The sequence below is a fragment of the Callionymus lyra genome, chromosome 3, assembly GCF_982586985.1.
Source record: "Callionymus lyra chromosome 3, fCalLyr1.hap1.1, whole genome shotgun sequence".
NCBI lineage: Eukaryota > Metazoa > Chordata > Actinopteri > Syngnathiformes > Callionymidae > Callionymus > Callionymus lyra.
This window is the reverse complement of record NC_141820.1, coordinates 33,046,550-33,118,638: the sequence shown is the minus strand read 5'-3', so window position 1 is coordinate 33,118,638 and position 72,089 is coordinate 33,046,550. Positions and strand designations below refer to the sequence as shown.

General features: G+C 37.6%; 5 protein-coding genes across 7 annotated transcripts in view; 4 read left to right on the top strand and 1 right to left on the bottom strand.

Annotated features, from left to right (window-relative positions):
• The window catches only part of LOC148084502 (gasdermin-E-like), a 6,644-nt gene extending 6,158 nt beyond the window's left edge, over positions 1 to 486 (top strand). For all 3 annotated transcript variants that reach the window (XM_087787579.1, XM_087787577.1, XM_087787578.1), the window contains exon 10: positions 1 to 486. This exon is cut by the window's left edge and continues 479 nt beyond it. The gene's annotated coding sequence lies outside the window, so the exon portion shown is untranslated.
• A 446-nt stretch (positions 487 to 932) lies between these two features.
• Positions 933 to 3,874, top strand: nup42 (nucleoporin 42). The gene is made up of 7 exons (XM_087785946.1): positions 933 to 1,095; positions 1,339 to 1,567; positions 2,467 to 2,555; positions 2,623 to 2,699; positions 2,808 to 2,894; positions 2,954 to 3,041; positions 3,210 to 3,874. The coding sequence occupies exons 1-7, from the start codon at positions 933 to 935 to the stop codon at positions 3,776 to 3,778; spliced, it is 1,302 nt and encodes a 433-aa protein (XP_087642072.1). The 3' UTR covers positions 3,779 to 3,874.
• Positions 3,875 to 7,261: 3,387 nt separating this feature from the next.
• rims3 (regulating synaptic membrane exocytosis 3) lies at positions 7,262 to 38,180 on the top strand. The gene is made up of 7 exons (XM_087787594.1): positions 7,262 to 7,421; positions 15,789 to 16,113; positions 34,909 to 35,050; positions 35,131 to 35,243; positions 35,598 to 35,699; positions 35,788 to 35,927; positions 37,596 to 38,180. Exons 2-7 carry the CDS (start codon positions 15,849 to 15,851, stop codon positions 37,809 to 37,811), a joined length of 978 nt encoding a protein of 325 aa, XP_087643720.1. The 5' UTR covers positions 7,262 to 7,421; positions 15,789 to 15,848; the 3' UTR covers positions 37,812 to 38,180.
• Positions 38,181 to 43,765: 5,585 nt separating this feature from the next.
• Positions 43,766 to 61,684, bottom strand: smap2 (small ArfGAP2). The gene is made up of 9 exons (XM_087787576.1): positions 61,335 to 61,684; positions 50,702 to 50,835; positions 49,696 to 49,860; positions 49,552 to 49,611; positions 48,193 to 48,250; positions 47,849 to 47,991; positions 47,599 to 47,776; positions 46,272 to 46,666; positions 43,766 to 45,713 (listed from the first exon to the last, which is right to left on the bottom strand). The coding sequence occupies exons 1-9, from the start codon at positions 61,438 to 61,440 to the stop codon at positions 45,597 to 45,599; spliced, it is 1,356 nt and encodes a 451-aa protein (XP_087643702.1). The 5' UTR covers positions 61,441 to 61,684; the 3' UTR covers positions 43,766 to 45,596.
• Positions 61,685 to 62,161: 477 nt separating this feature from the next.
• trappc3 (trafficking protein particle complex subunit 3) lies at positions 62,162 to 66,859 on the top strand. Its single transcript, XM_087787575.1, has 5 exons — positions 62,162 to 62,346; positions 63,319 to 63,416; positions 63,871 to 63,970; positions 64,811 to 64,993; positions 66,115 to 66,859. The coding sequence occupies exons 1-5, from the start codon at positions 62,305 to 62,307 to the stop codon at positions 66,232 to 66,234; spliced, it is 543 nt and encodes a 180-aa protein (XP_087643701.1). The 5' UTR covers positions 62,162 to 62,304; the 3' UTR covers positions 66,235 to 66,859.
• The last annotated feature ends 5,230 nt before the right edge of the window (positions 66,860 to 72,089 follow it).

Here is a 72,089-nt window from a genome sequence, read left to right as displayed (position 1 = left end):
CCACAGAAGCAGTAACCTATTAGTTCATCTTAAAGTTCTGTTCAATTAATTTAAAAACATATTCTTTATCTATTTATCAACTTTTTATTTGTCGTGTCATCATCACCATCTTTTTTAACAAACACGTGTGTATAAAATTATAATAAAATTATAATAATAAAAAATCGGTTGTTATTAAGACTCTGATTCCTATAAAAATAGATGCAGACACATTATACCAAACCACTGTACACTTATTTGTAGTAATCTTATATAAGGTGCACCTGTAGTTTGTCTATTTAATGTATAAAACGTGGATCTAAATAAGCTGCTATTGAATATAAAAATGCATATTTATATGCATTAAATGCATTTTTATATTGAATATATATATATAAATGTATATGTTGTGTACCTGTGCTTTGTGCGTTCTACAAATGGCATGTCTAACATACACTTTTGCACATGACTTATTTTCCCTTTTTTAAATAAAAACTTCTTATATTATCATTTGGTTGGTCAATATATATTTTTGCTATGAATGAAAACAGTTAACATTGAATTGTTTCTTAAATATAAGATCACGTTAAACCCGAAGTTGTTGAGGTAATAGTCGGAACACAATTCAAGGATTCCTGAATCGTTAATTGACCAGTTCACCTCCGGAACTCTTGGGGCAGCATTGTGTCATGTTGTTCGAAAGATTCGAAATACGTCAAGCAAAGAAGACAACTTAACATTTGAAATATTATTTAAACAGCTTGGTTTAAAAAAAAAAAACGGTTTTGTTTTTTACCTTTATGGGGAAACAACTAATTAAACGTTTATGTAGCCGTTTTGCTTTTTTTTTCTGAGATTATGATGTCATCTTGTTCTTCCGTTGTGACGTAGATTACCCGCGACACATAGCAGGCGGGATACATCGCTGGTCGCATAAACACATTGGTAAGAAAATGCCGGTCTGCAACTTTTTTATTCAAGGCCGGTGTCGTTACGGGGATAAATGTTGGAATGAACATCCGAGGGATGGTCATGAAAGAGGAGGAGGAGGAGGAGGAGGAGGTGGAGGAGGAAATCGCTCCTATGCTCCGCAGCAGTCCAGAGGAGGAGGCGGAGGTGCGTCAACTTTACAATAAGTTTTCAATACAGTTGATTTATGTTTGCTACTTTTAAGGTTGCCCTTAAACCGTTTATGTGGCTGCTTAGTGTCATTTCAAATATTTGCGGGTTGTTTCTTACTTTTTATACAGAAACAAATCACTATATCACAACATTAACAACATAGAAAATGCATATATGTATACTGTATATAATTTCGAGTTGGATATATCAAATATTCTGACTTCATGTTTCTTTCAGGGTTCGGTAATAGAGTCTGGACAAATCCAAATCAACAAAAACAAGCATATATCCAGCCGTCTTTATTCTCCTCTCAAAATGACTGGAGTGGAGGAGGAGGAGGAGGAGGGCGACGAGATGATGTCAACAATTTTAGCTTCTCTGGACAGAACAGGTTTTCAGCACTTTCAAACCAAAGTGGCAACAACAGAGGAGGAAGAGGTGGAGACGAAGAAGAAAAAAAGGACCTGTAAGTGTTAAAGGATGTTAAATGGATGTAGTCATGTCAATAGGTTTATTGAGCAAATGGTAAAACGCAGCTGCAAAAAAGACAATTTTATCTTTAGATATAATAACATGGAAAATGTTAAAAAAAACCTTTGTATTATTTCTTCAACTCAACTATGGCCATCCAGTTCTTGCCTGTTTACAACATTTTATTGGCACTCTGATCATATATGTTTTTTAATATTGACTTTGATTTGAAAATTTGAGATGGATTGTAATGTTAGTTGTTTTAAACTTTTCCCTCAGTAATATCAAGTCTGTATTCTTTGATATTTTTTAGGCTGGAAAAAATACAATATTTGTAGTAACATTTCTAAACTCCCCACCACAGAAGCAGTAACCTATTAGTTCATCTTACATTTTTCAGCTAAAAAGCACATTGTTTTTATTACTATTATTATTCTTTATTTTAAAGTTCTGTTCAATTAATTAAAAAAAAAAACTTTATTTATTTATCAACTTTTTATTTGTCGTGTCATCATCACCATCTTTTTTACAAACACGTGTGTATAAAATTATAATAATAAAAATCTGTTGTTATTAAGACTCTGATTCCTATAAAAATAGACGCAGACGCATTATACCAAACCACTGTACCTTAATAACGGCTAAAACGAAGGATTTAAAAAAGAGACCCCACTTACTTCGATGTCTCAGTCACCCTCATTTGAAGTTAAATAAACAAAAAAGATACCTTTTTTGGTTACTTTTTACAACCATAGTGATCTCCTATTCCAAATGTAATTAAAAAATATATATATATATAAAATATTTTCAACTATTTTAAGCTATCAAATGCAACTTTTGTCTCAGTGTGTTAAAATAAATGTCATTCATTGTGTTGAGCATCTGTTGATGTAGAGAGGTGATACAGAGTGACATGGACATCTGGATGAGTTCCGGCCAGTGGGTATTTTCCTGCTACTCCAACCTAAAGGTTTCCATTTCAGGTTTGTATCCACCATCATTGCAGTGAAACACGAATTGAGAGAAAACGGTGACCTTTTGTTTCTGCAGGATTCAGCGACTTGTCCCCAGAGGAGCTTCGTCTGGAGTATTACTCCAACAGAGCATCAGGAGATCTACAGGGCTACGTACGCCTCATCTCTTCTTCCTCTGTTACAGCAGATTGATCAGCGATTCTAAAATTTTTAGTTAACAAAAGAAATCACATTTTAAACCATCTGTTGGTGTCATTTCAGATCAATGGGATCAATCAGCTGGTCAATCAATGGAGAATCAGAGTGGAAGAACTGAAACGAATGAGTTCATCTACACGTACATCATTGGTGAGTCTGTCTGAAAAGTACTTCGAATTATTTAGCGACTGACTTGTTTGTATTTTAAGGTTGAAGAGTTGAACAAGCCAGTTCCAGCAGTATCTTCCACTGGCTTTGGCTCAACAACTGGATTTACATCTGGTTTTGGAAACAAAGGTTTGTTCGTTTCTAGTTTGAGTCTCGATGGTTGTGAAGATTTCCTTCCATTTGTTCTTATTGTGATGTTATTTACTGTAATAACGTTGATTTGTTGTAGATTTGAGTTGCTTTTTATTTATGGGAAAATGTACATTTTTATTTACTCCACATGTAACCTCTTTCTAGATATTCCTGCTCCAACTGGATTTGGAGGTTCCAGTAGCTTCAGCTTTGCACCTACGTCAGCTGGATTTGGGTCTTCAGCACCAGGGTCGTCTTCTGGGTTCGGCAGCACAGTTCCGAATTCATCACAGCTGAGCACCACTGGTTTTGGTCAGCCGTCGGCCGGAGCTCCTTCGGCCTCTAGCTTCTCTTTTGCCAACAGCAATCCAGCAGTGCCACCATCAGCAGCAGTGCCACCATCAGCAGCAGTGCCACCGTCAGGTTTTGGATCTGCCGCTGGTTTTAGTTTCTCCTCCACGGCTGCCACGACTGGAGGATTCGGGAGCGGGTTTGAGTCCAAAGCTCCAGCAGCAGGCGGTAGTTTATTTGGACAGCCAGCCTCCGGGTTTGGGGCAGCTACGGCACCTGCGGTATCAGGGTCGGGGTCGGGGTCGGGGACGGGGTCCGAAGGGAGCTTGTTTACCCCCGGGAGTGAACTAACTGATGATGAACTAAGTCAATTTAAAGGTCCTCGGTTCACTTTGGGCCAAATTCCCCTGAAGCCTCCACCTGCAGACATGTTGGTTTTGTGATTATGAGTCTATGGTGATAAACTGAGGAACATCTATTGAGCTGCTTAATCATGATCTTCATATTTTTGTGAATAAAATGTTGTGTTTTTAAAGATATTTAGGCAGTCTTGCTTCTATTTGCAATGATTATAAGCAGAGACAACGGCCGTACAAATAGGATTCAATGCTGTTGTTAAAACAGTTCATGAGCAGAAGGATGTTTAAATAAATATATTTGGTAGAAAATGATTGCATTACTGCAATAATATACAATATGTTGACTTTGAAAAAATATTGGATGTAATTGTTGGTTTAATCATGAACAATTCGTGTAGTAGGACTATTTTACTATAATTACATTGTAGTTTAACTAAATATTTTAAAAGCTTTTTAACGCAATATATGTCTTCAATTAGCACGTTTTAATTTGATTATTTTAATAATCAGGTTTTTTTTTTCTTTAAGTTGTAATCTGTATCCTCAACAGATTCTTCTCATATTGATGGATGCTTCACATTTACACCTATTCATGAGCTGCTGCACAAATATAACCAGGGAAGTGTGACTTTATTTATTTATTTGCTGCTATGCGGGGCTGCAGATACTGCTGACTACTGAATATTTTTAGCCGACACAGAGTTTTGACAGCAGCCACCAGTGAACGTGAGCCATAGTTGCTTCTATTGCTGTGGGTGTTTAAATTATACAGTATGTGTGTATGTGTATATATATGTATAGAGTATGTAATAGTAAATACCCTTAAGATATAGTAATCATCATGATACAAGGGTAACTATACAATGTCATTGAATATTCCAATATTCCTCAAAGTTAACAAAAATTAATAATCTACTTAAAACGAAACAACAAATAAGACTAAACTATTTGATTGAAATAAACATATCCTTTGTATTTCACAAAAAAAACAAAATAAAACAACATGATATTAAACAAATAAATATTGATATTATATTGGATTTATTTGGATTGTTTGGATTCCTTTAGCTTTTGGTTTGTAATTATAATACTAATCATTATAAACCAAATGATTGTGAGTATAAATAAACATGAGAATTCCACATGCTGCCGCCTCTTGAAGAATCCGGCTCGATCACATGACCAGCCTGTGTGAATCTGTAATTAAATTGAAACCCAACTCCGGCTTCATGGAACCGGACATTAGCTCCGCATGTGGCTCTAATAGGTTTAACACTTCCGTCAGTGCAGAGCTTCCATCTGCTTAATTCCAGTGTCCATACTGTGTAGCCGGACACTCGTGGACGCATGTTTCCAGCTCAATGAATCAATCCATTTAACCATGATTTGTCGCCCGCGGCTATTAAAAGTCCTGGTTCCTCTCCGGGTCGTCGTTCCTGAGGCCTAGAGTAACTAACTACATGTTAAATTCATGGCAGGTTATGTGGTCAGCTGATGACAAGAGCCCTTCCTTGGATCCGCCACCCTCCTGCTTAACGTGCTGGTTTAAATTCAGTGGCGGTAGACCAGGGTTTATTCTTTCAGCTCCAGCAGAACAAGGCTTGGTAATTGGAAGAATGAATCCCTTGGGTTGAATTGATCGTGTTGTGCCATAGCGCTTTGGCCGATGGGAAATTGAACATTGATTCAAGTCTTGTTGATTTATGTCCGTACGAGCAGTGGGTCGCATGGGTCAGTGAGTGGCATATATTTCACCTGCATAGGTCTGGAGGCACGTGAGGGTTATTTTATACAGTCATCATAGCAGAAGGAGGAGAATTCAACTTGGTCTCCTACTCTTAGGAAGGAAGGTTTTCTTAACCATTGTTGGAGGTCTAGAAAGTAAAACCATTCTACACTTGAGAAAAAATGTTTTTCTTCAGTCCAAAGTTAAATTTGTAGACAATTGAATTTCCATGAGGCAGAAATGTTCAAAGATTTATTTTGAGTGTTCAGTAAAGTAAAGTAGCAACCAACCCATTGTTCATGATAGTCTAGAGTTGTTCAAACATGCATTTGTTTTTGAAGAATCAGCTTCAGAAAGCGGGAAGGGTCAATACAATATTCTCTACAAGTAAATATAAATACTTTTACAAGCTATGTTGTCGTGATCTTAAATAATTTACATTCAATTGCATTATTGAATAACTCCTAGAATCCCATTTTCTCTACAAATTATGTATCAGGTCACAAAAGCGCTCATATATGGACATTTAAGTAAAAAGGAGTTTTGCATTTTACACCAAAATTAAGATGTGTGTGTGTGTGTGTGTGTGTGTGTGTGTGCTATTTTCTTTTTCTGTTTTTACAAAATAAGCATTATAATATATTTGATTAAGAAAAAACTTTTTTATTTTATTTAGTGGAGGATCAGAACGTGTTCTTCCCGTCAAAGTACAGTTGTCCAAAATCATTTTTATGTATTCATTTTTGAATCTGCTTCTGAAAAGGTCATTTTGAAAAAAACTATAAGGTCAGATACAATACAACAAGCACGCTATGCAGTTCTTGATTCTGATTCTGAAATGATTTACAGGACATTGAAATAAATTGTTGAAAAAACCTTTATGAATGCGATATTTACAACAAAGGATGTGTGATTTTATCACAATCACTGTAATGTTTGGACATTTAAGTAACAAGAAGTAAGTAATTAGTATTTATAGAGCACTTTTCCAGACCAAGGTCACAAAGCGCTTAAACAATCTAAACAATACTCAATAAAATAAAATAAAATAAAATATGTGAATATTTTTGAGCAAATGTACACCAGGATTTCAGAGGAAATCCACACAATTCTTAGTACATGAGCCCACAGCATTTTGCAATTCAAACCAAAATTCAATTCAATTTTATGTAACGTGTCATATCATAACTAAGTTATCTCAAGACACCTTACACGGATAAAAGATGCCAGCAATGAGTAAATAACAGTGTGACGGTGGCGAAGAAAAACTTCCATGTAGAAGGAAGAAACCTCGAGCAGAACTAAACGGAGGAATGGAGCGAAGTGAGGGGTGATAGAAGAAGGGAAAATATGAGAGTATAGAGTAGGACAGAAGTGTCAAGGGACCCTTCCTGGTTCCGTTGACATTCCTGGGGAGGAGATCCTGGATCCAACAGCAGCTCTGGAGGTGGAGCCTTGGAGCTCAGGGAGAGAAACTGCATACATAGAGATACAAACAGAGAAATCTCAGTTTCTACAACTCCTCCTCCATCAATCTAATCTTATAGCAGCATAAAAAGGCCTGTTCATGCAATGTCTTAACATTTCTCTAAACACAGTAATTTAATCGATGTATTTATGTACGTTAAAAACCTTAAACAGACCATAAAAATGAAATAGACGGTGATATAGAATCACAATTTTTCCGAGGATACGTCGACATCTGTAATTTCAGTACACAGCCACTGGAGGCCGCTGTTTCACCAGACACCTGCAATTCTTGCGGTAATCTCACCTCGCTCTCCTCCTCCTCCTCCCTCGCCTCCCTCGCCTCCCTCCTTCTTCCCTCACCTCGCCTCGGATGCAGCAGACAGACCGGAGCTCAGCCTCACGCGTGAAGAACCTCCAGCTCACCGGGCGCAGCAAACATTAGACCCAAACGATGACATTACGGCAGAGGGCGCAGAAACAAGCCGCCATTTGACAAACTTCCAATTCGACTCACCTTCGCCGCTCCTCGTCGTAAGTGTTCTCTCTATTCTTCTTCTTCTTCCTCTCAACACTCGCTTCTCTCTATGAATTTTACTCAATACATCCTTTAGAAATATTCCATAGCTACTGTCACTAGGGGATGTTGACGTTTGTCACTGACCTGGGACTCTATCCCTCCATCTTTCCCTTCGATATGATCAAGAGTCTGTGAGTTGTTGTTTTGTTGTTTCTACACGTGATGTTGGGAGACAGAAGGTACGCGACGGAGTCCAAACACGAGGAGGAAGAAAAACATATTTCCATGAGTTGTCACCTGCCAGGTCGGGCCGAGCCCACGCTGAGGTGTGAGATGACATCAGATGGCACTACATGTGTTGGTTCTCAGTCTCCTCCTGGGCTCAGACCAGAGTTCTTCATCCCTCCCAGTCTTCAGGCTTAAGGTCAAGTCCAAGCCACTTACTGTGAGGCTGTTGGATTCTTTGGCCAGCTTTGAGGAAAAATTACAATAATTATTCTTACGCTGAAGTCCGGGAAAGTGAACACGTTTCCTCGGAATAATCCCACGAGACGGAGATCTGGGGAAATACTTGGTGGTCATAATGTTGGATGGCTTTAGCATTAATTCCTGCAGTGGTCAGTAGCCATAATCACAAAACAAGACACGGTTAAAAATAACTTGTAAGGGTCACCTGTCACTTTTAGCTGGAGGAGTATTCATGTATTTCTCCTCCATTTGTGTAGTGAGCCTGGAGTTAACAAGTATTTTCTATAGGTTGATATTCTGGTCACAATAAGATAACCTGTATTGAGTCAAGGCATCAAGAGATAAAGAAGACATTGATCCACACTAAAATATTGAAAACTGCATTTTATCAGTTTTTTGTGTGGTGCTTTTTTATTATCATTATTATTATACACCCATGCTATCTGGAATAAGAAAAACCTACCAGATAGATCATCACTTAGAAACCTGTTTATTCTTGTTACTGCTTTAAAATAACAATTTGATTATACGAGATTCTCTTTGAATGTTTCAACTTTTCATTTGGTAGATCTTTTACAAGTGTTTTGCTTACTTTCCTGCCATCTTGCTTTCATTAATATCGGCTGTTATGTAGTGATGTTGCAGCAAGTGCAACTGTCCCCAAATGTGGCTGATATGATCTTGTTTTAACCTTAAGTGTATTTTGTGTCAAATGTATTTTGCCACAGATATCCAACCTTGCCACTTAAAACATTCTCCACACCTGATTTAACTTATTTTTATGTTTGCAGATGCATTGTGGGTACAGTATTGACGTACTGTTGGTATTTGAAAGGCTCTTTTCATACCTTAACTGTGAGCAGAAAAACAAAGTGAATATTCAGTTGTGATCATTTGTAAACTATAATTTCAGCCTCTATCCTGTTGGAGAGAGAAAATGATCTGTTTAATATATATTTTTTTATTTATATTGAGCTTTCTTACTGCCAGGGAGACAAAAGAGCAAGCTGAGTTTTTTTTTTCTTGTTGCTTACAAACATTTTTTAATATATAAAGGTTTTCTAGAAAGCACAGTTTAAAAATTAAAAAAGGACGAAAATACTATATAAAAAACACTATAAACTATTCATGTGTTCGGTCACAGTTCGACCCCACATTCAGATGATAAAAGAAATGTGTCACAAGAAATTCACAGGGCAGGCAGATCCTTGCACCGATGAAATATTTACCAGCGTGGAATTCATGTGAGTGTCCCTGCGCAGGCCGGCGACCGAGCGCTCGGTCGATGCGTCAGATAGGATCAGACAAGCTCGCCAGTGGAAAAGGCCAGCATCTCCGTGGTACGCCACATCACCTTCCATCAAAGACCCTCTCTCATGCAAACACACGAGCAAAAGAAAAGGTCAAAGTCCAGAGCAGACACTTACATCTGAGCACACCTCAGTTCTGACGATAAAAACAAAGGGCAGGGTTTTCAGTTGAAGAAATAATGAGGGTTACAACTGCATCAATTATGTGGCCTCGGTGTTGGAAACATGAAATTGAAGATAAAATAATCATTAATAAATATTTAAACAAAAAAGGTGGATCACAAATCTCCATTATTTTTAGATTTTTTTTGAATCCGAAAGTTGAAAATAATATCTTGGAAGTTTGGCCAAGGTGGGAGCAGTGTGGTCCGTGGGCCAAATGTAGTCTTTTGACTGTATTTATGAGGCCAGAGTATTTATTTTTTCATTTCAATCTCATTTGTCCTTTACATCGGTTTACTGTTTATTTTTAGGTTTCATACAATTGCACACTTGTAATAATATCCTTTTTTATTTTGTATACATATCATTCACATCCAATCCTGGATTATTGTTTTTTTTCAATTATAGATTTTGATGGGAAAGTACGAGACGGATGTGGGGAAAAAACATTTTAAAATAATAATTTAAAAGTATATATCTTCATGCTTTGATCTCGTTTTTTTTTTACATAAAGTTCCGTCCCTTCTTTTTATTGGCTTAACCCCTCACAGCACTCATAGTTTAATAAGTATATTTTAATTGTTTACTCCTGGTGAACCTCATAAAAAGTGTAAATAACCTTTTGTTAGTAACACATTTGTTTGACCTTCAGTCTTCAATTTATTCCATCATCAATATTCCATCATCCAGGTGTTTGCACATTCACCTGAAGGTTTCAGGAGGCAGATTAAATGCGGTCCTTGCTTCAACTGAAGTGCAACGATCCTGGTGGGAAGGAAGGTGAGAGTTTCCAGTAAAGACGAGTCTTTGCAAGTCATGTAAAATAAACATTAACAGTTAGCGGGCTGTCCCCCTGGGAAGGCAACCAAGAGTCAGGATAGAATCCATCATCTCATCCATCACGACCCTCCTAACCCACTTTACTTCAGCCTCATGATTTTAATTTCTATTTTCCTGCATCACTCCTCCTGTCTGTTTGCTGACAGTCTAGCTGTTCCGTAATTGATTTATTGAAAGAATGAACGGATTTCAGAGAGAGAGATGAATTTAGAGTGGTTGAAAATAAATATGATGGTTTGTATTCAGGAGACATTGTAGGTTTTATGCCACAATTTATGTTGAAGGAACTCTTGTAAAAGGTCAAATTCTTTGACGAATCATGGATTCAAAATCCGTATGTGCATAATAAAGATGAATAAAAAATGGCAGCGAAAAGACCAAACATTTTAAAGATCATATTTTTAAATAATTCTATATATATATATATTAATTCTCAAATATAATACAATTTTTCGAGTCATTCTCAAGGTTTGACCATGTTTGAGTCTGGAGTAGAACGTTAAATAGAGATCAGCTGAGGACCTCTTATTTAGAACCGTTAGTTATGACTCAATAACCTCCTGTAATAAAACCACCTGGTGCTGTCCTTGGTCCTGACTGTTTTGCTGAGTAAACTGGGTCAAACATCATTTCCTCAGCTGCTTTCAAAGCTTTATACTATGTATTATATTTCATATACACAAATAGGTGTGATACCTTGGAGAAATGGACAAAATCCTTATTAAACAACTCTTATAATCTCCAAGTTTTAAATATGTTTTTTATTTTGTGCATATCTAAGCGTTAGAATACATTTATTTGTATGTATCCTTTGATCAACACAAATAAATTATAATATAGTATATTTTCGTAGATCTTTTTTAATCCAAATTTAAATATCAAAAATATACAGCCACCCCACAAAACATATACACTTGTCTTTTTGAGGTATTGTGCTAAAGATCTATTTTTACCAGACAAAAGGTTAGTTATGCATAAAAAATATAATGCAGTCTGGTGTGTTTTCATGCAGGAAAAACAAAATCATATAAGTCAGTTCACTCGTATGTCATTTCTGTGACGGAACTCCCTGACCAAACCACTTTAACCACTTGCCTTTCGGGTTTTATCTAGGGCGCCACCTACTGAGCTCTTAAAATGACACACTGCCTAATGAGGCATCATGAGCCCGTCACACACTACAAGCTATGATTATAGTTCAGTTAAAAAACTGATCCTAAGATGGTCTTGATTGTTATTGTTTATCAGAAATATGAAATGACTTTGAGACGAAAAATACCTTGCTGTTATACACAGATTGAAGTCGTCAGTTTTTAAACTGCATTGAGCACACGCTGAAAGTGGCTGCTTAGAAACAACAGGATCCTCTCAAGGTCAGCAGGCAGTAAATTAAGTTAATTTTTGTTCCTAAAAAAAGGATTTTAATGAGCAACAAAAGCTTTTGTTTGTTAACCAATGCAACCGTGGACACGTGTGTGTCTCTGCGTATTTTAGTTGTGAATTGAAGGTGAATGTAAGAGCAGCGAACGAGAGCCTGTGGCGGCGGCTCTAAGGAGGCGATGCCTTGCTGTGACGGATTAAATTTATGTCGGCTGTCACAAAATGATGTAAAGGGAGCGACTCAATGACTCACCTTATTAAAGACTTTATTGGGGGAAATGTGTTTGATAGAGCTTGTGGGAAAGACACGGCCGGGTCCTTCTGCTCATTTCACGCCTCTTAGTGTTTGATTTAGATTTACAAGTCAGGCCACTGCTTTCACAACATTGCTGTGTAAAGTGGTGAATGACCACTTACTAGGCGTTTAATGGTGCAGTGACTGTACAGTTTGCCCTTATATATATTTATTATATATAAAAGATCAGTAGGTTTTCTCAACAACCAGATACTAAGGGGGAAACTGCTGTGTATTTGCATTTTCTGTGTGAGGAAGTTTGTTTGATGCAGAAGGAATAGTAATATCCTGTCTGCTCTCCTGCACTTCCTTTGTGAATTAAAATGACACAGAATGTCAAGTTATTCCCTTTTCATGCTCTTCCATCTTTCTTGGAAACAACACAACGTCTAAAAGACGATCGGTTTTATATTCACGACAAACCAACTGATCACATTATAATGTTGCAATTGTGATTACGCTGCAGTTTTGTGAAGGTCCTTAACTGGTGGGTTTAGACAGAGGTTTTATTTATTACACTCGTCCACTCATGGTCTGGCATGGGCGGCAACGGCAGGTATTTGTAAAAAAAAAGTTTTAAAAAAGCATCACAATTGATCCTGCTGCTGGCATATGGTAGTATTAAGGATGACCTGCGATATCTAAGCAAGTGTTATATTTAAAGTATACATTTTAGAGGACAGATGAATGTGACTGAATTATTCAGTCGACTCCAGAAGCTTTTAAAGGTAATGTTTGGACACATTTGTTTTCCAAACCAAATGAAAGCAGTTACGACTTTGTCAAGATTCATGTGGTCTGTAAATTCTGCAACACCAGAGTCGAGTACCCGGACAGTACCACACATGTCCTTGTTCCTACAGTATCAAAATATATCGCAATATATCCTATCGTTTCCCTGTATTGGAATACGTATCTTGTCGCAAGATTCTTTCCATTACACATCCCTTGTGTGCCGTTGGGTTTCCTCTTCAGCCAAGTTTTATTTTCATGTATATTTTAATGATTCAGAGTGAATAATAACACGTCTGTGGATGTAACAAACATATTTTTAATTTTATTTTTGCACCTCATAGCTCTGACTTACTACCAGTATTCTATCTGCGTCGAGTATGTTTATTTTTATCGCTTGTGAATTCAAGTATTGATTATAAAGGGTGTCGGTAAGATAACACAATCATAGGTTTCATTTCAAATGCAGCTGCCTTCAGGCCTTCATCTCTTGGTTCGCTTTAGGGGCTTTGGTATTAAAGAACGTTTTGGTCAATGTCCAATTAAAGAGAGGTGTGGGCCGCAGGGGCGGGACAAGGGAGCCGTTTTGCTGACAAGTCTTGTAATAAATGGTCTTAGAGAAGAGAAGCCGGAGAACACAGCGATGAAGATCAGTGCGGATGTCTTCAGTGTGATGAAGATGAATGAAACGGCACCTAAACGTCTGACTAAAAACAGCGTGGGGAAGAAGGGAAGATTCCATTAGTGAGTGGAAGTCAAATTGAGTGCATCGCTTGATTTGTGTCTGCTTATGACACTGAGATCCACGTGTCCCATTTACTTGCAACTTTTCAATATTATTTTCTAAGTCTGTTGCAGCAGTTGCTGAATTACAGACAGAATTAGTTCACTCAATCACATTATGTAAAATCATGTTTTCTCCGTTTCACTTTGTCTTTTGCATTTAATATAAGTACATTTACAAATTAATTGACACTGGAAGCCTTGATCAGACCTTTACTAGTTAGAATTGAACCAATGACCTGCTTCCTTTTTTCTTTGTTCCACCTATTGAGTCTGTAAAAGTGTCTGTAAAATAAATTGGATCAGTCAACTGTCAACTAAAATAACCTACTTGGTGTTTCCAAGACTGGATTAAATGAAGGATTGTTAGTGATGGGCTTATTGTGCTTCATAAATAACTATATGATTTTTCAGAGCATATTTTCAAAATGATGTGAGGTCTCAATAAAATCGCTATTCGAAGCAGTAAGAACAGAGTAAGAACGTATAGTGCAATCTATTGGGCTCTGAAAATAAGCAAACTGCTTCATGAAGGCAGCTGGAGCCAGCTTTATAGTATCCTCTAGTTCTCAGTCATTGCCAGAATTTGTTCCTTTAGCTGAGTAGGACGTAATGAATGCTACCATCGTGCTGCTGGGATTTAAATTGCAACACCAAATTTATGAATATTTGCATGTTAAGGGTTAATAAATAGGATGGAATTATAGGATTTTACACACATTACAATGAAAATAAATAAAACAAAAACGATCAATGATAAAAATGAAATATAACGGAAAAAAAAAGTTTTTTAAAAACATTTAAATATCCGTGGTGAAAAAAAAAAACTCTATATATATCGACTTCATGAAGGTTGTAAACTTAAACGTTGAAGACATTTTCCTCTTCTATTCTGCAGCTTTGATTTGATCAATCAGACGTGATGTTGTTTAACAAGAAGAGAGATGTTGTAACTCCCGTAGAAAGACTTGAAGCGATCAGACGCTGAGAATTTTGTTCGTTATATTTTTAAGTATTTTTCCAGGTACGACCTCTTAGTTTCAGGAGTGCTGACCTTAAAAATCTAATATAGGTAACTTTCTCCATGTACCTTAATCTCAGTATCGATCTTTCATCTGTAACTCTGGGTAACATCTTTCTTTTCCAAGCACTCTTAATTAAAACGCTGTGGGGAATAACAGACTGACTCATGTGTTGCCTCTGTCTCCGTTAGGTTTCTAATCCAGCCATGAATCTCTCTGCTGTCTGTTCGTTACAATGCCTCCTCACTCAGACGCTTGTTACTCTTTTCGCCACTCTTAAAATAGATGTAGTGTTCGTCTATTTTCTCCTCCAGCCTCCTTCATATCCTGCGTATTTTTCTCTTTCTCTGCTCACCGTGTTCACTCGTCAGATCCCCCAGAGAGATGTTGGAAGTCGGGGCTGGTTTGAGAGTAACAGCAGAAAATAGACCCAAAAGGGGTGAGGAAGTGAAAATCGCCTGTGTTTACCTAAATAACAGGTTCAATTTTGCTTTAGCCCTTTTCACTTTGGACCTTTTTGTCAGAAAAACAAATGTCACTGGAGTTGCTTTCTATACAGCGCGCCTCTGCACCCCGCTCCCCATCCTATTCAGCTATTCAGTTTCATCACAAAATGCCAAAATGTGCCCTTTGCTACCGTGGCTGGCTCTTTATTTATACCTGCGATTAGTTTTATTGCTTCTTTTCGAAATGTGAACCTTTAGAACTTGCCTTACAGCAGAATTTATAGAGTTGTCGTTCTAAAATCCATTAATAGCTAAAAACTAAGCTTTTGTCCGTCCTCATGTATTTCTTTTCAAGCCTTCATCTATTTGACTTTTGTTAAGTCCAAGTAGCAAAGTAAACCTTAATGGATGTGAACCGGACCGCCACCTTTGAATCGAGGAACTTAGACCACCTCCTGTCCTGAACAGGGTGTACTCCCACTAGGCCAAACATGCCGTGCTAAACTCAGGATTTTATACAGTCAACAGGTTGAAAGCATTAGCATCGACACATGGATAGCTTTAACAAGCAAAGTGAGTGAAAACCAGGGCCAGACAAATAGTGGTTTACAGTAGGGGGAACCTGGGGGAAAGCAATCAGAGAGTAAGAGTATTTAAGCTACAGGCAGGACTTATAGAACACAGACTGCTAATCCTTTGTATGCCATAACCACTGATGAAACACTATGGACACAAGTATTGATAGGATGATACCCAATTCATTGCATGGTTTATACTGGAGGTACATACTTTATTTCGCCCAGACAAAGTGGTTTTATGTGTCACAACACAAAAAGCATGTCCAGGACTTTGTTCCGATTTGAATGCCAATGCAAGAACTCTTTCAGAATCTTTCTGTTCTAAATATCTCGGGTTTTTGATGTTGTACTTTGTGTTTTCACAGCCCTGCTTCAACTACTGCCCTCCCCCGCCAGCTGACCGGCCCCTCCAGCCCAGCAGGACCATGATGCTCAGCAGCTCAGTGGAGGTGCCCAGCCCCGGTGGGCTCAGTGGCCTTAGTGGACTGAGCGCGGCTGCTCGGAACGTGGTGCGCTCTTCCAGCATTTCCGGGACCATGTACAACCTGGAGAAGAGTCCTAGTAACAGCGGGCCTGACACCGGTTCCCTGGCTGGCAACAAGAAGCGGCGCTCCAGCCTGGGTGCAAAAATGGTGGCCATTGTCGGGTTGTCACAGTGGAGCAAGAGCACACAGCAGCTCAACCAACAAGGTTAGTCTCAAGGTGTATTGAGTCCTGATCAATGTCTGCACTACGTGCCTAATGTTGAAGTCTTCCTCTCCAAGATGCACTAAGTCCCTCATCCTGATGATGAAGTTATTACTTTATAAAGTTCTCAACGTCTAAAATCTTGGTGAACAAGAGGTTACGAGAACTGAGTCCATTATGATGTAATAATGGCTTCACTTCTCCTCCAGTCAGCTGTAATCACGCCCTGCTTTTTTTATACAACAAGTCCCTTGGAGTTGGAGACTTCTGGGATTGATGAAAAGCAATGACAAACCCCAATGTTTGACCAATCACAGCAGAGTAGACGTGGTTATGGAGAACAAGATTTCATATCCAGAAAAACAAAGTGTTTCAGTGGGCGGGGCTTAAGCATTTTCTAATGTAAATATTTCCATGAAAATAGAGTTTTGCAAAAAAAGAAACATACTGATGAGTACAATAGAGGTCCAAGATCTATTAAGAGACATTTAAATCAACACATTAGTTGCGCTTTAATCACCAAAATAAGTGGAATTAGTCATGTTAGTCATACCATCCATTACTACCCATTTGCTGCCAAACCAGCTATTATTTTTACAGTATTTAATTGCACCACTATTTTGTTTCATTTGCCTCGACATCAAAGAACCTCATCATTAACAAAATTAATATATGTTTGTCTTAGCACCGAAATGCCTACAGGGACAAAAACATAGTGATGTTCTCTTGAACTACATTTTCTTTGCTAATATTTAATGGTATTTCTTTCTCCCCCACTCTTTTATTTACCTAATTTGGACACATTATATTCTTAATGTTTATTATAAAACATCAACACACTATGTTAAATGCTCTTTGTGTTTATCTTCTGTGCATTGAATTGTGACATTGGTTGCGAGGAAACAGTATGGAGTGAATCCCACTTATCTCCCAAAGGTAGTATCAGTGAAATGGGTCTTGGAGAAGACAGGGGTGTCATCGAGGCCAGCGCTGCATTGGAAGGCTCAGACCGCGGTCTATAATTACAGCTATCATGTAGTGTTGTGGCACAGGAGCCGCACAAACCCACTCACTCTGTGTGAGGCGAGGGAAACCGAGCGGCCAGGAGAAGCAGGGTGGGCATTACATCGCAGCTGAGTCCTCTGATAACAAACAAGTTGTTCTTCTCCTCTCTGAACCCCTCAGACATATTGGCTCCCTCTTGCAGTACACTGGACCATAACACATTTTCTGCTCATCTCCTGGCTTGAGGAGTGTCTAATTGCAAAACATGTTTCTTGAAGAGGTCTCTTGTTCTGCTTCACCTTAGCAAATGGGAACATCATCTTAAGAGTAGCTTATGAGTTCCTTCCTCATCTCATGCTACAAACTAATTAGAAGTATTTGTTTTTCAGATGCAATTGAAGCAGTCTGATAGTTTTCGAAAAACATTTGATGAAGTAAAAATGAGAAGGTGCTAAAAATATGAATAATACCAAGAGTTCTCATTCAGAACTTCAAAATCAAAGCTTTAGTTCAACACAAGATTGAGGAATTATTTAGACAGACAGTACCTGCTTTTTCAGTATTTAGCAGCTTTACTTCGACTCATGGGTACTTTTTAAAAGACTCATTTTTTTTTCAATTTTAAAAATGTTTTTCTTCACATGAATTGTCAGACTTTGGAAGGAACAGCTGCCCTAGAGGATGAAGTAATCTCAACACTTACGTAAGATTTTATTGTGAAAGCATTTTATGGTGCCAGCTCTGACATACTCACCGTATGTCTCACCGATGTTCACACCGGCATTCGTTTCACCTAAATACTGTGTTAGTTACCCAAGACTTCAACTTCACTCTTTTTCTACTCACCCTGAATAATAATACATACGTTTACTATAGCACTTTTCAAGGTGCACAAGGACGCTTTAAATAAACCGAACAAATGAAGGTAACGTACGTTCAGAACGAGATACTAAGAAACTCAAGGAAACAACATCCAAAGAGAAAAAATGAAATAGGAATTTTGGTTGAACCATCACTTTAACATTGTGTCAGTTTGTGTATTCAACATGTTTCATCTGCTCTTCAAGCACACAGCTGACACTCATCCCACGTTGAAAGACTCGTCGATATTAACACCACCGGGACGTTCTGTCTGTTTGCAGCGATGAGAAAACCATTGATGAGGAAAAGTGTGGCTTGGGAGAAAAAAGAGAATGTGAAGAATAGAGAAGGATATTGTGAAAAGTGTCTAAATTTAGATGTTCTGCCATTGGAACACACAGTGCCTATTACAATTTATATCTGTAGCCTCCACCTCCACCATCCATTCAGACGCCTCTTTTATATCTTAGGAACTTCATTGTCTTCGCTGTGGAAGATCAAGTATCTCTAAAAGAGCACTATACATGTGCAAGAACAATGTAAGTCATGATACTGATAGATTCCTCAGCAACAAAAGACAACATTCCCGCCTGTTTTGTCGATCTTATATGTATCTAATGACTATTTCCGTATGTACTTAAACTGGTTAGTGTACTTAAATACAAACAAACAACCCCAGTTTCATAGTGGCTAAAGGAAAATTTACTTTTCAGCAGAAAAATGTTGTGAAACACAATTCAACGCTAGATATCCAGGAGACAAATAGCATTCAGAATATCTGGTGTCAAGAAAGGGTGACTGTTCTACAGGATTTATTAAGTCGATTATTTATCAAGTAATCTTTTCCCTTTTCTTCTGTTCATCACCTTTTGGTTTTTAGTCAATGTTTGTTGTTGTTTTTTTACATCTTCATGCTGTCTCTGTGCAATTCTTAATGTCCTCTTTTTGGTGGTAGTAATGATGTTTTAGGCCCTCGTAGCTTTTATTTTGCAATGTTTTTGCTCCAAATCTGAACAATTTTGCGAAAAACAAACATTAAATTGTCATACTTTACAATGACATGTACAGTCACAACATGTTATAGAATCTATATACCTGTAAACATTCCTTCCCTGCATGTTATGATAAAAGTAAAGTAGATGAATTGATTGATACATGAATTTAATTACTGAATACAATATCTTTATTTATATATAATAAGTATAACAAACGTGAGAGTGCATACGTCTAAAAAAAACTTGGTTTCACCAATTGAATATGAAAATACTTTTTATTAATATAAAAAAAGTACAATATGTTGCATGGAAGCCATCCTTCTATCGTGCAACACTAAGGTGAGCCGAACATAATACCTGCTTCATTTATTGGAGTTAACTAGAGTTATTACAAATAATCCAGACAAAATGTATTCATTGCTGAGGTTGGTGAGTTCACTGGTATTGTGTGAGCAGTCACTTTCCATCATCATAAGATAAGAGTGCATAACAATGTACATGCATTTGCCTTGCAGTAATGCATGAGAGCATATATGTAAAGTATATATAGAGTACCTGACATCCATATTTTATAAAAGGAAAACATGGTGTTTGATGCTACTGTGTTGTTGACCTTCAGTGTCTTTGGTTTCTTCTCTCGACAATACGTCACAATGACAATAATGAATTCACAAAATTGAGCTTGGAAACTGGAGACAAACAAGGCTGTTTACCGAGTGACCCAGTGAGGGGCCGCCCTAATCGGTCGTGTTCCCGACCATCTAACTCGCATCAGCCAGAGGCTTCAAAACAAGTGCGAGAACATATAATCAAATGTGCAGTCGGTTCTTATCACTTTGGCTGAACAGTCGCTCATTTGCTCAAACAAGAGCAACATGCAGGTCCCAGTCAATCTCAATCACGGGCTCCATCTTGTTGGAAACAAGTGTCCGCGCCCCATGTTCGCTGACATATGCATTGATTATTTGACGGGCCGGGTCAGGAAAGGCAACACTGCCCTCTTCGGAATAGTGAAGGAGGGATTATTACAGACAGGCAAGACGTCTGCAACCACTTCATCCTTACACTATTCATCTAGCATTATTTGTAAGTTTGTTTATCATTTTAAAAATACATTTTTGAAAAACAATTCTAAAAATGTTTTATTTAAAAAATAATAATGCATTTATTTCTATACAAAATGCATCCCATCCTATAATGTTTGTAGTTTTATTTCCGTAGAAGGCTCCTTAAAGGCTAACTGATCGCTCTCCACTACACTGTTCTTCCTTCAGCTTTAACTAAAGCCTCAATTGTTGGAACAAATGTGGTTGTGAACGTAAAGTGTGGCGGCCGTTTCTGGCAATTTCTTTTATGTCTCCTCTTTATAGTGCAGCGAGGAGGAGATTTCATTAAAGAGCCGTTGAAGTGTCAGACCTCTGTGCTCGGGGTTGGAGCTCAGCTCACATATTTTATCAGGGATCAGTGAAGTAAAATGTTGTTTATTCTCTTCAATTCTCTGTTAATTACAACAGTCTTTGCGTTTGATTTGATTTGGATTTATTAAAAGAACAATTACCCTGATTTTACGACCACAGAGCGCCCCTGAATACAACCATTCCCACTTAGTAGGAAAAATTATATATTAGCATCTATAAGCTAGAGGTGTCAAGTTTGTGACAATTAATTAATAATTTATAAATAAATGTTTTTCTTGTAATGCTGAAGTAAAAATACTACATACAATAACAACAAGCCTAGCAGAACTGTCTGGGCCATCTGCTTGTTTTGCTGTCGTTTGAAACTGCTTTACACTTCCGTCTCCATTGTCTTACCACAGATTGGTTCATGCCAATCTTAGCGTTTCTTTTTTCTACCTCCACAGAGAGATTTGCACATTGACTGATCAAAGCAAAATGAAACTTTTGCTTATTTATTTTTGTTTAATGGTGGTTGGCATCCATCTTTTTTTCTTTGTTATGGACACTATTGTCTACCTCAACACATTTTTCTCTTCCACTATGTCTATCTCAAGCTTGTGCTGTTAGAGCGCCTCCTTGAGGCCGTAGGGTCCCGAGCGTAGGGAAAAAAGGTGTTTAATAAAGATTATTTAATGAAATTCACTTTGTAATAAGGAGCAAATGTGGTTTAGAAAGCAACTAACTGACTATTGTGTCTCATATTCATCACTGTTCTTCTTGTTTAGCACTGAGCAGTAAGATGTGCCTCAAGGTGTCAGGGAGACTTTAAACAGGTTGTTTTTCGAGTGCATTACTATTTCATAACACCTTTTTTTTGCATTTATTGCCTCATTATTCTTGGTTGTGTAACAGGCGTATGCTGGGGGATATGGCATTTTGCTTCTGTCAGTGTTCTATTTATTACCAGCTATTAATAGTATCAGTGAGGAGAAAATGCAAACACAAAGATTCTCCTCAGGTTTTAATGGGTGACTCACTCCTCCGCTGAGCGTTGGATTATCTCCTGAGCAGGTTTATCCATGGGTGTGAAAGCGCGGCCAGTCGAGCGTCTCCTGTGAGACTGAACCACTGAGCAGAGTCACTAACATCAGAATAGCGGCATTAGAAGAAACCAGGCGTGGTCTGACGCACAATGATGTTTTTTTTTTAAAGAGACCAATGTTTGAACCCGCATATGGGATTGTGTTTTTGTGAGCTCAGTTCTGGCTTCTCTAGCTCAGAAACTATTTTCAATTCTGCCTTAACATCCCCCCTGAATATACACAGAACTTCCCTCAACATTGTTGTGGGGCTTTAGATAAAGCAGGACCAGAGAAAAAACAGACGCAGATAAAAAGTGAGCAAGAGTTTTCCATTTGTTTATTTTAAGGCTAAATATCAGTTTGTGACTTCAGCCTTCAATTCTAATCCATCTTTAACTTTAACAAAAGTAGCATTTATTTTTAAATGCAGTGCTTTTGCTATAAATTGCACCTCCTTTCATCACAGTTTCTAAATAATGTATCCCTCACCGGGTCACAGGAGTAAAAGTGGCATAAATAACTTCCTTAAATCCTCCTTTCCTATTAGAAAGTGCTTGTCACTTATCTGTGAGTGGCTTAGAAATGTGACCTCATCTTTCTTAAATCCACTGTGTTACTGAATTAGTGAATAATCTGCAGTTTATATGAAATCCCAAAACATCCTGATGTTAAGCTTGATGTTTTGGTTTTTGTATTTTACTCTTATTTTTAGTTTTTCATTTCGTTTTATTTTTCTCACAAGAGAGAATAAAGGGCATAAACAAGTAACAAATTAAATTTAGTTTTTTTGAAGATGACTTTTTGGCAGATCCTTTTTGGTTTGTAGCTCCGAAAATATGCTTTAAATTTTTTTTTTTATTCTACGAAGCCTGCACAAGCATTGGAGACCATTTAGATTCCGACCTCCACCTCTGCATAAGTGTTTATGGAAGCCAGGGAGGTCGATCACCTTCACCCAGAGACAACACAAGGGTTAAATGAAATGCTTAAAATGTGTTTAATTTCACTACTGCTTTAATTTTTCCCGTGCTTTGCATTTTGTATGTTTGGAATTGTTGAATGAATCTTAAAAAAAACTTTCTGGACAAATTGGAATAAGGACTTATAATTAAGGATATTGTAATACACAGAATTATATTGTATTTATTATATTTGTATATACAAAATGACATTTAAAACCTTTAAACACTTACACATGTCTAAGAAACACCCTTTTAAGCTTTTCAACTTTCATTCATCTTGCCTGCTGGGGATCTAAGGTAAGGTAAGGTAAGGTAAGGTAAAACTTTATTGATCCCTCAGGAGGTCTCCTTCGGGAAATTGTTTTTTTTTCCAATAGCCAGCAATTTTTCATTAACAATAAAAAATAAATAAAAAATAAAATAAGAAGAAGAACATAAAGAGAAAGAACAAGATGACAGAATCTAAGTCTAATCTAACTGACGTACTAGTTTTTCAGTTTTCTAATTATTGTTGTACATATATTTTATCCAACAGAAAAGAAAGAATTTACAAGAAAGAGCCAGTAGTTAGTCTCAGTTAAAGACTTTTGACCTGAAAGCCTTCTGGAGACACATGACAGTATGTTCGTGGGGATTATGAAAGTGAAATAAATGCAGCACTTTCAACACATCAGACACTTGTCAAAAGCTCTTATCTGAAAATGCGGCGCAGCGTCTTGTTATCAGTTGAGCTTGTGAGTTTCTTTATGCGTTGACAACACAATGTTATATTAAATCTCTCCTTTGATCAAGCACTGGCGGGTGCATGAGAAGACGCTCGGAAATGTGAGCACAGTTCTCCCTCGCGCTCAGACGAGTCTGCGGTACCGGCTGATGCCGAGATCGTTCCGGACCTTGAACAAGCCGTTTTTGTCTGGTGGAAAGCACCATTATGAGGTTACTACTGTGTATTTCTGTAGGAAATAAAAGTGGTGTAATAGTCTGGCTGTTTCAACGATGACTCACTCCTGCCCTACTTCTGCGTCTGAGTCATTCTTCGGAAAGACTCGAGTATTTTTGGCAGTTATATATTGGAGCGCGTACAGTCATCTGATGCTTTACAGGCATATTTTTTTCTCTAAAGTCTTCGAATATATGAAGAAGGAATATTAAATCTGATCAGGGATTTCATTTGGTGTTTGAAATAAAGGGCAATAAGAGGATAAGAGTGGGAAACATTGGTGTGTGTGGTCATTACTGCTTTAATATCTCTTCTAGTGAAGTCAGATTTGGAATAAAGAAGTCCAATATTTTAACATGTATTAAATATGAATGAATTAAAAGTGAATATTCGACTGTGTGTCTCAGCCAAGAGGGACCAAGACCATGGAGTCTTGAGAATGAGACCGGTCTCTAGAACTACACTAGTGATTATATTAATATATTAAAAGATATCTTATTAAATGAGCCAATAGTTTGCTTTCTTAAGACTTGTTTAAGCCGATCACTTGTTTTGAGTTATTATACTCAACAGCACCGTCTGGCTCCTTATTAACCTTGATTAGTTTTCTATCAATATGTTATTGATATTACTGTGTCTTTCAGGGTGATTATCAGGGGTGGTACTAAATATGGATACAGTGATATATCTCCATTTCTATTTTCACGATACTATAATGACAATAAACACCATTCTATCATTTTTTTTTCTTCTAAAAAAAATGTTCCTTGATATATAAATATATATATATATATTGGCTTTCAATTCATATTGTATTGTTTATCATAAATATTTTACTGTTAAAGTGTGTGCAAAATAAAATTATTTGTGTTTTTTTTAATTTTTTTTTTTTTTTAAAGTTAGTTAAAATTAACGTGATATTCACAACGTTTATTCATTTTTTGTTGCATTTAAGCTTCTGGCCACTAGATGGCTGCAGTCGTTATATCCTCCTCATTTAAAGCAACAAGGAAATTCTGTCAGCTCCTGGCAAAGACTGAGGACGAGAGGATACCGTTGACTCCTGAAGCTTTTAAAGCTGATATTTGGATATATTCGGTTCCAGTTATGGCTTGTCATGTGAGAGTCATGTGGTCTGCAATTTCTGCAACACAAGCCTCAAGTACTCAGACAGTACTACAAATATGTACTTGTTCCTGTAGTATCACAATATATCCTATCGTTGTCCCTGTATTTTGATACATAGTGATTTTAATTTTTTAGAACAATACACTAGAGTAGTTGTTAAAAGTTGCCACAGCAAAGCAGCCTCCTCTAACTATAACTAAGGCATTTACATAAATCTTCTCTCCTCGACTCATTTCTAGCCTGTCTTCATTGTAGCAAACCTTCAATGTTAATGATGATATGAAGAAGCTACATGAGGGAGTTTCTTACAATGGAAAATAAAATGAAGCCTGAGCTAAATTTAAAAAAAAAAGGATAATTGATGCCCCTTTCTCTCCTTTTTCTCTCCGGATGTACTTGTTAGTCGCTGGTCTTCATCTTCACAGCAGCTCACTGTAAAACTCTCCTTCTCGCCGCCCTCTTCGTCATAAGCTCTTTTGTGCTCACTGTCACTGACGATGTCCGTCAAGTTTCACCAAAGCATTTGTGTCACAACTTGACACATGTCTCTGTGCTCTACGTTCTAGGACAAACATCTGAACTCACCACGAACACAGATGAACTATTACTGCATCCAGTATATTGACGGATGCAAAACATGAAACATTTGTTAAAGGTTTTTGTTTCTTTTGATATTTTATGAGTCGAGATTTCAACCCATTTTAATTTTCTTATGTAATTTAATGCAAGTGTGTGTATTATTATTACTATAATTATAGTTAGTTAAGTGTATTTCCCACTACTTTACCACTTTAATTCATTATAATGATGTCATTGTTTCCTCCTTACTCATACTTCGTTGTGATGCATGATTCCGTAAAAGCGCTGGCTAAGAAAAAGCAGGAGGACGGATCAAAGTTTGACATGTTCGTGGCGTGTCAGTCACTGCAGTAAAAAGTGTCAGAGGTGATTCATTACGAGGAGAGTGTATTCCTGTGAGTTCAAGACCTGCGCTCTGACTTCAATAAACCACCAATGCCGAGTGAAAACACACACTTACACACTCTCGCCAAGCTGCTGCTGCTGCCGCTGCCTGCTTGGAGCCGAAGGAAGATATTTTTTACTGCATTAAACCAACTCACACACATACGTTTCCCACTCAGTCCATGTGAGGTTTTTTTCCCCCTCTTTCTCTCTCTCTCTCTCTCTCTCTCTCCAGCTGATTTATAAATCTGTTTCATGACCGCTGCTGCACTGCAGGAGACATTCAACAAAAGAGATGGCTTAAGTTACAGAGCAACATTTTATGTAACTTCGATTTTTATTAAAAATAACTTTTTGTTAAATAAGAAAATCTGAATTACAGTCGCAACATTAAGTTCCCTCCCTCCCCCCCGGCCCCCAGAGGATGGTTCGGCCATCTTGCACGCTTCAGGAGCAGAGTGGAGCAATCAAGAGGAAATTACATCCAAATGAAATTACTCGTCCTCATTGCTATTCATTGTCATAATACACAACCGGTCGGGAGGATTAAGCCTCCGACAGACATCCTGCCATACATGAAGGATTCTCCAGGAACAATTTCCGATGCTCAACGAGAGGCTAATGGCTCCTCGCTGACCGCTCCCTCCTTTGTGTCCCGACACGAGTCGCTGCTGCCGGCCACATTAACACCCGGACGACCCCGTCGAGCTGCTTTAACTTCTGTTTAACACATCATTTGAGATGAAGCCGCGTCAGCCACAAGATCATTTACACATTACTTTGAGTCAAACAATGTTGTGGCTTTTTTTTTTTAAATGCAAAACAGGATTTTATTCCATTTTTATTCATTTAATAATGTTTCATGATAGCATAGCACATGGTGGACAACTCTTTTTTTCAATACAATCATATTTGTTGTCCTCAAATGAAAAACAACATTTCTCATTTTTACGTTACGTTACAAAAAGAGCATTTTAGCCAGTAATCATCACAAAAAGCGGGTTCACTTCCAGCTATTCTTTCTGTGTGTAGTTTGTATATTGTCCAAGCACTTACTCCGGTCACTCTGGTTTCTTCCCACAGTCCTTAAACATACAGAGGTTGATAGAAAACTCTAAATAATCTGTATTTGTGAGTGATTGTTTGTCTCTGTGTGCTCTGCAACAGCCTGCAGGTTCAGGATGTCCCCTGTCTCTTGCCCTAAGTAGCTGGGATAAGCTGTAGCCCCTGCCAACCCAACACGTGAATCAGCAGTAAAATGTGAAGGAATTAGTCATTTATATCCATTATTACTCCTAGTAAAACAACAATATATAGGATTTTAAAGTTTAAAAGAGTGTAATGGCAGATTCATAAAGATTCTTGTTGTGTCTGAGTCTAAGAACGTCTGTCAGTACTTCATACGGACATTTTAGTAGTGAAGATAATTGTTAAAAATAATACCTAGAGAGTTCTACTTCATGAGTTATGACAACCCTTGTGTTATCTCAGGGTCACGGTGACCCGAAGGCCCGAAAACAAATGCGTTTGTGGTATCCCTTGTGTTGCCTCTGGCTCAAGATGAACGACCTCCACGACTGCATATGTATTTATAAAAGCCATGGAGGTTCTTCACCTCGACTCAGAGAATAGCGTATGGAAGCAGAAACATAATTAATTTTTATTGAATATGAATTTTATTTAAATTTAATATCAAATAAACTTAAAAAAAATCAATAAGACATTCAATTACTATAGTAAATACTTTGTAATAACCAAAAACTGCAAAATGTATTGGGTTGAAGTGAACACAATTTACTTAACTAATTAGAAAAACACGATAATGCACCAATTAAATGTTTAAATATAATAATTGGAAAAAAGCAAATGATGACTTTAATACGACGCTAATAATCGTAAAGCTAAAATTAGAACTCGTAAAGACGTCAGATTTTAAAATGATATCAACAGATTTAAACTATTGTCAATATGCCATTTTTAAATGCATAAATGAAAACATGTTTTCATTTTGTTATATTTCTCGATCCTCCATCGGAGCCGAACCTTTAATATTCCTTGAACCTCGGTGCTTGTTGCATAAGTGCAGGATTGACAAACATGACTGTGAATCACATCCACACCTATATATAATCCTGTTTCTTCACCTTCAAACTTCTTCTCTCTAGAAATCCTAAATTTAGTCACAGACTATACCACGACAGATCTTTCATCTCCAACATCCGTGCCTGGTTACTGTTGCTATGTGTGTTGGATCGTTGCCGTCATCGATGCGTCCAATGGGCACGAGGCGTCTAAAAACAGCATTTTATATTACCCAATATAATGAGTGGGCTTCATCAGTGCCCACCAAATGTCAGCTCGGCTTTAATGATCCACACGCTCGCTCCGAGTGTGTGTGTGTGGTTCCTTTCTGCATGTCTGGCATTTTTGCTAATCCCTGCTTTTTTATGAAATTCCCCCCTCCCCACTTTTAATTCTCTCAACTGAATTAATATTCATCATCTCCACCACTTCTTTTTCCCGCCGTGATCGCCGGAATCCACTTGTTATATTCAATGCAAAGCAACAAAGTTTGTACATCACACACACCTCACCTCATGCACAAGAGGAGTGTGTGTGTGTGTGTGTGACATCACGTCTATGAGACACTCGGCAGAGAGAGTTTATCTGATTTAAGATCTTGAAGCTCATATAGAAGACAAGAGTGATGATCTTAGCGAGGTATACAGACGCTCAGGAGCAAACATGCCGGCCAGGGCTCTTGGTGCAATGCAGACGGCATCGCCATGGTAACGGAAGGGTGGATAGCGCAGACGAGGAGGAGGGGATTAAACGGGGAAGAAGAGATCAGTGTTTCGCACCATGGGGAGAACGGGTGAGGGTTGTTTTGGCGAGAGGGGAGGAGCCTAATGGCAAGTGGCGTTAAATGAGCTGACAGCGGTGACGGTTCATCATTAAAACGTGTACGAGTTCATGCTTAGATGATGAAGCAGCTCAACTCACACGAGCGCTCCAGGGCTCCCCCTAGAGTTTTGGAGCATAAGTGTGGTTGAAGTCTTGCGTTTGTTATCAAATGGATCACTTAATTTGTGATATTTAACCCCACTGGGGGAGTGTAGTTTGAAACTGAGATGGATAATGAAAGTTTATTCTAATTACATGTCACTGATACATATTAAATAATCTTAAAATATGATGTATTTATTTTATATATGAGTTATCAGCATATTCAGCAGCTGTAAATATGTATTAAGCAGATATAAGCAGAGTATTAGGGCATCAACAAAAACTTGATCACTTAAAAAAAATAAAAACATTAAATTATTCGTTATCTAATGGTTGATATGTGTTTGTTAAATCTAAAAAGTGACCAACATTCTGAGGAATGATGCAAAAGTTGTCATTTTATGTCTTTATTGATATAATTATAAGAGACATTTGGTGGAAAAAGTCCACTACCTGTGGCCATTTATTTATTATTAAATACTGGTTTAAATATAACTTAAAAGTTATTTTGTTCATTCGAGTATTTTACATTTAAGATTTTCTTTACATACCATGTTTAGTTCATACAAAGTTCTTGTCTTAATTAATATTTAGGATATTTAAATTAATTGAATATAAAATATTTTTTCCTATGTTTTTATGTCTCCTGTTATATTACAGCTCTTTCTATGGATCCATTTTTTCACTTTGCTCATCGGCCCCTCACTACAGTCTCATCATGTGAGCTCGATTAATGTAACATTTAGAAATAAGTTAGTGGAACGTGACCGTGATCTAATCACAGAGTCAACTATTTTACATGTTTAAAACTGTTAAGCGCTGGATTACACTTACTTAATTATTTAGAACCATCTTTTGATTTGGATGGTAGCTGTTGTGCACACACGGCTCTTTGAGATAAGCTGCTTAGCTGCGAGTGAATCCAAACATCATCAGCGTATTGTCAACAGAGCCGCTATAGAAACTGAAACAATTAAGTTGATTGCTTCAATCAACGCTCTGACTTGTTTCGTCTGCAGCTCCATCTTAAGGGCACTTTGTCACAATAATGACCTTTTACACATTTTACATCTGCAGCTTTTGTGATGTTCCTCCGAACGATTTGTGTTTAGATTTGATTTATATCGCCAAGATTATGTTCAATTCAGTTTAATGATTAATTAATTTATTTCTATATAATTATTATTGCAACTCTTCTTTATGTTAAAGATATTTACTGTACACACCTTTAAGGATGCTAAAGTAAAGTATTTTTTAACCTCTTTTCGTATCCTTTGAAAGAATGCAAAACTTTGAAAGGAAAACACAGATTTCGTGCCTACATGTTTTTTTTTGGTCATTTTCCCTGATATCCTGTTCGTCTAAAATACAAACATTCAACATGTATTAAGAAATATAATCATGGCAGTGATTCTCAGCACTTTCACTCCAATGGAAATCATCCCACATGCACGCCTCACAATGTAGCCCCAAAAATAATGAGAGAATGCAACTCAAATAGTATTTTTCAATTGAAAAAAGAAAACCTAAAAATATTACTGACATATTGTAATTCAGAGTTGGTTTCAAATTGTCCAAATGTAATCCCCTCCAGTCAATAATGACTGAGCGCATTTTAGAGTATTTTAAAATTGCCCAAATGTAGCCCCAAATTAATGTATGCCTGAAGAATACTGACAGATGCATTAGATTAGATAGACTTTATTAATCCCTCTGGAGATCTCCTTCAGGAAATAATTTTTTTCCAGTTCACAGCAGACGTTAGTTTCATAGAAATGAGAACAAAGTGCATGGGATGAAAAAGTGCAAATATAAAGAACATAAATCAAAGGAAATAACGCAAAGAAAGGATACAAAGATCAACATAGAAGAGTTAAATAAGGCCTAATAGCACAAGAAATGCATTTCGGTCTCTGTTACAATTGACAACATTTTCCTTCAAATTAATACTGACAAAGCCCAACACAGAGTTTGTAGCAATTGACCCAAAATAAAACTGACAAAAGGTAACTCAAAGTTTGTCATAATATACTAGCTTTTGTCCCAAATAATACTGACAGAATTTAACTCGGTGTTTGCTACAATTGACCAAATTAAGCTCTAAATAATACTGACAAAAGGTAACTCTGTGTTAGTTACAACTGCCCAAAGGTATCCCCCAAAATAATACTGATAGAGGGTTACTCAGAGTACTATTGACAACATTTTGTCCGCTAGTGAAACACAATTAAGTTATTTTCAGAGTGTTGTGTTAAGTGTTCAGTGTTAAGCACGACCACCTCTTCAGAAGCTCCAGCATCCATCACTAGTGGTGAATGTCTTTGTCAAGGACAGTCGCAGCACGTGTTCGCCGTGTTGCGTAGTTACTGCTAATTGTTTGTCTGCCCTGCAGAAGTTCAGATGCAATAAAAGAGTCATTAAAAAGTGAGTGAGGAAGAGCCTGTCACCATGGCGCCACTCGTCTCAGGTGACATCGTCTGGGTCCGAATCCAAGGGCGAGGGTTGTCATGGCAGCAGGGGTTTGTCTGGGTGTGTTAATAAAAATACACACACACACACTTTCTCTGTCTGCAGAAGATGATGGGACTGCAGGATTATTAATATAGAGAAGAGCAAAAAGAGAGAACTTAACGTCTTCATCATGTCTCCTCATTGTCTGTTAAGATGCTTATTCACGGCCAAATGGTTGTCATGGTGAAGGATTGGACTCACAAAGGATGCTTCGTTCGAGGTGGAATCTTGTCTCTTGGTTTCTCCTCAACAGTAGTTACCACTCAAGGGTCATGCTAATGGTGCAAACACATTTATGAAAAAGAGGAGAATGCAGCCATATTGAACAGTGTCTAGATGTGATATATAATATATATGCTCAGGCTTTTATTGATGGTGATTTCAAAACTAAAAAACTACAGAAATAATACTCTACAAGTTGTCACTAAACATCGCAGTTGCGTCTTGAAATGTTATATTAAACTATAAAGGAGCTTTAAATATAGAAAACGAAGTTTTAAATTGAGAAAGGAGCATAACTGTAAACAGCAACAGACTGTAAAGGGCATGTCATCATTTTCTGGCAGCAGCTCTGACCCCCCGCAGTAGAAAATGCACTTAGAAAATATAAAACCAGGTACAGAGAGATATGCTTGGAGCAGTTTTCTTGCCACTATTTTAGAGGGAGGGAGACCTGTTCTCTCTCTCATGTCCCTCCATGCCTCTGATCTGTTGGACTGCTCTAGTTCTGGAGAGAAGGATTTCTCCAACGCCGTCCCGTTGGGTGGCGGTTCTGTCACTTCAGGCTCCGCTCTGGGACAGTGGGACGTCTCCTCAGCTGTGAAGAGACCCTGGTGATAGATTTATAAAGCAATAGTGCTCCTCTCTCTCTCTCTTTCTCTCTCTCATTCTCTCTCTCTCGCTCTCTCTCTCTCTCTTTCTCTCTCTCTCTCTCTCTCTCTCTCTCTCTCTCTCTCTCTCTCTCTCTCTCTCTCTCTCTTCTCATGAATGTTTCAACACACAGAAGAATCCAATAGAATTTGTCAGTTGAGTTGTATAAGCAAGAGTATCAGGATTAGGTTGGTTAAAAAAACAAAAAGTTATGCTATTATTCACTTAAAGTTACTTTATAGTATCAAGAATACTGAGTTTTCATTCCAGCTAAAACAGCACACTTACTAATTTGTTCATTTAGTGTATTTACATTTTCTAAATGTTATGAAACGCACACTTGTGTCAGTCTTTCGCAGTGTGAACACATTTGTTTGTAAAAAAAAAAAAAAGCATCTTGTTTTTAGCAACTTAACCCTTGAGTTATCTCAAGGTCAAGGCGCCCGAAGACCCAGAAACAAATGTGGTTGTGGTATCCCTTGTGTTTTTTCGGGCTCGGGGTGACCTTGACCCTAAGATAACACAAGGATTAAACAAGTACATTTTTGTAAATCACAAACAGTTGCATTCAATATTTCTTTATTCACATTTTCGAAAATTTGAACGCATGATAAATATGATTTTATGTTAGTTTCAAATCTCAATAATGCTCATGTATTTATTCAAAACAATAATTATTGTCACAAAATCACAATAGTGGAACTAAAAAAACAGGGAAGCGGTTCCACTTAGATATAGGCGTTGATTTGGACAACATGGGAAGTGTAAATTCAATGAGAATTAGCTTTCCAATATTTTTGGTGGACAAAAAAAGCACTTTTATTTTATGTTAAAATAATAGACATTGGCGTTAAATTGTCTCTAAACCTTTTCTATTAACGTAGTATTCTTTGGTTTTTCAATTGTGGTTGATTGTGGAGTTGAAATGGTCTTAAATTAAATTTGAAGTGGTATTAAAAAAAATGAATTTACTCGCCTTAAGCTGTAAGAACCCTGCATGTCAAAGGCTCATTCACAAAATGATTGGCGTCGTTTTCGTCGAGGACCGGAGCGGAGGAAATGTAGCGTGGATAATTGGACTATGGCGGCTCTTCAAAGGACTGCAGCCGCTTCTCAAGGTCTTTGGCGTCTCTGATATCACGGCTAACAAGTGTATCAATGTTTCAGGCGATGTGTCTTATCTCAGGGCTGCTGAGTGCTGCTGGTACAGTATGTGCGACTTACTGGGTCACAGAAGCTAGACTCAGATAATGTAAACTATGTTTTTTGGTGGAAAAGCACTTGAATTTAATCGATAGGGAGATGATTGTGATCTTTAAGGCGCACAAGAGATTCAATCTGAAATGTCAAGAGTTGACCTTTACTGGTTTATACTGCTTTTAACCGGATAAACTCTCATTTTATTTTAGAATGATTGACTCCTGTCATTAAGAAATTGAGGTTTTCCTTCCCTTTTTTGAAAAAATGTCAATAATTCCCTAAAGAGCAGATTCTATCTTGACCTGAAAGGGTGAAGGAACAGAGAGGAGACTTCAAGTGTTTGCCGTAGTTTGGTTCTGAAAACCTCATTAATATAATCCCCCGTTCAAATAGCGTTTATTGTTTCACTATTTAAAGAATCACTTCTTGAAGTCTTTATTAACCTCTGCCAAACTCTGCCAAAATGTCATTAAAGTGCAACTATTGTGAAAACAGAACTCTCCGAACTCACATGTTTCAAACGTTGTCTCCAAGATGCAGTAAGTCCCTCATCATGACCATGTTTTGAACATGTTACTTTATGAAGTTCTCCTGTGTTTGAAGAGCTTAGAAGAGCCCATTATAACATAATAATAGTCTCCACTTCAAACAGCTGTAATTGTGCCCCGCTTTGTTTATACAACGTGTACCTTGGAGGTGGAGACTTCTGGGATTGATGACGAAAAAAAAACTAATGAAAAGAGAGTTTTGACCAAACAAACAGATACTGATGAGTAAAATAGAGGTCCAAGATCTGTTTAAAATCTACTTAAATCAACACATTAGTTGCCCTTCAATATTTTATAATGTCAAAGTAAAATATTTCTATTACTTTTAGTTAATATGAGTAAATAGTCGTATAGTTTTCCATTTATATTTTCAAATTTTACGTTGAGTCCTCTCTTAATTTCCACACACGAAGAAGGGTTGTAGAAAACAACATTTTTTTGTGATATAAAGCAAATATATTCTTGGAAGAGACTGAAACAGGGTGAGACAGAGACAACCCGAGGCCAATATATAACCGATGACATGAAGGAGTCTTGAGAACTACAACACTAGTGTGAGGATGGAGTGAGGAAGATCAGATTGATGTGTCAGTTTTATTTTTTTCACCTGGCAAGACTTAAGACTGATTCTCGTCTAGATGGAGACGAAACGGGTTTTGCTCATGTGATGTTTCACTTATTAAGAAGTCGTCGCCCTAATGACACTTGACAGTCGACAAGTGACTTGCAGAGGTTGCACAAAATCTGAGAGATGAAGCCAGTTTCTGACTGACACTGCACCAGCGCTCAGCACTTTATATCAGCCCAATCACTCAGGGGCGAGCTGAAGCAGGGTGAGCTCGACATGTCAGACAGATATGGAGGGTCATTACTGAGGATCATGAGCTGAAAGCTTCTTTGGAGGTCTTCAGCTCGACCCCCCACATGACCCCCCTGCTGTCAGAGGAGCGCTAACATCTCAACCCCCTGTCCTACCTCACCGTCACAGCACACATCTGCAAAAAAAATTTTTTTAAGGACCACATCTTCAAGTACATCTAAGAATACATGTTGTGAAGCTAATTTTACTACAATCCTTCATCTATCACCTAAAAAACATTTGAATAATTCAGATTTATTTATAAGCCTATTGATATGTAAAGGGGGCTGCGTTCATTTATCTCTAATAGAAAGGAAAGATGTGGAGTTTAATAGTAGTTTTATATGAATCCAAATACTTGTATTTGGTCCAGTATCCTAATCTAAATTGAAGTATCAGAAACCTCTGACGCCATTGTTGAAACCTTCTACGAGGTTTATTACAAAGGAAAATGTCTGTGCTTCTCAGATGGTGCGACAAAGAAGCTTCGCAGCACCATCAGGAGGAGCACGGAGACGGGTGTTGCCGTGGAGATGAGGAACCGAGTCACACGGCAGGGTAGCAAAGATTCCACCGACGGTAGCACTAACTCCAACAGCTCGGATGGAACGTGAGTAAACATCCATCTTTCCTCACACAACTCATCTTTTTTTTCCTTTTTTTAAAAAAATGAATCCTTTCTTCTTTCAGGTTCGTCTTCCCGACCACACGCCTCGGACCCGAGAGCCAGTTCAGCGACTTCCTGGAGGGACTGGGGCCGGCTCAGATTGTGGGCAGGCAGACATTAGCCACGCCCTCCATGGGTGAGCGATCAATTAGACGAGATTTGATGCCAACATTTTTGCAGGTCATTTTTTAATTTCCGGTTTTGCTAAAATCTTTCTCATGGTTCAACAAAAACCTAAAAACCGGGATTTTGTTGATGTACAATCAACATATCCTATTCTATTTATTTAATATATAACGCCAAACTTGAATATCTACCTTTATAAGTCGTGTTTTGCCTAACTTTTATCATGATTTTCAAAATAAAAATATATGAGCAGATCAATTTCTCATGACATCTGCTCTCTGTCACCACCTACCGGTGGATATCGTAGCTGCAACCATGGCTTGCCTGCTTGTTGATGTTTCTGACGCGTGTTCTCTTTTTAAAGGGGATGTCCATGTTGGTATGGTGGACCGAGGTGGACAGCTGGAGGTGGAGGTGAACCAGGCAAGAGGGTTGATTCCTAAACCAGGCTCCAAGAATACCCCAGGTAACTTTGCTTCTCCTGATAATTAATAACATGTCATTTAATATCTTGCTGTTCTTTATTTAACTGTGGTTCTTGTTTTTTTCCATAGCAACCTACGTGAAAGTGTATGTTCTGGAAAATGGCGTGTGCTTGTCCAAGAAAAAAACCAAAGTAGTGAAGAGGAATCTGGATCCGACCTACCAGCAGCCTCTGTTGTTCGACGAGAGTCCTCAGGGCAAAGTCCTCCAGGTAAGATTGAAGACGTCTCACCACTGAAACATCCTTCTGTCTTCATGTCATACTCTCCTCTCAGGAAGGACAACGTTTACATAAGGAAGCTTCGGGAGGAGTTTTAGAAAGTAGGGGGGCCATGAGGTGTTTGATTCAAACTGTGTCACGTCTTCACTTGAGCTAAAAATCTGTTAAAAATCTATTAATCTTTAATGTTATGTGCTCAATTCTGCTGCTGGAGGTCTCGTCGACCCACTTCCCCTCCCGTGTTGCACAGCTAGCTCCTGTGCATCTGTATGCATTGCTGAGTGTTCTCTGCTCCTGAGGCCGGGCCAGCACCCCTGCTGTGCAGCTTCACTTAACATAGGTTTATGTAACCATATTTTTACATTTACGACTTTATACATTCCATGTATAGTTTCTGACACACACACTCAATATTCATCAAATTGAACATGACATTTATAACTATATACACACATCACAGGAACAACTGTGAGTGATGAAGATGGAAGGCACTGAGAAGTTTTGAAGTCACTAATTTTTCTGATTTTTGGTCCCTGTATGTGTGTGTGTTTGTGTCATTGCATGCAACAGCCGTAACAATCCAGCAGGTGTCGCTATCGAATAACAGAGACTGTGCCAGCGCAGTATCAATACAGTTTGGTCATTCTACCCCAACAATTCACGAGGCCTCGTCAACCCATCACAAATGTCAACATTGATTTCAAGACCTATAATAAGTATATATATATATATATATATATATATATATATATATATATACAAGATGCCAGTGTATAAGATAAGATAAGATAAGATAAGATAAGATAAGGAACAGAGATATATAGATCTCAACAATTATGCTGAGACTTAAGACTTAAGAAGTCAGTAGGTGGAGCCATCAGTTTAAAAAAGATATGATGTTTCAATAGAACAGGAAGGAAAATAGTGCAGAGAGCACCATCTAGTGGACTCTGAAAATAATGACACTGCTTTGTGAAGCTTCATCAGACCATCACTAGTTCATACATTAAGTTTGGATCACGTTTAGGTACCAAAATATTGGCAGGAAAAGGCAAAGCATGTTTTTATACTTTAAAACCGAAGCATTAGGTCAGTACCACAAAAGAAACAAAGTTTTACACCAATCCCTCTGCATCTATATTTAAGTCATATTTTAGCCCCTTGTGACACTGACTTTGACACCCCTGATATAGTTCATTTATATTATTAAAAACTTACCATAAAAACTATACAAATGTTGTTTAAACTCTGTCATCTATGTCCAAGTGAGGTGCCTGGTACTACTTTGGAGGGTGATATATTACATCTGCCAAAGAGTGATGATTACTGGAGATGTTGGTGGTGTTTTGTAGTTGAATCGAAATTCAGAAAGATTGAAGAAAATTGACTTGTGTTTCTCTTCTGTTTAGAGCTTGCAAGAAAATGATAAAAATGTAGTAGAAGATTACACAAAATGTGTTGTTATTTAGAATTGTATTTTTTTTTAAATTTTGCTCATGCTTGAGTTTAAGTCATTGAAGTTGTTAATTTAATATGAGCTTTTTGTCAGTATAATGCTTTTTAAAATGTCAATTTTCTCTAACAAAAGACCCTCAAAATGAGCCATTTGGTATAAATGTTATTCATATGTTCATGACGTGTTTCTGGTGTCCTCCGCAGGTGATCGTTTGGGGTGATTACGGGCGAATGGACCACAAGTGCTTCATGGGAATGGCCCAAATCTTGTTGGAGGACCTGGATCTGTCCGCCACAGTCAGCGGCTGGTACAAGCTGTTTCCTACCTCCTCTCTCGCGGACCCCAGCATCGGACCCCTCACCAGACGCCTCTCCCAGTCCTCCCTGGAGAGCTGCGCCACCAGCCCCTCGTGCACCTAAGTAGCCGGTCCAGCAGATCCGGACACTCGTACTGTACCAACACAGAGACTGTATTCAAACGACAAGACAGGTAGGCATCCACACAACAGTGCAGGAGGCCGCACAACCAATCGCACACATGTTCCTCGCTCCCGATGTCCACCCACACACATGTAGCATCACATTCCCATGGGTGCCAAACTCTCCATCCACCATCACCGCAGGTTCCATGCCAGTTTCTAAACTCTCTCTATGCCAAACTAAGAGAAAAAAAAAACAACTATTTTTTAAAACCAAAGCAATTGTCATTGTTGTTATTCAGTCCTGGGTGACGTATTATGGATATGTAGCAAAGTCAATGACTTCGATGTGATGCAAAAAAAAAACAAACAGAAAAACGTTCTACAAACAGGAGCAGAGAGCAAAACTACGACACAGGCTGGATTATTCACATGTATATGTGAGGTAGCAACATTTTTCACAGGGCGGAGTATAAATATCTATCGGGAAGATATATATAATATACTGTATGTGCTGTATATTATATATATATTTATATAAATATATTGAATCTTTGTGTTTATGTACGTATTCTGCATGTTTGCTTGTTTGTTTGCGACCTTGTACAGACATAAAAGTGCTTGAATCATTATTTGGCGCCTGAGCAACCGAGTGGTGCCACCTTCAGGCGACTAGAAAGAGAGACGCAAAAATCAACTCTTGCCTTTATTTTATCGGAGGGCTCCCCGCTCAACGGCATCATGGGTAAAAGCGAAAAGTAAAAAGAAGTAAAGGTTACTATTGAGGATCTTAACCCCCCCGACACTTGTCTTGAAATGTCAAGAATAAGTATGTCCACGTGCTTTTGGTCCGTCCATCCTTTCTATGGAAGCCTCGCACAGTGTGCAGGGTCAACACGGCACTTTAACTGTAACATATTGTCACGTCTGCTGAACAAACGTTCATTTGGATTTATTTGCTGAGGTTCCGGCTGCGTTGTGCGTCTCTAGATGCAAGCATGGAAGTTAAGTGTTTAAATGAAAAGACACTGAAACAACTGGGAGACAAATGTTTTCTTTACATTAGCTGGTGGTTTCAAGGTTTTTTTTAATTGATTTTCTAAAAGTGGGCGTCCACGAGAACTTCCAAATGCCTGCATGTGGAGTGTTAGAATAGATATTTGAACCCTTACACAACTGGCCGAAAAACTCTTCTTAAGAACAGTTCCTCAATCTGGTCTCATTCCAGACACAAACATGCTTCAGCTTGAACAAACATTAGTACAAATTTTATATTAACTGGAGTGAAGACGACTATCAATAAGACACATTGATAAATGATTAGTACAAGGTTGGATAATTAAATAATTGCTGAAAGAAACTGCACAGACACGAACTCAGGGTTCTTTAATTTTGCTTAAAATGAATCGGATTTATCGTGAGGGATCTTATAGAGTTTATGGAATCTAACATTTTTGAGATGAAGAAAGAGCAAAATATTACTTGATCAAATGGTAATGTTTTGAAATTGTAGCACAAGGTTTATCCTGCTACTGTTTCACAAGGTATTACAGTATTTTTTGGTAGTGATTACCTAAATGTGTGTATTTCATTAATGTGTATTGCAACTCATGACATTGATGGTGTAGCAGCTTTTATTTAAACAAGTTGTCCGAACTGAGAACCCATCAAATGCTGGTGTTTGGAAGTTGTCGTCACTCATTTCTTGCCATCATTTCGAAGTTCATGCGACTAAAACGTTAGTTATTTTGCATAAACAAATGTTGAAAAAACAACATTTTGAGTCAGTGTTTAAAAGGGCGCTCACTTTCCAATTTTCTTCTTGTTCTCATTCCGTATGATATACATCTATTTTTGTGGATACAGCTGGCATGTTGTCCAACTAAGGACATATACTTTAATGTTATTTGCACATATTGAGGATTTTGGGAGCATTTAAAAACAAAACAAATGCTGGTTGTTAAATAGGACGACACTCAAATGATGTTTTTCAAGCTTCTGTGTCGATCACAGCCTCCCTGTGTTTGTTTATTTCATTATTTCTTTACTTCACTTGAAGTAGTTTGACTTTGAGGGTAGAAAGAACGTGTCACTTTAGAAAGAATATTTGGATAAAATTGACCAAATTGTTAGATTTTATCGACGCAGGTGTATAGTAGATGTTATATTTAAAGAGTTTATGACTAGATGATGGGCCTGATTTACTTAAATCATTTGTTGGTGTATTTGTGTCGATGCATTTGGCTGCTGGTGTTAGTGCAACTTGACATGCAGAGACAAGATACTCCACTAGAGGGTGCAACAGGAGAATACGTTATTGGACGTTTATTCGTCGGAAATTTTCAATCATTTTCCTCAACTTCTTACCTGACTATATTCTTGATTCACAATCAAGGCTTCATACAAAGAGGAGATTTATTATTCCATATCTAGGTAATTCGATATAAGCTTGGCCTTAAATAGCTGTATAAGATAATATATTTATTTATACGGGGGGGATTCCAAATAAAGCACGAAACATAAATACAAAAAAGATCTTTTATGTACTAATGAATTAAAAAATATGAAAATAGAACGTATACAGAATGCAAAATCTATTAACTATTCTTACTAAGAACCTTTATCATAAAAGAATACATTGATAACTTATATAACTTATATAAATGAAAAAGATGAAATGATTGTTTGTGAGAAATAATCACATTTAAAAAAGGCTTCTATTGCGAAATTATTTCTACAACATTATATGTTGAATATATATATATATAAATATATTTAATTTTTTTGTAAGAAGAAGCACAAATTAAATTGTACAAGATAATGATAATACATTTTAGTCACATTTAAAGCCTAAACTCTGTTTTTATCTTCTTCCCTAGATGCACATGACAGCAACAAAAGAGTATATATTTAAACAAAAAAAAGGGTTTTCTAATCCATGAAGAAATAAGATGAAACAGGATTCAAACGTTCCATCAAAACAAATGGGCTCTGTCACCTTTTTATGAATTTATTTATTATGGTGACGAGCAGTTCATGAGACAAAGACAGGTAGAGAAATGATATGCCCTTTGGCTCAGCTCTTTTATTAGTCATATCAAACACTCTCTGATGGAGCTTGAATCTCATGTCAGCTGTCAAGAAAACTCCCATCAGCCATTGAGCACAACACAAGACGACACACTTCAAAATGACTTTTTTTTTGAGTGCAAATCAGGCCCCAGTTCAAAGTGTAAATATTCAAGAGAAGAGCAGGGTTTGCATATGAAGGGACAAGTTTATTTATTGGCTTCACATGGATGTAGCAGGAGACACAGTGAGATATGAGTTCCATCAGGTTTCTGGCTCCTGGAGCTGAGCGATGCAAGACGTTTCTGAATGTGCGAAGAAGATGAAGCAGGGAAAGAGTCGAGGGCTGTTTATTTGTAGAATGTACTCACCTGTAAAATAACCAACACAACCTTCAATCAACTCTCTTTGTTGAAATTGTGCTTTTATTTTTGTAAGGAGAGAGGGATGAGAGGAGGGAGGAGTGTGGGCAAACATGAGGGCTCGTTCAGTTTCTATGGCCTTATTCTTGTGACCAAGCTTCACTCTAGTAGCGCACACACATGTATTTTGCTCGATTCTGGAATTGTGTCTAGTTTTATGAATGTATTTCTAAAGCTTTCCGTCTCTTCCTGGGATGCCGCCTGCTCCCGAACCCGACTGTACTGTAACCTCTTTGTCGATCCGAAACACCCCGAGTCCTCGATGTTTCTTCCTGAAGCAGAACATGTTTCCTCTGCTCGCTCGACCAAAGGGACGGATTTGTAACAGACTTCACGTTCACCGCGTGATCCCTGTTTGTACTCATCACTATGAGGGTTTACGAGAAGTTAGCGCCACCTAGTGGCGGAAACAAACCTGCATGTCACTTATTCATTGGGATTTTATGAACCTTTTTTAAAAAAATTAATAATTGCCAACGTATATTCCAACTTGAATCTCATGTTTAAAATATGTTTACTCTTGATGGTTAATGCTTTGTTTAACCCCTTGATGCCTGAATCCTATTTTTTAAGCCACAGATTTAGGCTAACGTTGTTAGCACACGTTTACTAATGCATGGAAAAACAATGAGAGTTGGTGGTGTTAGGCGTTAAGGGGTGAAAAGCAAGAGACCAAAAATAACATTATTTCAAATTGACTCTTTAAATCAGCTTGAAATAATTGCAGACTCATCAAAAAAGGCGAGTCGACCCCTTCTGCATTCAGATGTAGCATGAATTATTTATCCTCCTGTAGTGCAAACATATTTGTGGCAATAAACAAACTTCCACCGAATTTCCTTTCCAGGCACCTGAGAGAAACTTCACTTTTTGATATGTTTGTTTTCCAACAGCCTTTTGTCCTCGTCCTACCTGTAAATTGTCAGCACAATTGAAAAAAACAACCATTTTCTATTAAGGCCGCTGTAGCGCCCCCTTGTGCCCCCATCTGGAAAGACAACCATCACTCTATCAGCTTCTTCAAATGTAAACCAGATTCAAGCACACATATCCAGCAGTGGAGTTGACAGACCAGCGGTTCTCTTTCCAATAAACGGCCTTAACATTTCCACAGTTTTCACAAAAAGGGCAAAGTTTAGCTGCTGGATGAACGGATGCAGTTGAGGAGGGAAGAAAGCGAGCTGTAATTTTCTACCCGTGCTTTGTAAATGTTTTCTATGTGCAGTATTTGATAATGTAAAACTGGTATTTTTGTGGTTTGTATGCTGACAAATTGATAACTTAAGGTGCACGTATTTTTTTTTTTTTTTAAGAAAAATGAAACCAAAAACTGAGAAAAAAAATGATTTTGGAGTCAGACGCCTGTTGTTTGCATGGACACAATGTTAATAAAGTTTATTTCAACCACAGATTGTTTGTTTTCGTGTATTTTCACATCTTTTCTTAATGTGGAGTTTTAACAGGTGTACCAGATCCTTAACAGAGACTTTGACAGAGGAAACAATAGTTGATTGACCAAAAAAAAGAAGTAGATCTTTCTTTCACAGTTGAGACAAAGCCGCAAAATAAACTTTTTAAAAAGCTTAAGGTAAGTAAGATGTATTGCTCAGATAAAACTGTTGTAGTCAGGGATACAGTGCGATTAAAAGCAATCTTATCGATCACACTCTGGAAGATAATGCAGTCTGATGCTCGTCAGCAGTTGTGAATTCTAGTCAAGGTTTTTTTTTACCCTTGATTTATTTTCCATGAGTAACAAAACATGCTTTGTTTTTAGTTGTTTTTTTTAAAGTAGGATTTAAGTGGGACTATGATGAAATGCCAAAGATAAGCAGTTATTGTGTCGAGCTCCTAGAGTGTTGGATGAATGATTTAGTACATGAATCTGTGATGTCATTTTTACTTATTAACAGAGACTCTCCAGCATTTCCACAGGTAGCTCTCGTAGACCAGGGGTCCCCAACTCATACCAAGATCACTCTATGACTCGAAGGGCTACCATCAGTTTTTTACAAACTATTAAAATTACCGAATATGTTATTATTGATATTGATTGACACATGGATTATACTCCTGTATTAAACTCATAACATTATTGTTACTACCATAATTACCAATGGGGAAACTAGTAAGAAAAAACAAAATCAAAGATTAAATATTTTTTCAACAGGGTTACTCCTTCGGTATATACAAGCTATCAATAAAGTTTTACCTTACCTTACCTAGTAGTGATGGTCTGATGGAGCTCCATGAAACAGTATCATGTTGCTCAGAGGTCAGTAGGTGGCGCCATCAATTTAAAAATCATGTTTGATTAGAACAGTTGTTTAAAACAAAGGAAAATGACCAGGTGCAGAGACCGCCATCTAGTGGACTCTGAAAATAACGACACTACTTCATGAAGCTTCATCAGACCATCACTTCTACCTAGTGCCTGCTAGGTGTACAGCAACAGGATTCCGAGTTAACATAAAACAATCTTTATTTCATATATTTCCAACATTCACGTGTGTGTTACATATTCTCAAGTTACACAAATGAAAATTGCAAAAGCAGCAGAACTAAATCTTTTCAAACGTTTGTTTATGAAACACGGCACAAATATATATTCTGCTTAAGAATCAAATCTTGATCAACCTAGAATGATACATTCCTTTTGCCCTTAGCTCGTGGATGAACCCAACGTTTAAAATTATTTTTTATAAAAATCAGCATTCAAGTCGCAAAACATTTATGTAATGTTCATCTCTGACGAAAAACTGTCTTTAAAAATGAAACAAAAAACTTTAAATGTAACACTTGTTCAACAAATGATCAATAATCTATAAATGGCTTCATGCTTGATCGGAAACAGATGTTGACGACAGGCTGTAGGATCACCGCTCACAATCCCTGTTGGTCATGAACCTGCTCACAGTTTGACACGGAAAAACATTCAACGGACAACGACTGCTTCTGGACGACACATTCGACAGCGAGACACATTCAGATCCAAACAGTCTCTTCATGCAGTTTGGTGGAAGCATCGTAAAAACACAACGTATCGCTTCCTGTGTGTTTGTTCCTCTGGTATGTACAGACATTCGTCGTTATCGGAGGCCACGAGAGTCTGAGGTGTGAGAGCGATCAGCAGTTGCGTGATAGTGTCACATGCAGGTGAGAACAGCGCCCCCATCCTCTTACACAGTGCAACGGATACATCAGCGAGGGCGGGCGTCGAGCGTATTAAAGACGATACATCGTGAGAAAAAACTGTACAATCTCGGTCTTTGGTTCGATTCATCGGTGAAGGACTAACAGCATTTCTTTAAGTTGAACTGGATTAAAAAAACTACAAGCTGTTGATCAATAACAAATTGCAATAGTTTAGTTGAAAATAACCAAAAAAAACACCAAAACTATTAAATCAAAAGATTTTAAATTTGATATTAAGTATTTAAGGCGAATGCATGCATATATACGAACTGTCTGAGTGTGTTTCAAGACGACAACATCTTCGTATTCCCAATTTAAATTAACATTTTAATGATGAGAACGCAACAAACAAAAGCTCATGAGAGTTGGTGTTTCTCAAGTATTTTGCAGACCAGGAAAGTGCAGCCTCTCCTAATGATGAGTCCAAATCTATGCTATAAAATCTCACTTTAGCGTTTCTATCCATCTTTAGTGATGTCACTTCCTGCATGTGTGTCTTTTCATGAGTGATGTCCTTCCATTGCATATAACCTTCACCTTGACTGTAGTTGTTGCCGATGTCTGGCTCGGATTTTCTTTGTGCTGACATTTTTGGATGCTATTGTCGCAGATAAAAACCCCAAAATGTGGTTCATTTACAGAAAAAAGTCACCAATTTTGAATTACTCTTTTCATTCAAAAATTATTTAAACAATTTAGTTAAATGTCAAACTACACGTTGCAGTTATGTGAGTTCATCACATTTTATCTAAAAAAACAAAGTAATTGCAGGAAGGAACTGACGTGTTCTGATTCCATTCATCCTTCTTAGCATCCATCTTAGAAGTCATGCTTCTTTTTCTTATTATCATTTTGCCTAAACAGGAATCATATCCTGGAACTCCTTCTACAGGTGCTTATTGAATTCATTGTCCCCACTTGACGATCCAAGACTTTCTAGAAGTGTGTGACTCTCGAGAGTTCCGAAAAAGGCAAACATCGTGGCTGTATGGAACCGAAAGGGGAACAAAGGGAGGTAGTTGCGTTTTCTTTCTAAGCATCCGCTGATTCTATAAACTGCTTCCTCTCACAGTTTTTTTTTTAACCTTCGAACTCCTCCATCATTTCCAGACATGCGCCGTCATGTGCGCCGAGCTCGGAGCCGCCGCCCCTCCCCTCTGTTGACCACCGTACGATACCATGCCGTTGTTGCTGTAGAGGTTCATTCCAGACATGTGCTGAGTCAGCAGGAAAAAAAAAAACGGATCAATTGATTTAAAGTTTGGTTCAAACAAATGTTAGAAGCGCTTTCACTGCTGCAGTGCATTATAGATAGATAGATCAACTTTATTGATTAGGGATTTGTAGAAGTGGTTGAACAGTTATATAATCTATATAATCATTTTTCATTATATGTCTTTTTGTGGCCCTTGTGATGATATTCTGTGGTCTGATGTATAAGTGGAATTTAGAAATATACTGCTCAAATCACACCTTTAAATGATCACAACACACACATAGTAAGCACATTACCAATGAAATGCTCACATGAATTTATAAAGGATCATAACATATAGAAAAAGAAACATTAAAATAATAGTAGGAAGTAAATATTTTGTGTATGATTCAAAGTGTATGATTGTTGATTTAAAAACAATTTACTGAAACTGAAGTAAAGGACAAAATGAGGTTGAAACAAATAATAATCTTAAATTTGAAGTCCACAAACCAAATATAAATAAAATATTTGTCTAATTCTGACGTGAAGAAACACAACTACAAGAACTTGGCCTCACCTGAGAGAGGTTCCACTGGTGCTGCTGAGCTTGGTTGACGCCATAAACTTGCTGTTGTCCTGCAATGGCGCCCTGCTGCTGTCCCATCATGCCATTCTGCTGCGCCATCATCGTCTGCTGCGGCACCATCATTCCACTCTGCTGCTGTCCCATCATGCCCTGCGGCATCCCGGCCACGTATGACGATGCTCCCACGCTGCCGGGGGCCGCCATGGCTCCTTGGGCGCCAACCAAGGCGTGCTGATGTCCCATCACGCTCATTTGTTGGCCTACCATGGGGCCCTGTTGCTGCCCCATCATAGTCATCATGGCTCCGCCCATTCCACCCGCCTGCGCTAGAGAGTGGTACGGACCATACGGGTGTGTCGGGTATCCCACCTGGTTCATGTACAATCCTGGAAGTAAATCATAAATATATTTAGTGTTCAGCTGAAGCTAATTCAGCTAATCTCCTCAGGGGCCACATCAAATCATTGTGAAATATTTTAAAACAAAGCTAAATGTCACAATCCCTTATCTTTACATCAGAATTTTGACACTTCCTGTACCATATTTCCTCTTGTCGGGGGCATTTCAAAATGGTATGTGATGGTACTCTTAATGAAGATCGACACCTGGCAATCTATTAAACAGGATACTGGAAATCTATTAATCAGGATCCCTTCAAACACGCCAGACTACCGTAGACCAGCGTCGGCTCGTTTCACGGCACTGTTTGACGTTTACTCTCCCTCGTTCCTAAATTCACATTCTAGACTTTTGAATTTATACACTTTAATTATTCCTCACCCTTTTTTCGTCAGCGCTGTGTAACTGGGTTTTCGTCGAGTTTTACTTTTTTCAATCTTTTATTAGTTTGTCCATGTTGCCTCCACAATATTGCTCTTTTTGTTTGGACTTTTGAAAATGTGGATTCTGGACTGAAAGAAAACAGTCGTTTGCATTTTTATTGCGTTTTTATCGTTCGAACTCTAGGGTTTTTTGTTACTAAAATTGTATTTGTTTTCTAAACTTCGTGTTTTAAAGATAAAATATGATAATAGGCTTGTTTTTTCCTTAACATTTCTTCATTTTACTTTTAATAATGTTTGAGGGAATAGAAAATGCTCACAAAAAGGTAAAATAAAAGACAAATATAGGCCTAAAAAACACATTATGGTGTTGTTATATTTTGAAATAAATAATAATAAATAAAATTGTTGGTAAACAGTCAGAAGAATTTCTACACGATCATGAATAAAGTCTTTGTGCAGGTCTAATGTAATTTGACAAACGTGAATTTAATAAATAAAGGCATTGGAATGTATTAATATATTTTCCGCCTCACCGTGCGAGGCCATGCCACTGGTGTGCACCGACGGCGTGGACGAGTACAGGGAGAGAATGGAGTCCTTGGAGAGCTTCTTCACAGGAGCTTCGTCCTTCTTGGAACGGTCCAGGAACAGACTGAGGTTTTCAGGCACCGAGGCGGTCACTCTGCTCTGGTGCATGGAGCTCGACGCCGCCTGCAGACACACAAGCGTCACCCTGAGTTGCACATGAAGACATAGAAGCTGCTCACGTTGAACGTCTCCTACCGTGGGTTTGCAGGACGAGGCAGACGAAGGAAGATCGCCGAAAATATCCAAATGTGCAGGAGGTGGATGAGTCACCGCTGGACTCGCATTAATGTCTAGAACACATCCTCCATTCGACACTCCATTACTGGGAGCCGGACCGTCTGGACGGTAATAGATGGAAACATAGTTACACTGTTGCTTCTATACATCCAACAATCTCAGACGCATTCAATGTCCACGTTTACTGTTTCAACCTTTACAAACGACCATTATATTGCTGACAGGACAGTTTTAATTCTGCATAGTGTGTGTGTGTGTGTGTGTGTGGGGGGGGGGTGTGTGTGTGTGTGTGTCGTTGATACCTAATCCCAGCAGGTCGGTGACGATCTGTGAATCAGTCTTTGGGCTGGCCTCTTTTTTCTGTGGAAAAAATAAAACAAACACCTGTGTTTGCACGGATTACAACAAATTAATCAAATTTAGGCCGTAACATTAAGACCACATTGTCAGAACACACATTGCAACTCCATTTGTGGGATGAGGTTTTTATCCTCCATTTTTCTTCGGGTTATTGCAGACCTGTACACTTGTGCCCTATTGACTTTATTTATCCTCCATTCATTAATGTGTCTGATCGCTAACTAACAATTGGAATTTTGTATTATTATTTATTTATTAACATGTTTTTCTGTTAACCCTGCCTCCCCTTTTTAATTTGTCCTTTTTGTAAGTACTTCATTTTCTCTGATGATAATATTGAAGTACATTGAAAAACATTGTTTAAAAAAACAAACATCCCTTTGATCATATTTTATATTGTTTTAGCTTTGGGTTGTTATGCTTTATTCCTTCTTTCTATTGGCTTGACGGCCAATAACAACAGTCAAAGTATATAATGTGGCCCATGAGTAAATCTAGTCGCCCCCCCAGGCAACACGGCTCACAGTGGCAAACAGACCACTTACAAAAACACTCACTTCTACGGACATATTAGAGTACTCAAACCGCCTCTTCTTCCTTTTTTGACAGTGGAAGGAAACCAACGTGCCTGGAGTAAATCCACACAAGCACAGGAACATTACAAAAAGAAAGGGATGCAACAAGAAGGACACAAAATATTTTTTTTTTGTTGGAAACATGAGGAGCAAAGTTGGTGGTCATAATGTTATGGTTTCTTATGTACAGAGATGGGGCGACGAAGCTTCATGAAGCAGTGTCATTATTTTCAGAGTCCACTAGTTGGCGGTCTCTGCACTAGTTACCTTTGTTTTGAACAACTGTTCTAAAGAAACATCACTCATTTTTAAACGGATGGCGCCACCTACAGACCTCTAAACAACATGACACTGCTTCATGAAGCTTCACCAGCATAACACTATGTACAGTGCTTGTCAAAGTCACATGCATATTTTCACAGAAAATGTCAAAGTGAAAATAAGAGGTATCTTATGTAATTCACACACAAGATGTTAGCAAAACGTTTCTAAAACACAAAATGAAAAAATTTCATTAAATTAAAAAGGACTTGAACCAGCCATTCGTTTTATCATTCATCCATGAACCCTCCGAATAGAGATAAAATCATAACGTTTAACAAATAATCTAGAAGTTAATTAAACCTTAATTTACAAAATAATGATCATAAAAATGTAATCAGTTTAGATTAAGATCAAAGATCGTTCAATTTGGGCTGAAGCTCAACCACAGATGGTTCGACTCACCAGTTTCATCTTCTCAAAAATGACCGGCTCCTTAGGAATGTTGTCGGCGCTCTTTTCTTTCTGCACACAAACAAGTTCCTCAATTCAGGAAGAAAAACATGGCTCGTCTTCATCTCAGAATGAACCACAGGGCGCAGGACTGACCCTGAGCATCTGGATGTCGATGACCTTGTCGATGTACTTCTTCTTGTCGTACTTGTCCCGGATGAAGGTTTCCGCCGACTGGTCCGTCTCCGGTCTATGGAAGCACTCGGGAAGAAACGCTTCGTAAAGTCGCTTGGCTTTGGCGTTACCCATCTCCTGCACACACTGGGTCGAGACAAACAGAAGTTTTAGATTAAAAAAAGACAAAAGACATGATGTTCCACAATTTTAAGGACAAACAACTGTAAAGAATGCTCATAAAACAAATGGTTCGAATTTGGATGTAATGAATTTGCTCTCATTTCCAAACTGCTTCTTTACTCATTTTTATTCAAGCCAAACTATTTACCTCAACTCACTCTTAATCCTGCAAAACTAGTTAAAGGAAAACTAATATGTTGATTTAAGTGTCTCATAAATGGATCTTGGACTCTATTGTACTCATCAGTATGTGTCGGTTTGTACAAAACTCTCTTTTAATTGAAATATTTATATAAAAAAATGTGCTCAAGCCCCGCCCAGTGAAAACACTTTGTTTTTCTGGAGATACAATCTTGTTTACCATAACCATGGTTACAGGGTTTGTCACGCAGTGTCATCAATCCCAGAAGTCTACACCTCCAAGGGACTTGTTATATAATCAAAGTGGGGCGTTATTATAGGTGGCTGGAGGAGGAGTGAAGACTATTAATACATCATAATAAGTTCCGCTCTTGTAACATCTTGTTCGCCGAGATTCTGACGGTGGAGAACTTTATAAAGGAAGAACATCAACACGTAGTCATGATGAGAGACTTACTGCATCTTGGAGAGGAAGACTTCAACATTAGAAACATGTGAGTAACATGTAAATCAGGAGAGTTGGGTTTTCACATTAGTTGCCCTTTAATAAACAAATATAGTAAAACAGACTTGTACCAGTTTGTAAAGACAGTTGTGAGAGCAAAAGAGGGACAAGAAGATTGCCTGATGGTCATAATGTAATGGCTGACGTGACGGTTCTGACCTGGACTTGCTCCTGCGTCCACTGGTCCAGATTGACAGACTTTACTTTGGAGATGTGGACTCCGAGATTTCTGTGGATTCCTGCACATCTTATACAGATGAAGATTCCCAAATTCCACGACGCCCACCTTGGTCCTGCAGGAGTAGAAGAATAAACACATTTGATTAAATAAACAAGTAAAACAAATGAAGCTGAGGAGGTTTTTTGACGAACTAGAACAGGGGGAGTCTGTGACCTCAATCTTGAGGCTGATTTTAGCAGCGAGGACGTTCAATCTCTGTCCTGACACAGAAAGATGCTAGTTAGCCCACATGGCTGACACCCGGCGGAGCCTGGAGTCACAACGCCTCCGAGAAAATCATTCACTCACACAATAGCAGCTCTAGTATCTCTTATCAAAGCAACTTTCTAAACCAACACTTGTGCGTCAACTCTCTAATGTGTGGCACTAGAGGTGTCGGTCTCACAGCCAGAACTGTTCTGGGAGGGAAAAACAACACAGTCAGGCTATTTTCTTCTTCTTAAATTATGCAACTGTTCTCTTGAGAGAATGCAGCCGGCTTCAAAGAGAATACTGCGCTCTCCTCCTCATCCCTCTCGCTCCTCTTCCAGTCTTCTCTCCACCTCCCCGACACTCCCACATTTGCACTTTCCATCTGCACTCAACACTGTGGTTGCAGTGACAGCTTTTCATCACTAGAGGCAGACGATTGTTGTGAATACAGTGCTTACTCATATATCACTTGCACCACTAAAATTGATTTTAACCAAGTTAAAAAAGAGCAATTTTTTACAAAATTGTTCATTTAAAAAATAGAATACAAGGATTTACAGTCACACTCATTCAGTAAGAATGAGTTAGAATAAAAGAGCCACAAGACAACAATAAAATATTATCACAACACAAGCAATGACGGTGCATCTCAAACTGATAACAAAATACTAACATATAGTCAACTTTAAGCTTTTATAAACAAAATGATGGTGACAATGTATCTTAATTGAACTGCATCACGACCAAATCTTTGTCGTGTTGCTAAAGAAAATTATATTCCTGGTTTGGGCTTAAACTACCAACCTTTGGCTGGAAGTCATAAAGGAAAACAAGATAAATAAGATAATAGATTTAAATAAAAATAAAAAAAACTGAAAGGTTTTTTCTCATTTTTAATTTAAATATTAAAATATTTTAAACATGAATAGTCTATTTAAGACATACATTCTGAAATTGTTATTTAAATTATTCAAAAATATTTTCCACTTATTTTTGTTCATAGCCTTTTAAATTCAATATAAAAATGTTGATGTTTGTTTTTTAGTGCAACCAGATAATTCTAAATTTAAAGGACTACAAAATAAACAATATTGAATTTAGAAATATTTTTAAATTACTGGAATATAAATATCAAACGCTATTTTTTGAAAAAAAAAAGAAGCATTAATTTGATTTAGAAATATGTTAGAAATATTAGATTCAATAAATTAAATTACAAAAAATAGTAACTTTTCAACATACAAATGGTTAAATGTAGTTATGAATTCAATAAAATAATAAACATTTTAAATATAAATTATTGAATTTTAGTATTTAAAGAAAATGCTAGAAAAATAACATTTTAATAAGAAAATGTAAAATGTTTGAACAATAATTCTACCATTCAATATTCTGAGGGCCATGATACACTTATGTTCAGAGAGAGAAAACAGAGGATAAAAGTGTGAAAATAGAATCATCCGTCTCTGTCTAAAGACTGAAAAGAAGATTTTTCTTTTAGCTCAAGACAGTACAAAGCAGGAGAGGAAGTGTGACGACCGGTTGAAGCATTAATGGTCACTAATGGCTATTAATAGAAGAAATGACTGTCAAAGCTGCAGCCAACATTAACGCTGACTCAGATCATTCGCAGCATATAACAGGAAGCTTCACTAAGATCCTCCTTGAACGGAAGACAAAAGAGAAACATTGTCCCTCGTGTCTCTCACCTGCACCACTGCAGCATGTTTGGTTGTGACATTCACTGTGTGTTTGCACAGAAACAATACACACCTCCAGATACTGAGAGATAGACAGAGCAGAGTGAACAAGATGAATGAAGAGAAGATACTGATATTATGGCTGAGATAAACTGCAGTGTTAGGTAAACATGCTTTGCTATATATGCTGGAAAATAAATATAAATATGATAGTGTGAAGAATAATCATCACAATTTTCAATTAATGTGTTCGCCCCCAGATTAATAAACATAAACTATACACAGGTAAATCACACACACACACACACACACAAACACCACAAATGCCCACAAACACACATTCTCGCACACATGTTTATCATGCACATGGAGACACAAGTACACACAGAAACGTACACTACACATGCAGATAGAAAACACTCATCCCACACAAAAAGCATGCAGAAACACACGACCCACACACTCGCCACTAACACACCATAAACATACACACATGCACCTCACATGCATACACAAACATCCATACACCACACACACACCTCACACGCATACACAAACATTCATACACCACACACACCTCACATGCATACACAAACATTCATACACCGCACACACCACACATGCATACACAAACATCCATACACCACAAACACCTCACATGCATAGACAAACATTCATACACCACACACACCACACATGCATACACAAACATTCATACACCACACACACCTCACATGCATACACAAACATTCATACACCACACACACCACACATGCATAGACAAACATTCATACACCACACACACCACACATGCATACACAAACATTCATACACCACACACACCTCACATGCATACACAAACATTCATACACCACACACACCACACATGCATACACAAACATTCATACACCACACACACCACACATGCATACACAAACATTCATACACCGCACACACCTCACATGCATACACAAACATTCATACACCACACACACCACACATGCATACACAAACATTCATACACCGCACACACACCTCACATGCATACACAAACATTCATACACCGCACACACCACACATGCATACACAAACATTCATACACCGCACACACACCTCACATGCATACACAAACATTCATACACCGCACACACCTCACATGCAAACACAAACATTCATACACCGCACACACACCTCACATGCATACACAAACATTCATACACCGCACACACCTCACATGCATACACAAACATTCATACACCGCACACACACCTCACATGCATACACAAACATTCATACACCGCACACACACCTCACATGCATACACAAACATTCATACACCGCACACACCTCACATGCATACACAAACATTCATACACCGCACACACCTCACATGCATACACAAACATCCATACACCACACACACCTCACATGCATACACAAACATCCATACACCACACACACCTCACATGCATACACAAACATTCATACACCGCACACACCTCACATGCATACACAAACATTCATACACCGCACACACCTCACATGCATACACAAACATTCATACACCGCACACACCTCACATGCATACACAAACATCCATACACCACACACACCTCACATGCATACACAAACATCCATACACCACACACACCTCACATGCATACACAAACATCCATACACCACACACACCTCACATGCATACACAAACATTCATACACCGCACACACCTCACATGCATACACAAACATCCATACACCACACACACCTCACATGCATACACAAACATCCATACACCACACACACCTCACATGCATACACAAACATCCACTCACCACACACTCACCTCACATGCATACACAAACATCCACTCACCACACACACACCTCACATGCATACACAAACATGAAAACACTCCACACATGCATACACAAACATGAAAACACTGCACACATGCATACACAAACATGAAAACACTGCACACATGCATACACAAACATCCACTCACCACACACACACCTCACATGCATACACAAACATGAAAACACACCTCACATGCATACACAAACATCCACTCACCACACACACACCTCACATGCATACACAAACATGAAAACACTGCACACATGCATACACAAACGTCTATACACCACACACAAATCACACATACATACACAAACATACACACACTCACACACACATGTTCACTATTCTAATGACAATAAAACATGTTTTAATATTTAATATACATTTCGTCATTTTGCGTTTCAAAAGAAATAAAACATACACTAGATGAATAGAATCAACAGTAAACTAATACCAAGCTACCAAATATAAAGTTGACTCAGCAGTAAAGCTTTGTAGTTTGATTCATCAACTATGTCTCAGATGTGTATCCACGGTTGTCTGTGTCCTTAAATGATGTTTACCTGCAGCATTATCTGTGAGTTTACCTCCAGCAGACCTGGTGGTTTGAACTCAGCTACATATTGATCATTAGCCTACATTCCTCGAGGATCAACGGAGCTGCCGCTTAATCTCACAAAGTCCCAGTCATGGTTGGATCCTGTGACCTTCCATCTTGAGAAAACCGGTTCTGTGTCAGCCCAGGAACCTCCGAGCCGCCTGATGACCCACTCCTCGTCTGAGTCGAGCAGATGGACAGCCTTGGATAATTTAAGACACTTGCACCATCTGCGTCTCAATATGAAGAGACACTTGTCACAATAATGTGGCAGAAAATGAACGACACTTGCATTAGACTTGACTTCGATGCTGTCTCATTATATTCATTTGTTTAATAATTAGGCATCAATGTACTTAAGACCTCTTCCACTGCTCTCAGTTATTAAATATAAGTTAAATAAACAGCTGAAAATTATAAAGGTCAACACTTTTATTTAATATATTTACCAACACATGTTTTCTATCTATTTGCCGAAGCAGTAGAAGCGGCAAAAACAACTAATATACTGTTACATTTACATTACATTTACTTCATTTTCATTTAGTAAATTCGATTTTTCCATTAATTTGTCCTAAACTATTGAAAACACCATAGCAGGTCCTACATTATTGAACGCACCACACAAATCCGATGCAGTAAAAAGTGTTTTATCAACATTTTTTTTTTTTTTTAATTTGACTTTAGACTGAGGCGTGGTCAATGTTTTGGAAATTGTTTTTTTTTCACGTGACATAGAGTTGGTGCACCGAGGTACTTCTGCAAACTTATAATGTACCCACAGCAACATTCATTGACTAGAATTACTTGGTTTATTCTGTTACTTTTAGAGACTGTTACTGCTTTAGTAACAAACAAAAAATGCAACAGCCAATAACAAGGAAAGACCCCAAAATGTTTTGCTACCCAGGTTTTTGAATTTGTTTTCTTTGAATGTAAAGGTGTTATTCATATCCAAGCGAACGTTACTGTGACTTGAATATAGTGGGGTCAGACATTTGAAATTATTTCTTCGAGTTACTAGCCTGTCAATAATTACAACTTCACTGAACACAGCATTTAGGATCATATTCATCATTGATGCCACTTGAAGTTTACTTGACTAATAGGTCGTATGGTAGTGATGGTATTTAAAGATTAATCTCAGCTAATTGTCATCTTCACTACAACATTTGTCACTGTGTTAAAACAGACATCATTATTTAACTGTAACTATAACTGTAGTTTTTAAGCATTTTAATTCATATTAACCTTTGGTACGTTAAATTAGCCTTTTTTTCTTTTGTGCTGAATAAGTTAGTAGTAAGTGGGAAATATGACTCAAACTCCTGATAAAAATGGCAACAAAAATCAGCCAATCCCGTCCAGTTTTATTTAGACTATATTTTCTATGATCGGATAAGGCAGCAAAACTCTCAATGGAGAAGGCATGACATTGCCAGGTGATGTCGTCATGGCGACTCAAGCAGGCTGTGTACACAAACACAAGCGCCACAGGCTAAATCAAGGGAGAAGCTTGTTGAATAATATTTATTACTTGTTCAAGTATAAGTTTAGCCAGAGGTGCAAGTGTCTCCATCTCACTTCTCAAATGTCATCATGTGAGCTGAAGACATGGGATGGATGTCAGATTGTCAAGGAGCAGGACATAAAACAAGATGTAAAGATTTGATAAATATCGCTACATCTACTGTCTGAGGTGAGAGTAAAAAGACAATAAGGTGGAACACAAGAGGGGATGGAATAAAAACAGTATAGACAGCATTAGCTGCTGGGATCAGATCATTACATCTCACAACTGTGTATAAACTGTCTCTGGTGGAAGCCTGTGTGATCGAGCATAACCTCTAATCTCATCTGTATTCATCCAAGAATCAACTGCAGCCTACTGGAGTCACGCGCATCAAAAATGCAATTCTGTAAAAACAGGTTCTTAAGCCTATAAGCGAAGAAAAGGAACCAACAAAACAAAAACAAACATTATTTAATTTACAAAATTAACTTAAAATCATTACCTTTAGGGTCTCAGTCTTAGGTTTTTTCTTTGTCTCGCCAAGTCTTGGCTATTTATAGGTTTTAAAACATAATGAATTGAGATTAATTTGCCGTCCACTCCATAGAGATTAATTCACACAGTCATCATCCGTGTCCAAATTGTTGACAAGTCTATATTTTAAAGTTGATTTTATCAGAAGCTCCCAGTGTACTGAGACACTTGAAGTATAGATTTATTTCATGTTTTTCTGAAGAAAAGGCTGGCAAGGCTTCACTACAATTCAACTATTGACTTTTTTTTTTGTTGCTTTTTAAGAAAAGTGAGCCATGTTTGCGATCGTGACAATTCTAAAAAGACACAAATTACTCATTAAAATTTGAATTTTCGGTAAACTATTACTTTAACACAAGGGTGTTGTGCGTTCAATAGTGTAGGAATGGCTATTGTACTATAATTTTAATGTCAACAGTTCTTGTTGACTAAAATGGTGGATAACTAGATAAGAATGGACTAGACTAAAAAGCGTGCAGGTGTGGCAGAAATCAATTATATAACCAACTGAACGGAAAACATGGTCTTGGTCTGTGGGTCTAGACCAGCATTTGGCAATTACAAATCCTTAGGAGCCACAATATATATTGTGACAAGCCAAAAACAACACAAGGAAAAATGGGAAAAAAGGTAACCCAAAAATAAATCTAAATACGCAAAAAATCTATAAACTACCATCACCAAAAAGACAAATGTTCTTAACAAAGAATTTATTAAAATTACATTTAGAGTTAATTTAGATCAGTTCCAGTTGACCTCATGAGGGCCCGATAATTACAGCCAAAGAGCTTTGCCCACATCTGGTCAATATTGGAGACACTATCTGGTCTTGGACGTTCAACTATTGCATCAAGTGATCGACTTCTTTCCTCTCAGCTTCACTTCAGTATCGACTCACCTCGGTGCACGTCATCACCGACCACGGTGTCATCTTTCACTCATGTCATCGGTGTCTACAGCTTCCTGTTGCATTTGGAAAGCTGCTTCATTCCGATCGTAAAGTTTTCATTGGAAGCCCTCAGGGTGCCGTCGTGATGAGAGCCGGCTCTGATTTGTTTGTCCTCTCATGTTTATGAGCAGAGTGCAGCAGCAGAGATGTGAACGTGCTGCCAGTCTGTCTCACGTCGCAGACAAGGTTAACGTCCATTCATCTGAACAACCTTTAGATACTAGCACTGTGGTAGCTAACGTTAGCAGATATTAAGAGTGGTTTATGTTGAGTATGTGAAAGATATGTAGAGTGAAGGAACCGTTACTTGGACATTTTAAGGGTAAAATTGTAAGATATATTCCAGCCATGTAAAAGCAACAATATTTAAGTTTGAAAACATTGTTTCTGGTTCCTTCGCTTGCAATACAGTGTGTAACTACAACTTCATAACTCCTTCATTCTTTGTGCTCACTCGCACTGTGTTTTTAAATAAAGTAACTATACATTAAATCATCTAAATATTCCAAATAATATATGACTAAACACCTTTACTAAAGGCAACATTAACGTTTTTTTCTCTTTCTATTTCATGTTGTTTTTAATTAGTTCAATAGGTATATTACGACGATAAACCATTTGTTTGACTTTTATCTCTTTTACATGTTACTGAATGAAGATTCATAACATATTTTCTTTAAAAAGATTTTTTTACAGTAACATCACAGAATGAGATTGCGTCTGATTTAGGAATACAAGTCATTTTGTTTGATAATAACTATACAAATTGTAATTATACGGACTATTTAAACACTTGAACAAAGGAGAACATTAATACAAGAATCAAACATTTTATCATGAAAATATAGTTTGATGTTACATAATTAATTTATCACAGAGACAATCAGACGCTTTGGGTCGGATTCAGCACAACACTCAAGTGTATCTGCAGACGCACAAATACATCGTCCATACCACACTATGTTCTGCATTGACCACCTTCCCTCTGTGTCAACAGGAAGTGGATGGATGTGTACTTTGAGTGAAATGAGGAACTAAGAAGACCAAAAATGATGATAGGAAGAGTTGCTTTGATGAAAGTAGTAGGCGATTTAGAAACCAAATGCAAGGTAAAAAAGGGGAAATGAAAATTCAACAGAAAAAGAAAGTGACGTTCACTTTCACGCTTTCTATCTAGACATTTTATAATCCTTTTATTTGAATGAATAAGCTGTTTCTATCCAGACTTAGGTTTCCCTGTGCCCTTGTTTGACCTCAGTCTCCAGGAACATTCTGTCCAGTGCAGGTGTTCAGAGGAGGATTTGTTTCAGTCAGTGTCGCGACTAGCGTGATATTCTGAGGTATTACTCTCCTGACATCAAAGAGAAAATGTAAAACCACTGTATAAGAAATATGCAGCCGCATAATCCATACGTGCTGTTTTAAAATGGTCTCTGCTATATACTCGACTATATACAGCTAAAGTTACTGAAGTTCTACTGATCATTTTATCATATATATCAACTGTACTATGATTCGGAAACACCTTTCAGACCCTTAGGCAGAGTAACGACAAAAAAAGACCTATTTTTCACTGACATAAAACATGAAGGCAAGACCAGAAACGGTTATAATTTCAATCGTATAATATATATATATCTGGTGCATCTTTTTAATGTAACTGCACATTGTCCTTTAATTAAACTGAAACTGAAACTGAAACTAAGAAAAATACAATAGAATATTTATTTACAAATTATTATTTTTTCATGTTAATAAACTTTAGTCCTTTTGCGCTAATCTAGCCAATCACAGAAGGCACCACGCAATATTAACCAATCATAAGCAACAAAAGGCGGGTCTGTCTTTCCTAAAACCAATACGTCTAACAACAACATGTGATTGAGTCATCGTAACTTAACATTTTAATACACATACAGCGCTGACATCATAATGTTGTCAAGCTAAATACCGCTTGGGATTCTTCACTCTTGAGCCAAACTTAAATCTTGAGACTTCTTGCTAAACTTTACGGTAACTTCCCCTCAGTGGGAGGAAATAAACGATCGGCTTTCAAATTAAGAGCATTTATTCAGCTGCGTCTTCCTTGTAATCCTTTATTATCACAGTCGTACTCTACTGTTTAAATCCAGGTTTTTTTTTTTAATAATTTATTAGTTAATTCATTTTTCTATATTAATTGATTGTTAAAAAAACGAATTTAGATTTAGATTTTTTGCCAATTGAAAGGTCTCAGATCTTTATATACGGCAGGTTTAATATTTTGAATATAGAATTTTAAATAAATTGATATTTAAAACATAATAGTTAAGCTATGACTCTAATGTCAAAGATGACAGGTTTATGATGCTATAAATCAACATTCATCCACAGTTGGATACATGTTATAACTGGCATCTTTTAAAATGTTAACCCAAGACCATTTGTGTGTGTGTGTGTTGGTGCGTGTGTGTGCATGTCTGTATGAACAATGCTGTTGAGATATGAAATAACCAGTATCCAAAATAACAAGTTACCCTTTTGGGTTTATATACTTGTAAAACTAAAGGAGTCAGTGCCTCAAGAACCACAAACCTCAAAAACAAAGCTAAGAAAGTGACATTTTTGAAATATAAATATGATAAAAGGCATGGTTTCTTGAAACATTAGATAACAAAATAATTTTGAGGAAAAATAAATACTAAGACATACTCACAAGGTCACAAAAAGGCTTAAAAGAAAATGTATACTTGTTGTGAAACATTGAAATGAATAACTAAATGAATACATTTCCTACGGCTTGAATACAAAATGAAATTGTTGGTTAGCTTTTCGAGAAATTTCTAGATTATTATACTTCATCCTCATCCTCATGAGGGCCACATAAATACTGTCAAATGGCCGTATGTGGCCCCCGGGCTGTACTTTTCCTAGGTCTGCCTGACCCAAGACAAGTTTACAATAAACCACTTACAACCGATGAGAAATAAGATTACGTTAAAGTCGACTATTGTCTTATAAAAAATATTCGTCCTTGCTAATAAAGAGTGTTTGTTAGTAAGATTGATGGAGCAACTTGTCAACTACAATTGCTGTTTGGTTGTCAGTGATGACAACAGTGTAACAACATCAAATAAGTCAGGGATCAGTGGGGGGTCAGTGGGGGGTCGAGGAGTAAAGAGCATGTATGTTAGCATGACACCTTCACGGGATTATCGCTCACCTTTTGATTCGCAATCCGCGCAGTATTTGTTCTCCTCCAGCGCCAGCAGAGAGTTGAGGACCGCCTGGTATCTGTCCACGTCTTTCACAGTCTTGCCAGTCATCATGCCGCCGGTTCGCCTCCTCCAAGGCCGCCTCGGTCCCGCCGGGTCCTCGTCGAGCGGCGCGGGTGCGGGAGCAGGAACAGGACGCTAACCTTCCTCCTCTCTTCACCTCGACAGGACGATTAGCTCTCGCAGCCAGACGTCACGCGGATTATTCGAGCCGCGAATCAACGCGAACAAGCGAGAACAAGGAGGGAAAACATTCCGTAGTTTAAACAAAAAAAAAACAACTGAATGTGACGTGAGTTTAAAGGAGCATCTGTAACCCATCAAAGCCCTTCTTCTCCTCCCTCCTTTCTCTCCCCCTCTCTTTCTAGCTCGCTCACTCACACGAGCAGAAGAGATGAAGAAAAATATAACGACACATTAAATTATGATAACAAAATAAACATTATCAAACGGTAAAATAAGCCATTATTTTCAAACATTTCGCGTAATTTAATAAACTATATAAGACAGAGGTTTTAAAAGAGTGATCTGTTTTTGGCGTCCTCTGCTGGCCACTATGCAGCACAGCCATTCATATAAATTGACGCCGGAAGCTGACTGTATGCTTTCAACGTAAATGCTTGTATTTACATATGTTGTAAATAAATTGAGCCGTAAACCTAATTCATATTATTTTACCTATACATTTTTAAAACCTTTTTTTGAAACCATTCTATTTCACAAACGGCCCCATTTACATTTGAAAAATAAAAAAAGTCTACACCAAACCGGAAGTACGTTTTATCACTGTCAACTTGTCGCAACTGGAAGTTAGCGCTAGCACAAGCTATTACGGAAATTGTAGACTTTCGTCTATGGTTTGATATATAATCATTATTAGGTGCGGAAATCTCCCTCTTTACAATAAAGGATTACACAATGTCAAGGCAATCGAACCGATCGACGGACAGTAAGAAAGTGGTGAGTCCGCTGAGCCTCGTAAGCAACATGCTAACATAAGCTACAAACAGGAAGAGGAGATATTACTTAAAGTCCTTCACTCTGTGTGTTAGTTTGGACGTGAACGCGGTCTAACATAACTAAAGTTAGATTTTTGAATGTAAATATGAACACAAGATTGAAATATTTGAGATTGACTGTTGTTTAAGAAAACAAATGGCTTGGATTTTAATGGATATATTGCTTGATCAGTTATTGTATTATTACAGATTCGAACTAAACGCTTTCATTCATTTTTACTTGTAAAAGTTTACAATTCAACATCTAACAAATTGTTCTATTTCGAGGTTTTGTGAGGAATGTCACATGATCTGCTACTCAAGGATCGAATATTCTGCAATATTTCACTGGAATATAAAGCTTAAACAAGTTGAGCATGTACTCAAGCATATTTAAAAGACTATTATCAATAATCAAATATTTTCAGTCTCAGAAAACATTTAATTTTGAGAAATACCTAAACTTTATAATTGTGTTCTTCCTCTAAGGTGACTTGTTTCATGTTTATGACATAGAAGTGAAAGAAAAATATATGTTATATTCAATCCACAGTGTAAAGGTTATTTAATAAGCTGCTGTGACAACACTTACACTAATAAAACCCAAAGCATCTAAATTGTAAAGCACCTCGGGTTGTGAGTTTATCATTGAAATGAGTTATCGTCATATAACCAGAATGAACAGGAAGGAAGAGTTATTCTGGAGTAAGAGACTTGTTGAGAGGAAGAACAAGGACTGACAAAGATTTAAAAGCAGCTGCAGAGAAGAAGAGACTGCATAGGTAGAAAAATGACAAGTACTCCAGGCACCTATGGATCCGTCACAATTTTGAATTCTTTGAGCCCCCTTTGTGTTTCAGTAGTTTATTGATATGCATGAGATATAAATATATAAATAAACAGTTCATGTGTTTTTGCTGCAACTTTCTTTCAGAATTCCGAACTCTTCACTCTCACGTATGGAGCGTTGGTCACTCAGTTGTGCAAAGACTACGAGAATGATGAAGAAGTAAACAAACAGCTTGACAAGATGTGAGTCTATTTTTGTGTAAACAACATGTTTTTGCCTGTATTTACTAAGGAAGTAAACAAGTTTTATTCGTCCAGCGCCTTTCACAGACCAAGAAAGATATATGGGGATATCGTACTTAACATCACTCTATGTCCAGTTTGCAATGATCAAACTGTTTTCTGTTTGATACATTATTAAGAGAGCCTTAAATAGTTTTCTCTTCTCTCTGTTATGCCGAACCAAAGCAGTGCTCCAGTTAAGATTTCCCCCTGTGGATTAAAAGCTTCGCTTCCAAGCCTTAGAAGGCATAAATCTGGTGCTGTCCGGTCTGCCAACTGGTCTTGATCACACCATGTTAGGACTTGTTAGAAGCTTGGTTGTCAAGATGAGCTAACAGGACCCAGAAATGAACTTATGATATATTTAAAAACCTCTTTTTTTTTATCCATTCTTCGTTTTCCTTTTATCTCCCAGGGGTTATAACATCGGAGTCCGGCTGATTGAAGACTTCCTGGCTCGCTCCAACATCGGCAGGTGTCAGGATTTCCGAGAAACGGCTGACGTAATTGCCAAGGTAATCGGAAAAGTTCCTGACCAAATGGAGCGTGACGAAGACCAAAATGGACAGATGTCTGTTGATGAAACTTTGAAGCAGATGATGAGAGATAATGAGAGGAAGAATGTATGGGAATGTCATCATTGCAGTAGATGACGGAGGCCAAGCCCGACTTTTGTTTTTTAAAATCCACAAGAGAACATTTCAATGAACAGAATGATTGAATATATTTTATAATATCGTTAATTAAGGATGATTAAAAACAAACACATTTATTAGAATAACTGCTAAAAGTTTCCCTTTTAAGGTCAATTTCAATCATTAGTATTTCAACATCTCAGATGGGTTCTTTTTCAACAGTTATTTTGACTATTTGTATATTTTCATTAAGAAGAGCTAGACAATTTTACAGCAGTTCAGGCTATAGAAAAGGTTTACATGTGAATGTTGCCATTTAATTTGCAGACGCAGGCAAATTTAAAAAAAGATTTCAGCTCATGAGTAAGTTTTATAAAAAAAAAAAACATCTCATGGATTCACTGAGACTACGGGTGTGTATTGGCAAGAATCTGGTGATACTCTGCATATCACGATATTGTATATTACCTTGTGTTGCGATACTGTAGGAACAAAGATGTGTACATTTTGCAGCTCCTGATAAATCCGTTTATTGTGTCATTCACAACGATTCCTGTATTTACATTTTCCCCAAAAGTATTTTCCATAACTTTAGCAAAGTATATACTTTTAGATTTTCACGCTATTTTAAAATGGATGTTGTTACTGGCTTTTATATTTCCCATGTCACTTCTTAATATGATTTTTTTTTGTTTTAACACGTATTTATGTCTTTGTCAGAATGCGTTTAAAATGTACCTGGGAGTCACTCCCAGTGTGACCAACTGGAGTCCTGCCGGCGATGAATTCTCTCTCATCCTCGAGAACAATCCTCTGGTCGACTTTGTGGAGCTTCCTGACAACCACAACACACTGATCTACTCCAACCTACTGTGCGGCGTACTCAGAGGATCTCTGGAAATGGTAAAGCCATCAAAGCAATCTATGAGTTGTTTTTGAGTGTTATTATTGACATAATTAAAACTAAAAACTAGTTTTCTGCCCAATTTAACACATTCAATCAACCATATACACTTCAAACTATGTAGTTATAAGTAGTTTTATTGGCAACTTTTAGGTTACTTGACTAGAAAAAAAATGTCAGTTCTAATGAAAAAGTATACCTTTAATGTATGTGAGTACATGGAGTAATTTAAGTCCGCTTTATTCATCAGTTACACATTTCGTTATTGTTTCTTTATTTTTATGTTGTGAATCACTTTAATTATAGTCTTGAACTTACTCAAAAAAACAGATGGTTTTACAAAACTTAAGTAAGTTAGTAAGTAAGTAAGTAATGGTTATTTCTTAAGCGCCTTTCTAGACCAGGGTCACAAAGCGCTTTAACATTTGAAAACAGTACACAGTTAAAATCCATGCTTTAAAAGGCCAAGACACATAAGACGAACACAGGAGTCTCAGAAATTCAAGGAAAAGCCTGCACAAATAAGAACGTCTTAAGATGTTTCTTGAAGGAGTCAGTAGATCATCAAATGCAGAGGGAGAGGAAGATCGTTCAAAAGCTTAGGAGCAACAGCCTGGAAGGATTTCTCTCCTCTGATCCACAGACCTCAGAGCCCGAGCTGGGGTGTAAGGCTGGATCAGATCAGTGATGTAAGGAGGAGCCTGACCATGAATAGATCTGAAAGTAAGAACTAGATTTTTTGAATTGATCCTGAAAGAATCTGGCAGCCAGTGAAGAGTTCGGAAGGATTGGAGAAATGTGAGTTCTTCTACTAGATCGGGTCAGAATTCTTGCTGCAGAGTTTTGTATTAACTGCAAGCGAGACAGCTCCTTCTTGTTTAGACACGAAAATAAACTGTTATGTAGTAGTTTAAACGAGAAGACACAAACACATGGATTACAAATTCCAGATCGTGTTTTGACATCATTTTCCTAAGTTAAGAGAGAATTAAATTACTAGCCACAGATTTGTGTCTCAACACTGCACAACAGATGTTTGACACAGTAAGAAATGGACTTTAGCAATGTTTTTACAGTTGCAGTAAACTACACAAGATTAATTCTAGATTCTTTCCTTCAGGTCCAGATGGCGGTGGACGTGAGGTTCGTCCAGGACACTTTAAGAGGAGACAACGTGACGGAGATTCGAATGAAGTTCATAAAGCGGATTGAAGAAAACCTTCCAGCAGGAGACGAGTGACGATGTCTCACCTCTTCTTCTCATTCCATTCACAGCAAAGGACTGAACTCAAAACATAAATCCTTCATTTTCGTGGCCCAAGCTCCATCAAATCATGTGTTGATTCAAAACTGCATATAAATAAATGATTAAAACTACAATCCACTAAAAAAATGTTTAGCAATGACAAAATAAGACCTATTAGAAAATTTAAAAGGGCCTTCTTAGAATTTATTTATTTGTTTCCTTACTAACCGTCAAATAAATGTCTTATGGTTTAATGGCTGCCCTTCTGTTTTTGAGTGACACGTGTATTATTGGCTTGTGGCTTTTGATTAGTGAGTTTCTTTCGTCACAAGTCTAAAGAAAAACTGTACCACCCTGTCTTTGCTTCCTCCCTCATGTTTGTTCAGGGAGAAGAGAATCAATATTGGTGTGCGTGCAGTAAAGGAGTGACCTGTGTTCAGTTTGATTTTGCAGCTCACACCTTTCAATGGTCGTACATTACAGGGCAGGAACCGACGTACCTGACACATTTTCAGCGGCTGCACACCTCGTCAATAACACGAAACACTGGGCCATTTACACGACGGTCGACACAAACTCAATGTTTGTCCCCACAATAAAGCTCCATGTGAAATAACTATATTGAAATTACGTGTGAATTACTATGCATTTATTTAACTTGTTTTAAAAATAATTGTAGTTATTTAAAAGCATGCAATATCGACCACAAGATGTCGCAATTTAGTCGACATAAAACAATACAATTAAACACAGCGAACATCTTAAGAAATTAATTTATTCTCAATAAGACTGTTTTAATTAGTTTTTTATTATTTATAAAATATGTGTCTTAACTAATAAAGAAAATTGTATATGTTTTTATTTGAAATATTAATAAATTAAAACTTGCATCCATAAAGACATAAATTAGAAAATATTGTACACGTACATGGTTAGCTATCTCTTCAGAACACTCCGGATGAAAAACTGGTCTAGCAGGTAAAACTTATTCATATTTAAATTACAATTATAAACATAACAGTCAATAAAACGTATTTAATGTAAGAACTAACAAAATATTTCAAAGTTGTTCAAAATGGCCTTCATTGAAAACAAAAATAGATGCAATGTTAACTACAGGACTGCAAAAACTACACATCAAAGCATCTAATAGTAAGATGACTTATTAAAAAAAAGTATATACAGTATATATAGTATATTCAACAGAACAAGCAGACAATTTTGCATAAAATACAGATGTTAACACACAGGTGCTGTTGTTGTCATTACCAGGCCTCAGATACTGTTTTGCTTTCATTCATATTAAATGGACTGACAATAAAAATCCTCAGCAATGTAGAGGATTTTTATTTTTGCTACCGTTGTTTCTCCAGCTATAAGAATTAAACTCAAACAAACTTTATTAAATGTTTGTAAATTCTGCACATTTGACAACTTTTCAGTTAATTTTATTGTCTTCCTGCACAACAATTTTTATTTAGGTTTATGCATTTAGATAATTACAAAAAACGATAAGGGATAGACGACTAAAAAAAGAAAGAAAAAGAATCATATTGACATAACTTCATTTAACATTTAAGTCTTATACAACTAATACATATGAATGTAATACATGTTTTGTGTGTTTTAGCATGTCTCTCTCTTTCTCGCTTATAACCTCCAATAAAAAAATAACAAACACATTAGGCCTATATGTGGCGTCAGGACCCTCTTTTAACCCTCTTTTTTGTGAGCTGCATAACATCGTTTGGTGTTTCACTAATAATATATAATAATCAAGTAGCCAAATGTTAACCAGCAGGAGGCAGTGTTGCATCTAGTACTATTCTGTCCGGCCTCAATAAGGAGCTTCATCTGTTTGGAGAATGTCATTTATGTATTAAATTAAAGATATACTCACAAGGCGTTAGAAACCTTTCCTGCCATAGTTTGGACAGTTATCCTGCGTATGAGGAACTTTCAATGTATTGATTATTGATTTGATGACATCACAGAATCGTGTTGTTGACTACATTTAAAAGAGCTTTCTCATAAAACCTGAATTTTGTACTTGTTTTCCAAAAAATACTGGATGAGTTTTGGTGATTAAAGAGGGAGACCATTGCTCTGCAGCATTTCATCACCTTAGTTGAGGATCAGCGACTCTTAATCTAGTGCCAAAGTTCTTAAGGAATTACCAATCTCATGTGGGGAATGAATGCTTCTCTTGATTAATGACAATGTTTTTTTTTAACATTTCTTTAACAAGCGGTGGAATTTGTAAAAGGATAATGGTAAGCTTTACATGAAAGAGGAAGAACACATACTGTACATGCATGATACATACTTTGTATCACTAACTATCTCTGAAATGTGTATGCGCTTTAACAACTGCAGTACACATCGTGTAAAAATGGATGATTTTTAATAGTAAGTCAAGAATAATATGGATCCATGCTTTTGCTTTCTTTTGACCATGGCTTTGCAAATATTAGTACATTTACTTTATTTGAACTTCATTTGGTTATTGAGCAAAACAAAGTGAAGAGAAAAGTTGACAACACAGGTATATCTTCACCTTAATAAGACGTTATAAGGCACTGAAAAGGCTTTAGAGGCGACATTATTACTTCAAATCTCTAGTACATATTTTTCTTTGTTTCCTGAACAAAGACATCACATCTGCTACAGGTCAACAACCAACACATTGCATTGTGCTAAACCCATCTATACATATCTTAAGTATTGCTGGGTGCTTTTTCTTACACTTTATTCTTCGGTCAAATGTAAGATATTCTAAGGTTTAAATATATAGCATTTTATCATTTTACCATTGAAATATTCTGTCTTTTATTACAAGCATGAATATGCTTTTCCAGTGTATAAGTGGTGAACTCACTACAATATAAATAAAATAATCATGCTGCTCTATATTTTTTTTGAAAGAAGAAACTGAAATCTTGGTTAAAATTCACATTCAATGCTCAGACGTCATTCATCTTTACTTTAAAAATGGCCATAGGAAGTCTTTAAGAGCCTTTACGTTACACCAATGACACTCAATCCTGCAATAATAACAATTTCATAATATTTTGGCTCATAAATGTGGATTGATTGTTGGACTGTTGATACTAAAAGCTGTAGTTAAACACTCTCACTTAATGATGTAACAATAATTCCTCTGATGAAAAAAAAAAGAAGAGATAAATAGAGCTTCTACTTTGAAACCATCACTTACGCTCATCATTTTGGCAAAGTCTCTCAGCTGCTGGGAAGTGCTTGATTTTGGGTGAGTAACAGTCAAACTACAGGACAATAGGTTCTTGGACGCGAGTAGCAATGATTCACAGAGCAAATGTTTCGGAACGTAAACATGAAAGGCTGAATCGTGTTTCGGGGAAGCGCTTGTGGTGGATGTGACCGAAGCACCTGGGGCTCCCCCTCAGCCAGATGCTGCACACTTTTCTGCTACATCCAAATATTTGTAAATGCAGGGTTTGAGTGGTCTCTGGGATTTATGTGTGTAAATATTTCAGTAAATTTAATTGGATGTGGTTTTAAGAAGTAATTACGAGTTGATTTGGCAATTGATGTGGTGTGTACCCACAGAAATCTGCTAAAGCATCTGCTAGCCATTTGCAATATGAATCATCAGCCACTTAGGGAAAAAAAAAGGTCTCCACACTTCCTATGAATTGAGTAACCGAGGATTTGCACAAGCATTTAGCATGACCTTTGCGACCGATCAAGAGTGACGGCGAGTTTTCAAGCCTCCCAAACTTATGTTTGGGCCATCATGTGCGCTGGCAGGATGGTTAGCTTCAGACAAAACCTTGTGGAAAAGCTTTAAAATACCACATGGCTCCTATCCAGCAGACTTGTACAATTCTTGTTAACAAAGAAAACATGTTTTCAGTTGGAGGACAAGTTGGATTAAAGTCCAAAAAGGGTATTTTTTCCGCATCAGCAGTGACCTGGCTGGTTGCTTAAAGGTTTCAGTCTGCGCCCTGGACGCCGCTGAGCCATTTAATGCCCTGTTTTCAGTTTTTTCCACTTCCCTTTCTTCCAAGCATTTTCAATGGGAGCTGCTAAGCTGCTTTCACTCTGCTTCCAATTTCCTCCTGCTTTTTCTTTTCCTCCTTTTTTCTCCAAAATCTGATCAAAAAGAGTTTTTAGTCATTCCTGATGATACAGGTGTTACCCATTCCACATCCCTTTTTTTAAATGTATCACTCTATTTTCCACAATACTCTCTCAAACATGATATAGTTTCCCCTTTATCCTTATCCTTTTCCTGGCTTCCCGGTTTGAACCTGCTCCATTGGAAGACAAGAGTGTGGGAGATGGAAAATGACTGTTTGGTGTGCAAGCTTTAAATGCACACAAGTTAGCTTATATTTATAGGAGTCTCCGAGGCTCTAACGAAAATCCAATCGAAGCACAGGAATGCTCAAATCCTGGTTTGTACTGGACTGAAATCAAACTTGACTTCCATAGCAGCATTACTCAAGGGTGGAACAACAGCTGTTCTGGACAGTATAACATCATTCATCATCATCTGCCATCCACGAGTTGACTGCGTCTGCATACGTGCCGTGATCGCCATACGCCATTTTACAATCCCAACTGAGTACTTGTGCGGATGCTCGTTCTCTCAAGCAGGCCGTCAATCTAACTTCTAGACATTCAAGCTCATATCACGGCATAAATCTAGAGACCAGATCCGTGTCTTAAGCAAGTCATTTATCTTCCACCTACTTAACTTCTAACACCAGTTTGTGCTGGAGAAAGTGAACTAGGAGTCTTATTACCCAGGGTTTATGAAGAGGACACCCCAAGCTGTCAAAACAAGAACCTGAATATGAAGAGAAGCCGCACATTCATGAACAAATAAATATAAGTGTTTTCGTATTTGTTCCGCACAGGAAATAAATAGATAAATGTGAAGGTAAGAGTTCATCGATCAATCCCAACCGTTCACATCTTGCCATTCTGTCTTCAATTGTCTGGTTCACCCATTCCAAATTCTTTCCGTGTTTTCTTTTTCCAACAGGATTGTATTGTCAGATAGTGTTTCCTATTGCGTTGATAGCGTTTTCCCAACGATTTGTCAACTTCCTTTCTGTTCTGATTCATATTGTATCCTTCAGATGATCCTCCCGAACTCTTCTGTCTGTTTCCTAGCTGCCTCCAGATGACCTTTTGAATCATTTGAATAATAGTGTCTGGGTCAAGCAGTTGGTAGACTGACCACACATCACAACTATGACAGCAAAAAAAACTTCTGCACATCTTCGTTCTCAGAGTACGTATTATGGCTTATTATGTTTTGCAAGACCAAACAAATTAAAATCTTTGTTGACTTCCTGCCTTGTTGCGAGTTTTTCCATAGCTTGGCAGTGGTGCGCTTTTCTGTTCTTTTCTCCGTCTGATGTTGTAAGCCAACTACTAGCAAGAAGCAGCTGTCTGACATGCCCTTTTTGTCTAATTCAAAAGGTACAAAGTGAGGTTTTATTGTGCCTGAAAAGAGTACCCTCAGTGGCAGAGCCAAGAAAAATTGGGTGGGGTTGGCCAGCACAAAAATAATTACCTTTCGGCGAGGCTTACGCTGGTTCGGTTCATAGAAGGGAGCTCATTGTGCTAGTTAACCGTTTTCCTTTTTACTCCTCAAATGACAGTTCTACTGAAGATCTGGTCAATGTTACCATCATGCAGAAACACTTACTAAAAACATTTTTCCATGTCTGACATTCTGGAGATAAATGGAGATATCAGGTAAAAGGTGCCAAAATAATAACAAATTAAAACAAGAACATCTTGGGTGTGTTGGTTCACAGCCTCTCGGCTGGACTACTTCATTTTGACACATA

Bases quoted from the DNA above. Each gene is read 5' to 3' on its own strand.
- nup42 (XM_087785946.1), top strand. From the start codon at position 933: ATGCCGGTCTGCAACTTTTTTATTCAAGGCCGGTGTCGTTACGGGGAT. The intron at 1,096-1,338 runs GTGCGTCAACTT...TGTTTCTTTCAG, and splicing joins GTCCAGAGGAGGAGGCGGAG to GGTTCGGTAATAGAGTCTGG. The intron at 1,568-2,466 runs GTAAGTGTTAAA...CTGTTGATGTAG, and splicing joins GAAGAAGAAAAAAAGGACCT to AGAGGTGATACAGAGTGACA.
- rims3 (XM_087787594.1), top strand. From the start codon at position 15,849: ATGATGCTCAGCAGCTCAGTGGAGGTGCCCAGCCCCGGTGGGCTCAGT. The intron at 35,051-35,130 runs GTGAGTAAACAT...TTCTTCTTTCAG, and splicing joins TCCAACAGCTCGGATGGAAC to GTTCGTCTTCCCGACCACAC. The intron at 35,700-35,787 runs GTAACTTTGCTT...TTTTTTCCATAG, and splicing joins AGGCTCCAAGAATACCCCAG to CAACCTACGTGAAAGTGTAT.
- smap2 (XM_087787576.1), bottom strand. From the start codon at position 61,440: ATGATGACTGGCAAGACTGTGAAAGACGTGGACAGATACCAGGCGGTC. The intron at 50,836-61,334 runs GTGAGCGATAAT...CTACTCCTGCAG, and splicing joins CGCGGATTGCGAATCAAAAG to GACCAAGGTGGGCGTCGTGG. The intron at 49,612-49,695 runs GTCAGTCCTGCG...GTTTGTGTGCAG, and splicing joins TCGACATCCAGATGCTCAGG to AAAGAAAAGAGCGCCGACAA.
- trappc3 (XM_087787575.1), top strand. From the start codon at position 62,305: ATGTCAAGGCAATCGAACCGATCGACGGACAGTAAGAAAGTG. The intron at 63,417-63,870 runs GTGAGTCTATTT...TTTATCTCCCAG, and splicing joins AACAAACAGCTTGACAAGAT to GGGTTATAACATCGGAGTCC. The intron at 64,994-66,114 runs GTAAAGCCATCA...TCTTTCCTTCAG, and splicing joins TCAGAGGATCTCTGGAAATG to GTCCAGATGGCGGTGGACGT.